The sequence below is a fragment of the Lampris incognitus genome, chromosome 1 (genome assembly GCF_029633865.1).
Source record: "Lampris incognitus isolate fLamInc1 chromosome 1, fLamInc1.hap2, whole genome shotgun sequence".
Taxonomy (NCBI): domain Eukaryota; kingdom Metazoa; phylum Chordata; class Actinopteri; order Lampriformes; family Lampridae; genus Lampris; species Lampris incognitus.
The window spans coordinates 23,373,205-23,445,293 of record NC_079211.1 but is presented as its reverse complement, the minus strand read 5'-3'; the positions used below and the strand labels follow the sequence as shown (position 1 = coordinate 23,445,293).

Below are 72,089 nucleotides of genomic sequence, written 5' to 3'. Positions count from 1 at the left end.
CCTATAATAGGAAACATATGCATATGCATATACTTATGGGTATATGATTCCGATTGACTGTTTCCAGTCTAACGAGATACCTATATGTGTATCTAGGTTGATCGATAGTTGCATGCTGTACTATGGTGGATTGTATGCCACACATGGGTTAATTACTCTTAAGACAGCGGTGGGAAGACAACACCGTGACTGTGCCACTTGTCGCTGCTATGGGAATATATCTGGGAGCAGTCCACGCTCACAGGTGTCAGAGAGCAAGCCTCATAAATAACCATGTAAGTAACTACTTAATATCAATCACCTACCATGGCAGGGCACAGTCAGAGACATGAACTTACTTGAATATTTAATGATTTTTATCGGTTCAGTTTAGTGACATGACTGAAAGTTTTGAGAAAGAGAGATGTCAATAAAAAAATCTGAAAAAAAAACCTTTCAACACACGATAACGAGTAATTACCACTATTGCAAAGGTAGTCTCGATAAAAACGTCCACGCTTTCGTGGAAATATTTGTCGCACCCTTCAGGCAATGATCCGCGAGAGGAAAAGATGCTTTCCTGGGATCTGAAGCATCTACAGTTGATTTAAACGTTGGGCGTCATGACATCCCTCCAGTGTAAAAGGGGAAAATTTAACCAGTTTGCAAAATTGTGAATCGAGGCAATTCGCAACAACTCGTGTTTCGTGTTTTCCTGTGATCCCGTCCTAAACCCAGGAGACAGAAATCTTTGGTCCCTCATCCAGTTTCTATGAACAGCTCTGCAGAACACCAGCCAACGCTCGGCCGCCTCATCCTACGCACAGTAGTCAAGCATACAGTGAGAGGAAGTGCAATGGCAGATAGGATATACAGTAAATAATACAGGACATACTGTATACTATGTCCCGTACTACCTGAAGCTATTACATAACAGACATTTTATCCTCCCTCACACTGCAACCACATTGTTTAGCTTTCAGCTGGGTATGTCTGGCATGCTTCGGCTCAATCCCAAGGTGACTTTTCTGACCTTTCATCCCGAGCTGTGTGTTACCCTCATTTTAGGGCCACCACAAATCTGTCTTTCTGTACATCTGAGAACGACACCCCCAAATTGTTGAGTAACATATGACACGGAAAGTACAGACAACAAAATGCCTCCTACACAAATTTGCCCTGGCCTGCTTTCACATTGTCATTGCCTGAACCCTAATTTAAATGGATATACACTCACCGGCCACTTTATTAGGCACACCTGTCCAACTGTTCGTTAACGCAAATTTCTAATCAGCCAATCACATGGCAGCAACTCAGTGCATTTAGGCATGTAGACATGGTCAAGACGATCTGCTGCAGTTCAAACCGAGCATCAGAATGGAGCAGAAAGGTGATTTAAGTGACTTTGAATGTGGCATGGTTGTTGGTGCCAGACGGGCTCGTCTGAGTATTTCAGAAACTGCTGATCTACTGGGATTTTCACGCACAACCATCTCTAGGGTTTACAGAGAATGGTCCGAAAAAGAGAAAATATCCAGTGAGCGGCAGTTCTGTGGGCGAAAATGCCTTGTTGATGCCAGAGGTCAGAGGAGAATGGCCAGACTGGTTCGAGCTGATAGAAAGGCAACAGTAAATCAAATAACCACTCATTACAACCGAGGTATGCAGAAGAGCATCTCTGAACGCACAACACGTTGAACCTTGAGGCAGATGGGCTACAGCAGCAGAAGACCACACCGGGTGCCACTCCTGTCAGCTAAGAACAGGAAACTGAGGCTACAATTCGCACAGGCTCACCAAAATTGGACAATAGAAGATTGGAAAAACGTTGCCTGGTCTGATGAGTGTCGATTTCTGCTGCAACATTCAGATGGTAGGGTCAGAATTTGGCGTCAACAACATGAAAGCATGGATCCATCCTGCCTTGTATCAACGGTTCAGGCTGGTGGTGGTGGTGTAATGGTGTGGGGGATATTTTCTTGGCACACTTTGGGCCCCTTAGTACCAATTGAGCATCGTGTCAACGCCACAGCCTACCTGAGTATTGTTGCTGACCATGTCCATCCCTTTATGACCACAGTGTTCCCATCTTCTGATGGCTACTTCCAGCAGGATAACGCGCCATGTCATAAAGCTTGAATCATCTCAGACTGGTTTCTTGAACATGACAATGAGTTCACTGTACTCAAATGGCCTCCACAGTTACCAGATCTCAATCCAATAGAGCACCTTTGGGATGTGGTGGACCGGGAGATTCACATCATGGATGTGCAGCCGACAAATCTGCAGCAACTGCGTGATGCTATCATGTCAATATGGACCAAACTCTCTGAGGAATGTTTCCAGTACCTTGTTGAATCTATGCCACGAAGGATTAAGGCAGTTCTGAAGGCAAAAGGGGGTCCAACCCGGTACTAGCAAGGTGTACCTAATAAAGTGGCCAGTGAGTGTATACGACAGTCAACTCTGAATGTCCTAAATCAGACTTAACTACATGTGGACACCATAAGGGACTCTGGGGAGAAATAAATGTATAAATATCAAAGAAACTCTGTATATATGGGATTTCTGTAGACTTTCTGTGAACTAGCTGTAAGATACCGTTCAAGTGTCGTCACTGTTAGATGGACTAGCATGCCTTTTGCTATGTTTTTGTGGTTTTCCAATAAACAGCAGTGGGTATCATTGGCTAGCATTGATAATGAGGTGAGGACAGATGCTGGGTTCTGCTCAACAACCTACCACACATGGAGAAACAGGCAACCAGCAGGAGCTGATAGGGGGCTTTCCAGTGTGGAGGAGATCCACTGTCTTTTTGGCAAGCCAACTTAATTTTCACATGGGAACCTGGTCAAACAGGCCTTCGGTTAGGCCTCCTGAGGAGGCCAGGGAGGGGCAGGGAGCCAATGATGGGAACAGAAGCAGTTTAATATGGCTGTGTGTGGTTTACCGTATGCATGCCAGTGTCCTTGTGAATGAAAATATGTTCCTAAGTGACCTGCTTGGTCAAGTAATATAAATGTGTGTGTGTGTGTGTGTGTGTGTGTGTGTGTGTGTGTGTGTGTGTGTGTGTGTGTGTGTGTGTGTGTGTGTGCATGTGTGTGCATGTGTGTGCGCGCGTACATGTGTAAATGCAAGGCTGTAGGTTCTTACAGTATGTCTCGCTTATAAGTCCTTCTTATTGTCCTTATTCTTATTGTCCTTCAGATGAGACATTAAACTGAGGTCCTGACTCACTGTGGTCATTAAAGATCCTATGGCACTTATTGCAAAGAGTAGGGGGTTCCCCGGTGTCCTGGCAAAATTCCCAACCTGGCTCTTTCCATCTGGCCACCAAATCATCCCCCCATGTAATTGGCTCAGTGATTCCTTCCTCTCCACCTCAAGCTGATGTGTGGTGAGCGTTCTGGCACAAAATGGTTGCCGTACATCACCCAGGTGGGTGCTACACATTGGTGGTGGTTTAAGTGAGTTACCCCCTTCAATGTGAAGCACTTTGGATGTCTAGAAAAGCGCTATATAAATGCAATGATGATGATGATGATGATGTTGATTATTATTATTATTATTATTATAAGGGTTTACCTCTCCATTCACATATAATCCTCCCTCGTGAAGGAGCACTCTGAGGAAATAGGGTATATTTTTGGTCCAAACAGAAATTGTTGCACATGAAGTTGTTTCTGTGCTCCATTTAAAGGCTAAGTTTGTATACAAACAGCTGCATTCTCAAATGCACTGTTTCGCTGTGGGGAAATCGATCAAAGGCTTTTGCAAAGCAGCCTCGAGTTGGGGTTTGACCCATTATTACCCTATGGCAGGAAGTTGTGTATGAAACAAAGAGGAAGTTCTTTAGAGCTTTAAACATAAAGACGTATCAGTAAACAAACTGGAACATCTGTCATCTTGGACTCGTCGAGTTGTTCAAAAATCAGATTCATGAGCAGAGATGCTTATCAAAAATGAAGAATTTCCATAGTTTGGGGGTGATTTCCCAGCATCCTTTGCTCCTAAGGGAAATCCCACCTGATATATCTTGTGGCGTTAGGTCTTTGATTCTAAGCAGCCATCTTAAAGTAGTTTTATACATGTGTAGAATTTATTTATTGATGCAGTAGACATTGTATATAGCAGGCCAAAAACTGATACCAGGCTGTGTTTATGACTGTGTGATAACCCTTTAAAGTGAAGAATGTTTAAATAAGATAAGGTACAAAATTCCCTCCCCCAAGACCAAAACCAGAGCCTGAGATTATGATCAAGTTGGCTCACAGTTAGCAGAGTTTACTAAGAATAGAGAAGAAGGAAAATCAAACTTTGATTAGTGGCTAAGCGGTCAAGTTCAGTCACAGTGGTTACTGCTTGGTAGCAACGAGTATTGGTTCAAACCTTCATGAGATCCTGGTAAAATCAGACCAGATTTATGGATTGCTCTAAACCTACCCTACATTTCGAACAAAATCAGAGAAAAACTCATGTATAAGGAAAAGCTACGACATTCTGACACTCACAAGGATAGGACAGGATATTAGTATCTTATAAGGTACTAATATCCTGTCCTAAGGTATTATATTAATGTAGCTTGAGGTAATATCCTGCCTACAAAATATGCAGCACCTCTTTCTTGTGGACTGTCTCAGTGTTCATGTTTACAGTTAAGTTTACATACGTTTGTGAGGGCATGTGGTGGTAACCTTTTTAAGTATTAGAATCTGCCTGATGATTTCCAGAAAGATCCTGTGATTTTTAATGGTTTGAGTATGGAGGTAATCAAGAGGGCTGCGTCCTCAATGGGAGACTTTGTGCATATAAATTGAAACCAAGTGCATATGGCCTTCTTTCTGTCTGACCACAGTATCGTCAGAGGCCATTATGATACTATCAGGGTTGAATAACAAAAGTATGTGGATTCTCCAAAATCTTTTCAGGAGTCTGAATGCTCCTCGTTAATCAAACAAGCTGATGGTATCAGTGAAGAGCCGTCCTCACATGATCAAATCTGAGGCTTTCGTTGAGGCTCTACAACCATGTGCTTTACAAGTGCAAGGCACAAACCTGAGCTTTTCAGTATGATATACTATAAGACAATCCCATTAGTCAGTCGGTGCAGTGATACTTTTTTTTGTGTGTTTTTTTGGCACTTCTCTCCATATAATTCACACTTCCATTGGTATTTTCCTACAATAAATTACAGAGTAAGACTTCTACTCTGGGCTAGAAATGGATTGATATCTATAAACAGATTTATAGCTATATAATATTTAGGGCTGTCAAATAATTAATTTTCCTATTCGTGATTCATCTCCAAGTTTCAATTGTTAATCGTGATTAATTGCATGTTTAAAATGCCATCATTTTGCATGTTATGACCGTTTTTAAGTCCATATTAGCAATGTAAAGCAATTACCTGGGTGGCTTGATTGGGAATCAAATGAACACAAAGAATAGATAGAAGAATAGAAACCTTTCTGTATATACGATGTTCACCGCTCTGCAGTCAGTTGCCACGCACTTAGCAATCGCTGTAGCTAACTTACATGGTGTTTCATCCACTGCAGCGATTCCCTCACTCCGGAATGACGTTAGCTGCACCCCTGTGGTTAGCTTGTAGGCGGTAGCTCAAATTCGAAGTACTTGGGTGATAGTGAAATTCCGCTTGACACAAGATGTATATTACTTCTGCTTTGTCACCTGAGCCGTCTGGGAGTCTTTTAAAGTAAAACGAGCCATTCAAAAGTCCAGTGGTGTTTTTATTATTAGCATTATTATTATTATTTGTTCTGCTGAGAAATTTAAAGGTTGTTGTATTCAGTTTATTCTAGGCCTATATGTTAGTTAGCTACTTTGCATCCTTTGCGGTGCGTATGTGACACCTAGTGGTAAGACTGGGTAGTGCATTTTGTGTCTGCGTTTCCATGTAAACGATAGGTAGCTGTTGTTTGGGATGAGTGAGTTAAGTTCCCACGCGTTTCAAGCAGAGAAAGACTGTTGTTCTATAAGCGTCGGATCCTTGGAGCTATACGTCCGTAAGTGTTGTTTTTTCTTGTTGTATGGAAATATCATAATTAACACTTACGTGAGTATGAATGTAATAGTTATGTAACCGGTTATTTTCTTGCCCGGTGCGGGATTCGATACGAGGGGTATTACGCCACAAGGCGACGTCACTAACCGCTCGGCTAAAGGGTCAGACCCGTTAGCTAGGGGCTAACGTGTCTTATTAGTAGTTTACAGTCGTCACCCTCTCCCGGAAGCGCGCCCTCACGCTTTGTTATTCCTGCGCTCCGAAGAGACTTCTGAGGATCTGCACACTTCCGGATCCCACCCCTGCCACCAATGTAACCGGTTATTTTCTTGCCCGGTGCGGGATTCGATACGGGGTGAAATATTGGGGGGGATATATCATATTTTTCCCAGGATGGGGGGGGGTCGTGTCCCGGCTAAAGGGTCAGACCCGTTAGCTAGGGGCTAACGTGTCTTATTAGTAGTTTACAGTTATAAGGACGTAATTTCATGTTAGCGTAGCTCATTACCTCCTGTAGCCTATGCTAGTTAACTATCTGCGTGTGAATGTGCACGGGCTAGTTTGTGTGCCTATGAAATAGGCATAGGCGGAAATCCTGGGGGGACGGGGGGGGGACACGACCCCCCCCCCCCCCATCCTGGGAAAAATATGATATATCCCCCCCAATATTTCACCCCTGGTTATGGCACTTTTGACCAATCGAAGTTGAACACTCGAATCCAATCACGCCCCATCGGCACCGGTGCTTTACCACGGGCCACTAGCAAGAGCAGCTGTAAATGCTGCTTCCCACATTGCACATTCACTAGGATTTTACCCAACAAAGCTGACGGTTGGTCTGTGTATGTTTTCAATGTAATGTCACATGAATGCAATTTCGACCCTTTCAGTTTCGATTTGTACAGGCTCTCTGAGATAACTGACATTGCTGCCGCGGTATCTACCTCCATGTACACCTTAACACCGTTGCATTTTACTATCACCTTGTAAGGTTTCACATACTCACACTCAGTCTTTACTGAATACAGTCTCATATCAGTTCGCTGTTCAGAATCAGTCCCTGAATCCGGTTCGCGAGTTGCGTCTGCCTGGTCCACAAAGTTCACCTCCGGGCCGCCTTTGGTCTGAGGTGGGCGGGCAGACGAATGTCCAGCAGACCGCATCCCTTGGTCGCTACCGGCGTCGGTGCGCTTGTTCCGACAGGCTCGCTCCAGATGTCCGTTCTTTCCACATCCGCGACACTGGAAGTCTTTGAAGCGGCAGCTCCCCGGTCCGTGTCCTTTCCCGAGGCACGTGTAGCAGTCCTGGTGGCTGCCGCTGACCTCCCTCTGGTTCCGCGCAGTCCTGGGCTCTCGGTGTCTCCGCACTCCGACATGATCCGCTCGCATATGCACAGATGACTGTCCCTTCTGCATGCTTTCTAATCCAGAATTCGTGCATTCGAACTTGTTCGTTAATTCCACCATCTTTTGCCATGTTAATCCCTCGCCAGTGACGGCATTCCGTAACTTTCGACGCAGCTCTTTGTTAGATGTCCCTCACACGAACTGATCTCGGAGCTGCTCCTCGAGGCTCGCGCCAAAATTGCATGTAGAAGCTAATCCTTTCAAGCTAGCAATGTAACCAGCAAAAGTATCTCCAGACTGATGTCGACGGCGTCTAAAGGCAAATCTTTCGGCCAATACGGTCTTCTTTGGCGTGTAAAAATCCCGCAACGTGTGTAGCAAGGTTGCAAAAGCAACGTCACTGAACTTTTTCGGTGATATCAAGTCCTTTAGCAAGGCAAAATTCTTCGGTCCAACCACGGACAAAAATACGGCTCTTCTCCTATCTTGCTCAATTTTGTTAGCGACAAGAATTGCATAAGCCTTTCTTCATAATTGTAGAAGGTTTCCGCCGTTTCGTCGAACTGCAGTCCTATATCTGTACTATACAGTGTCATCACGTACGTTAGCTGCTAAGCTGCTAGCATCGTTCAAAAATTACCGGTCAAGACAGGAGCAACCCGTTGCACATAAAAATACAGAGGAAAATCCCATCCTCGTCGCCAAAACTTGTCGTGTATCTATTCTACAGGATAACTGAATTATACAACGATCGAGGTGTATCTTGGTCTTCCTCTTTAATTTGCCAGACCGTAGTAACATTACGAAACGACTGTGTTAAGCAGCACGAAAACACGAGTGACCCTCTTGCTCTGTCTTTTTCCAAAGGGCGCGCGTACACTTATACTATAGCAAATTCGGGGGGGCAACCACAGGAACCGTCGCCACAGCCGGGACGCGAACCCGTGTCTTCCTCACCGCAAGCGACAACGTTAACCAGTCGACTAAAGGGTCCGACGCGTTAGTCAAGGACCAACGTGTCTACTTATCCATGCACGTTACACTACCCCCGCTCTTTCGGGAAGCGCGCATATGAGCTCCCTCACGCCTCTGGGCGCACGCGCTTCCGATGACCTCACGGTCTCGCCATCCCAGTTTTGACACCAATGTAGCGAATTCGGGGGGGAACCATAGAAACCGTCGCCACAGCCGGGACGCGAACCCGTATCTCCCGCTCCGCAAGCGACAACGTTAACCAGTCGACTGAAGGGTCCAACCCGTTAGTCAAGAACCAACGTGTCTACTTATCCATGCACGTTACACTATACAACCAATAGACATCGAGGGTCAGAGGTCAAACATAAAATACATATTACTGCAAATAAAAACATTTGCTTTCGTGTGTATCTCCATACACTACAAGTTGTATTCTTTATTTGTGTTTCTTTAGTTTTACGGGGGGGGAAAGGGAAAAACGAATGTATGGAGTAAAGTAAATAAACTAAATAAAGTAAATAAACTCCCATCTGAAGAAGACGTCAAGCTCGAGTTACATTCATTCTCTCGTTCGCTATCTGCCTGCCTTGTTACGACACAATTGCTAGGGCAGAATATTATTATTATTATTATCCACCACCGCGGTCCCATCGCACACAGGTAACCACAGCAGTGCTACGGCTCGAGTAGCTAACTAAGGGTGCGTAGAAGGGAAAAAATGTGCTTAAACGCGATTTTTTTAAAAACAGCGCGCCATACTCTGGTTTTAACACGTTAAATCCTGACAGCCCTGATAATATTCCATGTGGCTAAGGCTCTTTAGACTCCTCTCATATCATACAGTGCCTGTTAGCACCATGAAGGAGCTTTTTCCGTGGATGTTTTTGCTGAGTACTATTGCCTCGAACGATTACAATGCAGCATGGTGCCCGGCAGTTGGTTGATTTGAGCTTCCTCACTACTGAATCCATTAAAAAAATCTGCTAACCATCATTTAGTTTGACCTCTAACTACACTGCTCAAAAAAAATAAAGGGAACACATAAGCAATGCAGTGTAGCTCCAAGTCAATCACACTTTTGAGATATCAACCTGTCCAGTTAGGAAGCAACACTGATTTGTGAATCAATTTCACCTGTTGGTAAATTGTCTAATTTCCACCTGGTGGAAATTAGACAATTTGCAAGACAACCCCTATAAAAGGAATGGATTTGCAGGTGGTGGCCACAGACCATTTGCCTGTCCTCATCTTTTCTGGCCGATCTTTGGTTAGTTTTTCATTTTGCTAGTGCCCTCACCACTAGAGGTAGCATGAGGCGGTATCTGCAACCTACAGAAGTTGCTCAGGTAGTGCAGCTCATCCAGGATGGCACATCAATGCGTGCTGTGGCAAGAAGATTTGATGTGTCTCCCAGCACAGTGTCCAGAGCATGGAGGAGGTACCAGGAGACAGGCCAGTACACCAGGAGACGTGGAGGGGGCCGCAGAAGGACAACAAACCCGCAGCAGGACCGCTATCTGGTCCTTTGTGCAAGGAGGAACAGGAGGAGCACTGCCGGAGCCCTACAAAACGACCTTCAACAGGCCACTAATGTGCAGGTTTCTGCTCAAACAGTGAGAAACAGAATGCATGAGGATGGTATGAGGGCCCGACGTCCACAATTGGGGCCTGTGCTCACAGCCCAACACCGTGCAGCCCGATTGACCTTTGCCAGAGAACATCTTGGTTGGCAGATTCGCCATTGGCGCCCTGTGCTCTTCACAGATGAGAGCAGGTTCACACTGAACACATGGGACAGACGTGAGAGAGTCTGGAGACGCTGTGGAGAACGTTCTGCTGCCTGCAACATCCTCCAGCATGACCGGTTTGGCGGTGGGTCAGTGATGGTCTGGGGAGGCATATCCTTGGAGGGCCGCACAGACCTCTACGTGCTAGCCAGAGGTACCATGACTGCCATTAGGTACCGGGATGAGATCCTCAGACCCATTGTCAGACCATATGCTGGTGCAGTGGGCCCTGGGTTCCTGCTCATGCATGACAATGCTCGTCCTCATGTGGCCAGAGTGTGTCAGCAGTTCCTGTATGTCGAGGGCATTGATGCTATGGACTGGCCTGCACGTTCCCCAGACCTGAATCCAATCGAGCACCTCTGGGACATCATGTCTCGTACCATCCGCCAACGCGATGTCACACCACAGACTGTCCAGGAGTTGACCGATGCCATGATCCAGGTCTGGGAGGAGATCCCTCAGGAGACCATCCGTCGTCTCATCAGGAGCATGCCCAGACGTTGTAGGGAGTGCATACAGGCACGTGGAGGCCACACACACTACTGAGCCTCATTTTGAATCGTCTTGAAGAATTTCCACAGAAGTTGGATCAGCCTATGTTCTCATTTTCCACTTTGATTTTGAGTATGATTCTGAATCCAGACCTTAATGGGCTAATGATTTTGATTTCCATTGATCATTCTTAGGTTATTTTGCTCTAAACACATTCCTCTGTCTAATAAATAAAGATTTTCAGCTGAAATATTTCATTCATCGAGGTCTATATTGTGTTTTTTAGGTGTTCCCTTTATTTTTTTGAGCAGTGTATATCAAATTAGGGTTAAAAAAAAAACAGGACTTTTCCTTTAAAGACACAGCAGAGGGTCTTTGACCCAGTTCCTCCAGTTGACATTGGATATAAGCATATATTTCAAGACATTTTCATAAAGTTTCAAGGAAGGGATATTCAATTCACTCTTTTACACTCTCGAATACATCACGAACATGTTGCTAATGAGAATGAATATCCACATATTAAACTGCACATAATCAGCTCTCCAAAAACCAATGTTCCTTGAAATTAGCTATTTCTCATTGCTATCAACCAGGGCACTGATCCATTACCTGAGCTCAAATTGAATGGTACCTTTTCATTCTAATCATGAAAACATCTTTCATAAGCACACATTTTCTGAGTAGGGGAGAAAACGGAAGGCAGGGAAGAGAAGGAGGTGTGGTAAAATTAAGAGAAGGGAGCGTGACGAAGAGACTGTGGGAGGGAATGTGAAAGACTAAGAGGGAACAGCAGAATGGAGAGAGGGAGAAAACAATGAAAATGTGCAAAATCTCGCTCTTTTTTCTCATTAGTAGCTGATCAAGCGAGTCCTATTAATTACTATTTTTTTCCAGAGCCAGCAGCCCTGAGGAAGTTCCAAAGGCGGGCCACAGATGCTGTCAATCAACATTCCTAATATAGGATGTATGTGAGGGGAAAGTATAGGATGCTCCGAGAGATGGACTCGGAAAATTGAAAGGGTGAGACTGCATGACAAACAGCACGAAAACATGATGACATTTTGATCCCTTGAAAAAAAAAGCATGTGGGGTCGCAGAGCAATGGTGTGGGATTGCTGGAAGTAATCGTAGAAGCATAAGACACTCAGCTGCAAAGCCCGGCATTGACAGGCTAGACAATTATGCCAAGTCTTTGCATGCACACGTGCACACCTGCATGCATGCATGCACGCATGCACGCACACACACACACACACTCATGCATACATGCACACATAACTACACTCAATTACATTCGAAATGTTAATAATCATGGACACACATTCTTTGTGAAATGCTATAATATATCAACCTGGACTACAATTGTAGGCTTGCATAGTCGGAAGAATTTAAGCCTCCCCAAAATATTGATATGGGCCAAGCAGTCCCGCCACACACACACACACACACACACATTTCCCCAACATTCATCAAAACTACATAGGAATTTTTCTTATGTTGATAGCATTGATCAAGATTTTACATATTAATAAACATATATACATGTGGACCTGACAAACTCCTGAATTAGGGTTAGATTATAGGGCAATGTTTCAACATGGCCCAGTCACTCAAGTGGAATCAGATATGAACCACTGTAGTCAGGTCGAAGTGATCAAAGTGACAGTGAAGACAAATGGTTATGAAATCCATATTTGCTCATTGGCAAAGAAATGAACTTGAGATAAGCGTCCAGCGGGAAGTCAAAATGAAATTTGGAAACTTCTCTGTCTCACAGTTTGGAGTCGAGGAAATCCTAGTCATCCATCTCTCTTTCAGCAGGCTTGATTTGGTCCAGACCTATTTTTCACCAATCTACAGGAATATTCTATCTGTATTCCTGTCTGCACTCTGTACCGAGATACCTCATGATCCTCAACAATTCTCAGGATGAAAATATCTCCCTCCTTACAGAAGCTTAGCCATGGTCAACGTCAAGAGAGCTATATTTAAGCCTTTATTTAGGAGTGTATTTACAAATTTCCATGCAAAGTTTATTTTGACTCATGTCCTCTTTTTGCTCATCGTGTCTCTTTTGCCGAATCCTCTCAAAAGGTTCTCCGATGGTTAATGCCACAGAGAGCCATTGCACGGTGAGAAGAACAGTCCCCGAGATAGGAAGGTCACATCCGTGCAGTGTTCATTTGCTATGGCACCTACACAGGTGAGTCTTATGGCTTTTATGCTCATAAGAAAGAGTAAATTAACAGATAAATAAACATTCAATGAATAGAATTGAGATCACATTCACATTCACCTTGTGTTCTTCACAGTGAAATTACAGCACTGTTAGTCACCTCTTGCATGCATTGCTGCATTATATACAGTATATAGTATATACTCTGTGTGTGTGTATGTGTGTGTGTGTTTCATGCTATACTTCCTGATGGTAAAACTAAAACTGATGTAAACCATTTTTAGTGGAAAATTAACATGTCTAGACTTTACTAAAAGTGTGCTAAAACGCCATATACTGGTTACATATCATCCAAGGTCATTATTATCCACACCACCCTGAGTAAATTCAAGGGATCTCAAACGAGTTGTTGGTCGTAAAGAAGTACTTCATGCTCCCATACTGTGAAAGATCCTAGTGCCTAAAAATTTATAATAGCAGCAGTAAACATATGCCCCTATAAATACAATCTCTACCTCTGGGACCAATAATTCAGTCCAGGAAGGCATCTCTCATTGAAGTGCTGGACTGCTGTAATCATACAACTGGCTGCATGGGGCTTGTTGAATATGCCTACACAGCGCAACCTCCTGGCATCCCCCCAAGAGCCATTATTGATCGTATCATTTCAACAGATCTACCACATCAAATTCTTGCTCACCAGACCCTGCATGTTACATCTGTGTGATAAGTAAAGGAATCCAGCCGAGCCCTGCATAAACAATGATGAGAGATGTTCCCGGGGGTTGATTCCCATTACATCTGATTACACATTACCATCTCCATAATCCATCTCGTTTCCTTGATTTTGTACTGGTCTATCCCCCATGTGGCACAGCCATTCAACTCTCTAATAGGAATGCCCTGAATCAGATGGATGTGATGGAAAAATCCTGCAAGACTAATGACCTGTGGCACAAACAAATAAAGACTAGATATGTCTTTTTTCAACATTATTTATTTATTCAGGAAGGAACTGGGTTCAGGGCAAGTAGCATATTCGGAGAGAATAAGGTTTATAACAGAGTCTTATGTGATAAAAGCTTTATTCATCGCTATGAGAGGTTCAGGGGCTCCTGATCAAATCAAAAAGCTCTTGCTGCTTCCAAAGACCCTCGTTGATGTCAGAATAAGAGGTTCAGGGGCTCCTGATCAAATCAAAAAGCTCTCACTGCCTCCAAAGACCCTCATGATGTCAGATGTCAGGGCTTAGCAAACCAGGCTGAAAATGTGTTTTTTTCCCATAGGAAGATTCTCACATTTTCTATAAATACGTTATTTATGAATGGAGGACCCCCTATAAATTCCAGAGCCTATGGGCTTACTGTTTTAATCATATTGTGTGTTTTCCTCTTCAAGTGTGTCATAGAATGTCCAGATTTTCCATAAACACCGCAAACAAAACAAATTGACTGGAAAATTGAAAAATATAGTATGTGTTTGTGTTCGTGTGCATGCGCAAGTGTGCGTGCGTATGGGTTGTGTGTGCGCGTGTGCGTGCGTGTGTGCGTGCATGTGTGTGTGTTGAGCAGTGCATCTGGATTTCCAAGAGTTACATGTCCCTCCTTTTTTTTTTTTTTTTTTAATGGAATCGTCTCGATCTCGTTTCTACTTCTCAGTCAGAGGAAATGAGAAAATCAATGGGTCAATGGTGTGGATAAATTCGGCGGGCAGTTATACTCCTTGCTCATCCGTTCTCTGCCTCTTCACCTGTGTTTTTGTACTCCCGTCCTCCCAGGGTTGGCTGCGTATAAAGCCCCTGGCAGAATGTTATATTTACCGGTGTCTCCGGAACATTCTGAGAAGCGAACAGCCTTTGACGCAAGTGAGCTAACCTTTTGGCTCTCTCCAACTCGATAGCTGTTAGTTGTAATAACCTGCCAGACTAACTGAGGTCATGTCCATCTAGTCTGTTCTCTTTTCTTTGATCAGTCAACAAAAATCGATGTACTCATTCCACTTAAGGAGCAAAATCATGGTTGTCCTGTTAGGTAATGCTCGCTCTTTTCTCTATTTTTATTTGTTTCTATTTCATTCTATTTTTGCCCACTTGTTCACTTTTATGCATTTATTTCTTTTTGATTGGTCAAGTAAAAGAAAAAAAAGACACACTTTTCTTTAGATATTATACCATTTCATCTTTCAGGTTAAATATAGGAGAACATGGAAGGAAATATTGAATTTTTTTCAACGCAAAAAAAATGAAAACGACAGTATTCTGTCATGGGATAGCTAATACTATTCAGTTAACTGACCTATTTGTTTATCTTTTATAATTTTCATACAAAATTCACACCAACTGCTCTAATTAACTGTATATAACAAAGACAGCCATATGACAGTCTACTACTACTACTTTCAGCTGCTCCCGTTAGGGGTCGCCACAGCGGATCATCCGTTTCCATTTCTTCCTGTCCTCTGCATCTCCCTCTGTCACACCAACCACCTGCATGTCTTCCCTCACCACATCCATAAACCTCTTTGGCATTCCTCTTTTCCTCTTTCCTGGCAGCTCCATATTCAGTATCCTTCTCCCAATATCCCCAGCATCTCTCCTCCACACATGTCCAATCTTGCCTCTCTTGCTTTGTCTCCAAACCGTCCAACCTGAGCGGTCCCTCTACTGTAATCGTTCCTAATTCTGTCCTTCTTCGTTACTCCCAGTGAAAATCTTAGCATCTTCAACTCTGCCACCTCCAGCTCCACCTCCTGTCTTTTCGTCAGTGCCACTGTCTCCAAACCATATAACATAGCTGGTCTCACAACCATCTTGTAAACCTTCCCTTAAACTCTTGCTGGTAGCCTTCTGTCGTAAATCACTCGTGACACTCTTCTCCACCCACTCCACCCTGCCTGCACTCTCTTCTTCACCTCTCTACTGCACTCCCCGTTACTTTGGACAGTTGACCCCAAGTATTTAAACTCATATGCCTTTGTCACCTCCACTTCTTGCATCCTGACCATTCCACTGTCCTCCCTCTCATCCACGCATAGGTATTCCGTCTTGCTCCTACTGACTTTCATGCCTGTTCTCTCCAGTGCATACCGCCACCTCTCCAGGCTCTCCTCAACCTGCACCCTACTCTTGCTACAGATCACAATGTCATCCACGAAAATCATCGTCCATGGAGACTCCTGCCTGATCTTGTCCGTCAACCTGTCCATCACCATTGCAAACAAGAAAGGGCTCAGAGCCGATTCTTGATGTAATCCCACCTCCACCTTGAATCCATCTGTCATTGAAACCGCACACCTCACTTCCCTCGTACATATCCTGCACCACTCCTACATACTTCTCTGCAACTCCCAACTTCCTCATACAGTACCACACCTCCTCTCGCAGCACCCTGTCGTATGCTTTCTCTAAATCTACAAAGACACAATGCAACTCTTTCTGGCCTCTATACTTCTCAATCAACATTCTCAAAGCAAACATCACATCTGTGGTGCTCTTTCGTGGCATGAAACCATACTGCTGCTCGCTAATCGTCACCTCTCTTCTTAACCTATCTTCTATTATTCTTTCCAAAATCTTCATGCTGTGGCTGATCAACTTTATACCTCTGTAGTTGCTACAGTTCTGCACATTGCCCTTGTTCTTGAAAATCGGTACCAGTATGCTTCTTCTCCACTCCTCAGGCATCCTCTCACTTTCCAAGATTGTGTTAAACAATCTAGTTAAAAACCCCACTGCCATCTCTGCTAAACATCTCCATGCCTCCACAGGTATGTCATCAGGACCAACTGCCTTTCCAGTCTTCATCCTCTTCATAGCTGCCCTCACTTCCTCCTTGCTAATCCACTGAACTTCCTGATTCACTATCCCTACATCATCCAACCTTCTCTCGCTCTCATTTTCTTCATTAATCAACCCCTCAAAGTACTCCTTCCACCTTCTCAGCACACTCTCCTCGCTTGTCAACACATTTCCATCTCTATCCTTGATTGCCCTAAGTTGCTACACAAAAGTGCATATCCTTTGCAGCTCGGTCCCTCTGTCTAGCTAATTGGTACAAGTCCTTTTCTCCTTCCTTAGTGTCTAACCTGTCATACAACTCACCATACGCCTTTTCCTTTGCCTTTGCCACCTCTCTCTTTGCTTTACGCTGCATCTCCTTGTACTCCTGTCTACTTTCTTCATCTCTCTGATTATCCCACTTCTTCTTTGCCAACCTCTTCCTCTGTATACTTTGCTGTACTTCCTCATTCCACCACCAAGTCTCCTTGTCTTCCTTCATCTGTCCTGATGACACACCAAGTACCTTCTTAGCTGTCTCCCTCAATATTTCTCTAGTGGTTGCCCAGCCATCTGGCAACTCTTCACTACTACCCAGTGCCTGTCTTAACTCCTGCCTGAACTCCACACAACAGTCTTCATTCTTCAACTTCCACCATTTGATCTTCGGCTGTGTCTTCACTCACTCCCTCGTCTCCAAAGTCATCCTACAGACCACCATCCGATGCTGCCTAGCTACGTTCTCCCCTGTCACCACCTTGCAGTCTACAATCCCTTTTAGATCACGCCTTCTACATAAGATATAGTCCACCTGTGTGCACTTTCCTTCACTCTTGTACGTCACCCTGTGTTCCTCCCTCTTCTTGAAATATGTATTCACCACAGCCATTTCCATCCTTTTCGCAAAATCGACCACCATCTGTCCTTACACATTTCTCTCCTTGACTCCATACCTTCCCATCACCTTCTCATCACCTCTGTTCCCTTCACCAACATGTCCATTGAAGTCCACTCCAATCACCACTCTCTCCTCCTTGGGTACCCTCTCCACCACGTCGTCCAAGTCACTCCAGAATTCTTCTTTCTCTTCCATCTCACATCCAACCTGTGGGGCATATGTGCTGATAACATTCAGCAATATACCTTCGATTTCCAGCTTCATACTCATCACTCTGTCCGTCACTCTCTTCACCTCCAGCACACTATTGACATACTCTTCCTTCAGAATTACCCCTACCCCATTTCTCCTCCCATTCGCACCATGGTAGAAGAGTTTGAACCCACCTCCGATACTCCTGGCCTTACTCCCCTTCCACCTGGTTTCTTGCACACATAGTATGCCTACCTTTCTTCTTTCCATCATATCAGCCAGCTCTCTCACTTTACCAGTCATAGTGCCAACATTCAAAGTTCCCGACTCTCACCTCCACACACCTACCTTTCCTCCTCTTTAGCTGCCTCTGGACATGCCTTCCCCCTCTCCTTCTCCTTCGCCCAACGGTAGCATAGTTTCCACCGGCACCCTGCTGGTTAACAGTACCAGTGGCGGTGGTTGGGAACCCGGGCCTCAACCGATCTGGTATGGAAATCTTATTTATGAGCTGCGTATTTGATTTGGCAAAGATTTTACGCCGGATGCCCTTCCTGACGCAACCCTCCCCATTTGTCCGGGCTTGGGACCGGCACTAAGAATGCACTGGCTTGTGCATCCTCAGTGGCTGGGTTGGCCATACAGTGATTTCTTAGATTAATGCTGGGATCAGACTACACGATTTCAGCCTGATTTTGACACGATTTTATCGTCGCCAACAAATTTTCAGCGTCGGACCCGATTATGAACATCAGGAACGACCAACGGGCACCTTTACCGCCTGTAGTGTGACGTAATCAAAGAACAGCTCTATAGCGTCGGGGACGCCCCACGACACCCCGACGAAAAGTCTAGTGTATCAGAATTTTTTTGTATTTTCCTGCCTGGTCTGACGTCTGCCATGACTGTTCCTTGACGTTAACCAATAGGGTGACAGAGTGCTCTTTGGCGCACATATGTAAACATCCATCCATCCATTTTCTGAACATGCTGCTGTTGTTGCTGTCAGGTGGTACGATGAAACAGAGGAAAGGTTGTTGAGCAGTGGCAACTAGGGGTGGGACGATACTGGATCGAACTCCGAATCGTTCGACACGCTCTTCACGGTTCGACACACGAACGTACTTCATGCTTTGGCGACATTACGTAGCCTAATTCTTAGTGGCCTTGGCAAAAATACAAAAACAAAACACCATAAATACAAATAGTAATTTTAAGCCTTCCCGAATCGTTGTAACATCACAGCGACATGCAGTAAATATAGCTAGCCTATTAGACAGGCCACTTCAACAAATTTGTTTGTGGGTGCGGATTCGGAACCTTCTGACTGTTGACACAATTGATGGATGTGTAGAGCCGAAGGAACGGAGAAGACCGTCGGTTCACACTTCAGCCGTGTAGGCAACTTTCTTTAATCAACGGTAAATCAGAGAGACAACAAAACCATAGCTCAACTGAGCGGAGGCGGCAAGAATAATCAGAAAACTGGCTGAACAACCATAACTTAACCCTGCGTTAACCTGCCAGGGCAACCCTGACTTAACCCTTAGTTCCTGGGGTGAATTCTATCCCCAATACATGTCCACCACAGATGCATGTTTAAGTGTTGCACTAGCTAAGTAGATGTTCCTCATAAAGCGAAAGATGGCAAACGAAGGTGAAAACCTTAAGCTACAACTTGAGGACGCACCACCGTCTTACAGGTCAGCTGTTTGGGGGCATTATGGATTTAGTTTTACACTGGGTGAAGACGGGAAAAAACAAGTGGATAGAAGGGAGACAGTGTGCTCGACACACGTGTTTTACACATGAGCACGACGAACATGTTTGCCCGGTTACGCCGGCATCATCCTTCGGTGTCATCAACGTCAGGCTTAGGCAGCAAAAAAACAAAAACACTCAGCAACCTCTTGCTTTGAAACAGCCATTGCCTGCCGATTCAGACAGAGCAAATCAACCACTAAAGCATTGGGACAGTTCTTAGCCAAGGACATACAGCCACTTGCAATGGTGGAAGATTCTGGATTTAAACACATTTAAACATATTGGAGCCCCGCTACCCTTTAGCTACCATCAAGGCACCACATCGCATGCAAAATCATTCCCGACCTGTATGACGAAACACGGCATAGAATTCTGAACGAGTTAAGTGAAGCGCACCACTCGTGGACCTCGAGAGCCACGGAGAGCTATCTGCCTGTGACGGCTCATTATATTACTACTTCGGAGTGGGAGTCAAAGAGCTGTGTTGCAGACACGCCCGTTGTATGAGAGCCACGTGAGTCAACACATAGCTGATGTGCACGTGGCTGCTGTTGAGGAGTGGAAATTGGTGAAGTCCAACATGTCAATTCCAGTCACCACCGATAATGCGAAAAACATAGTCAATGCAGTCGAGGGAGCAGCTAGATTGACACCACAGATTGGGTGTTTTGCCCACGTCCTCAATCTTGCAGCAAAAAGTGCCATCTCCCTCAAGCAGGTATCCCAGCTACTTGGGGAGATTAGACAGGTGGTTTCATTCTTCCATTGTAGTACCACAGCTGCACACGTGTTGAAAACCAAGCAGGACATGTTAGGAATTCCTAACCACAAACTAATACATGATGTTGTAACCAGATGAAACACAGTGTATGACATGCTGGAAAGGTACGTGGAGCAGCAGGCTGCCATATAGAATGTGAAGGATTTTGGCATCTTGACAGATAATGAGGTGTATTTGGCAGAAGGACTCATTCAGGTCCTCAAACCACTGAAGATGGTGACCTCCCTCATGAGCTCAGAAACAGCCCCCTCAGTGTCCATGATTCTCCTGCTACAGAAGATGCTATTAAAAGCAATGGCACCTACAGAAGAGGACTGTAGCACAATCAGAGATGTGAAAGCAGCCATTAGCAGCTATCTGGATGGGCGATACACCAACAACTTCCTCAACCGGGCCACAGCCCTCGAGCCTCGCTTCAAATCACTTCCGTACCTGCAGGAAGCCATGCGCAACAAAGTCTATTTCAATCTCATCAGAGAAGCTGAAGAGCAGGTAGACCCACACCCCATCACTACAATGTTTATGACATTGTTTAATATAGTTTCACTAAATTTAAATTAGTTAATATTTTATACCAAAGGCAATCTTTTTTATTCAGATGTTTGTTATCATCAAAAATGTGCTAAATACAAGTACTGGTATTCTCTTTATTTTGCCGAGTCTGCACAAAGATGCAGAAATGCCTAGTTCATCAACAGCAGACCCAAAACCACAGCCTGGAAAGGCACCTCCCCCCAGAAGTCAGCAGTGGCTAAGCTGTTTGGTGAGGTCTTTACAGCACAGGCAACTGCACAGCCTTTGTCAAAGTTTGTGGAAAAGGAGATGGCTTTGTACAAGGTAACACCATGCATTCAAGTCGACTCAGATCCACTTGACAGGTGGAAGGCAAACGAATACAGATTCCCTCATCTAGCCAAGCTGGCACAACGCTACCTGTCTGTCCCTGGGACATCTGAGCCAAGCAAAAGTTTTCTCTACAGCCGGTGATCTAGTCAGTGCAAGCAGATCTCATCTCTCATCTGACAATGTGGATAAATTGATCTTCTTAACAAAAGACCTAGACATTGGATTGAACTGAACATACTGAGGAAGTAGAAATTATATAATTTAATGGTTATACTTATTTTCACTTCATGTTCACTTCTAAATTAGCTACTGAATATTATGTTTTAATGGTTTTATTAAAGCAATTGTGTTACAAAACAAGAAAAGATGGTACAACATTTTTTTTAGAACTTTTGCACTTGCATTACGTTTAAATACGCGCCTTGATAATGCTAAAATGTAGGGCCTAATTCTTAAAAATAAATGAAAAATAGAGAACTGCAATGGTGTTTTGTCTTTTGCTTACCAAGGCATCCACTGTATCACATGAAATCGAAATCGTGAGCCCTGAATCGTGAGATGTATTTAACCGTGAGATGAATTGTCCCACCCCAATACCCCTGTCTTTTTAACATTTCCTTGAGGGACGACTGTGACAGTGTCAAAAAAGATAGGCTAAATGTTGGCGAGACATAGTGGAGGCACTTCAGCAACCCGATGAGTAGCTGGTTAAGCTATGCTAGGTTATCATTCCCCAGTAACACTAGCCGCAACAGCATCCACAATCATTTTTTTCTTTCTCGTTTCAGTACACAAGACTGCCAGTATCACACATAACTTCTGTAGCCATGATTGACAATTTCTTGAAACCTCCTCCCTGATGACCTATGAACTCACTCAAGCTCGTGAAAGGCAGAGTATGATGGTTGGTCAGGGTCAAACTTGTAGTGTTGCCAGTCTCCCGGTCAAGACACGGCAATAGCACTATGATGGACTAATCTGACATGGTGACCATCCTGAAAGACAAAAACATCATGTAATCTGATCCCGGTTTAAGACGTTTATATACTTCGATGTATGAAATGTTTTTCTTTTTTTAAGAATCAAATAAGATTCTTCACTCAGGAGGATGAGATGTGAGGGCCCAGGCTTCTTGCATGGACAGCTGGATGTTTAGTGAATGACAAAATCCCCGTTTATCCTGAGCTATTCCTGCACGAGGAAATGGTCACTTTTCATCATACCTCACCAACATTCGAATAAGGATTTACTCTTGTTTCAGCCCCCTGGGCCTGACAGTAGAGCATATCTCCTCTCCAGCAGCCAGTCAATCAACAGGCAAGACATAATTCCTCACAATACAAACGGCAGACTGCATATAAAATATCCTTGGACAATAGTAACCTCTGTGCATAATATTTTTTTATATAATGGGTTAGTGCCATGCATTACAAATCTGTTTTGGAATTATGTTCACTGATTCATGAATGTGACAGGTACTGGCTTTGTATGAATGTTCTATGTAGGTGCACATCACGAAATACTGATCGAACGCAAAAGGCATGGTCTTTATTTCTTCACTTGTGTCATATGCTCTTTTGCACTAAGAAAGCTTCAGCAATGAATTACCCTCTTTTTCTTTTTTTAGCTTGATAGCGCTTTACCTCAAATTGATGTGGCAACATCATCTTGGAGAGTATATGGATCTGTAGTTCGAATGAGGAATTTTTACTAAACTGGAGTTTGCTTGATGCCAAAAACCAGTGCCAAGTTATGTTGAATTGTAACACCAATAAACTCAGAGACTTGCTTTTACATCAACTGTTGGCTGTAGTTTAAAGTTGTTTCAATGCCTGCTTGCCTCTTTTCATTTCCATGATGCGCCAAGGCATAGAAATTATATAAGCATAGTAGCTGAAAATATTCTAGAAATCTTAATTTAGGAGTAACTATATTTGTATGCAGTCACATACTGCATACTCATGTTAGTATGTGAGTAGTAAAAATACTTTGACGAGTTCCTCTGTACATATTCTTATGCCAACTTCAGTTTCTCTAACAAAATGTTAAGTAAAATCACAAACACACACACACTGTCATTGGCGGTCACTTGAGGTTGAGTATGATGTTCCTCCTTCTGGGTCTTTCTGTGTCTTCAGGTGAGCATAGAGGCTGATCCTGGAGCTGCATAATGGGAGGACGCCAGCTCGTGACAGCTTTTTACATGGAGAGGCTGATGCGCCTGCCACCACACGTTCCTTGGCAGGGAGTGGCCAGAGCCCAATGGCATGGAGAACCGAGACGATTGGGGACCATCCTCTGTTGCAGCCTTCATCCACCTTCACTGCCGTTGTGACCTGGAGACATCTTCCGCCAGTTCCACCGTTGAGGTCTTTGTTGGATCGCGCTTTGCCTGGAACATCCCACTTGACCTATCCACCTTAGGTGACCCTACCAGGAGTCAGGCTCCAGATGGCATAGCTCCTGGGATCATTAGTACATGCAAGCTTCTCCACCACGGCAAGATGGCGATCCAGGAGAACACGCACACACACACACACACACACACACACACATCATATTAAGAGCAAAGAAAATGTAGTTGCAGATGCATTGTCACGTACACCTTGGTCCTAAGATGTCCTTTGGTAGACTCACCTATCATTCCTTTGTATTTCTAATATCCCAGTTTTGATGTACTCTTAAAAGTGCTTCCTTTAGATCCAAGGTTGCTGGGTCGTGATGATTGGGAGGGGGAAAGAGGTAGTGGGAGGTGAAATTTTGTGTGTTGATATAGGGTTGCTGATGTAAATATGAGCTGATCTCATTGGATGTTTGTAGATCATAATGGATTAGAAAATTGTCTGATATGAGTGGAATTTTTGTATCTAATATTTCGTTCCAGGGTTTGCGGTGGGACCTCGCTCTTAAGGGGGGGTGATGTTCCCTAGGCCCTAACACACACACACACACACACACACACACACACACACACACACACACACACACACACACACACACACACACACCATGATCAGCGGTCACTTGGGGTCGAGTGTGACCATCCTCCCTCTGGGTCCTCATCTGGGTGTAGAGGCTTATCCTGGAGCCGCAAAATGGGAGGATGCCTGCACGTGACAGCTTTTTACGTGGAGTGACTGATGCACCTGTAGCCACCATACAGTTCTTGGCAGGGGGTGGCCAGAGTCCAATGGCATGGATAACCAAGACGATTAGGGACCACCCTCTGTTGCAGCCTTCATCCGCCTTCACTGCTGTTGTGACCTGAAGACATCTTCCGCCAGTTCCGCTGTTGAGGTCTTTGTTGGATCGCGCTTCGTCTGGAACATCCTCCTTTGACCTATCCACCTTGGGCGACCCTACCAGGAGCCAAGCTCCAGACGCCATAGGGATCATTTATCAAGCTTCTCCACCATGGCAAGGTGGCAGTCCAGGAAAAAAAAAAAAGAAAAAGAGGGGGGGGCTGATGATCCCTTGGCCTTAACACACACACACACACATGACCCTCCATCATGCATCTAAATCCTGTACAATCCTGTAAAAACCCGGGAAATGATCACCTTTGTATTAGCAATGATTGATCCCACATCGTAAACACATTAGGGTGCACATAGTAATACCACTTTATCTTCCTTCAATAATAAGCAAACCACTTGCTGAAGCATAAATTGCCAGTGACTTTCAGGGGGAATGACCTAGTCCACAGATTAATTGCTAGACAAACTGTTGCTGTGTAGTTGATAGATTCTTTATTATAGAATACAAATGCTAGAATGTCTATTTGTCACAACGATGGCAACTCGGGCTGCTTGTTAACATGCTGTCCAATGGAGCTGAACGTCACACTTTTATCACACAAACAACTTGCTATCTGAGACAAAATAATGTTCTTCTGAGATTTGAATATGCTCTCCATGCCCTGATTTCAATGGAGGAATAAAGCATCAAGACAATTTAAATGCTGTAAACTCTTAAAGTCTGACGCGACCAGATTCCTCTGAAATCCTCTGTCATCCGAGTCCTCATATTTCTGCTCTGGCATTCGTCGTGGAGTGTATTTGTAGATCAGCAGCCAGTTTTAACGAGCTCCAGGGATGCTGTGGTGCACTGTAGGGATCACAGTTTTAATCAGCATGGCTCTGGGGGGAAAACACTGAAAATACAACCGGTCCATAACCACTTACAAAGCCACAAAGCCAATCATCTAATGGTTGGGGTGGACCGCATTGTGAAAGTGTCCACTCAGCAGCACAGTGTGTATATGGAGGTTGGACCTCTGCCAGACCACTTCCATTCCCAAGCCAGGCATCATCTGCCAGGCATTACCCCTGATGGACGCAGCCACCTATAACCCAACCATGGTCCATTAAATCCCCAATGCGGCCATGCCCCTGGCCCTACCTATGTCTCTGTCAGACAGCCTACTCTGTGATAGCAGTTATGCTGTGATGTGCATTTTTCCGAGGTCAGCCAGCAATTCATATAGACCTTTAACCAATACAAGTGGTGCATCCTTACCTTCCCTGCTTCCAAACTCCTCTCCTCCTATAAAAAAAAATTTTTTTAAATGGTATTTTGGAAAGTGCCTTTCTTGCAATATTTCCCCAGTAAAGGCAGAAATCATGTCTGCCAGCTGTTCATTGCCAGCAGGTATAGCATATTGATGTGTGGCAGTCAATGCCCGGTGGCACGGTGTTTGTAGTTGTATGGCCAGTGATTGTCACTGTGTGGGCTGCTGTAATTACTTATCCTGGACAGCCAGAAATGGAGAAGAGAGAGGGTTGGGGGGGGGGTAAGACAGAGAGAGAGAGACAGACAGAAAACGGGATGGGGCGAATGACAAACGTTTTGACTGATGAGAGAGAGATAGATAGATAGATGTACTCTATTTTTTTACTACAACTACTTTTTTATTTATCCCCATGGGGAAATTATGTTCTGCATTTAACCCATCCTAGCTGTGTAGCTAGGAGCAGTGGGCAGCCACTGTGCAACACCCGGGGACCAACTCCAGTTCGTCTTGCCATGCTCGGTCAGGGGCACAGACTGGAATACTAACCATAACTGCATGTCTTTTTAATGGTGGGAGGAAACTGGAGCATCCGGAGGAAACCCCCCCGCAGACACAAGGAGAACATGCAAACGCCACACAAAGGATGACCTGGGATGACCCCCAAGGTTGGGCAACCCTGGGGCTCGAACCCAGGACCTTCTTGCTGTGAGGCGACAGCGCTAACCACTGGGCCACCATGCCGCCATTGTCCTCTATTGTCCACAAGGGAAATTCAGTTTGCTCCAGTCGGTACATACATAGAAGACAATAAGTAAAATAAATAAATAGCACCACGATAAAAGCAGAAACGGTTTTAAAAAGAAAAGCAATGCTTTTCTGCTCAGTCTGAGAATGTGTGCGTGCATGTGTACATGCACGCATGTGTGCATGTGTGTGTGTGCACATGGGGGTTGTTAGCAGAACAGGTTCAGGTCTTCCCGGTGGAGGGGGCGAGGGGGAGAGAATGAGACGATTAAAAAGCTGAAGGACTCCAGACAACCTAAGAGCCAGATAGAGACGGGCGAAATGGCAGTTATTCAAAGAATTCTCTGATGAGATGAGCTGAATAGCACCCAAGGCCTTTTACAAATAAGAGAAAAGCTATTCATCTACTTCTTTTTCCTTTTTTTTTTTTTTATTTGCACAGCAAGAGTTCAGCTTTCCCCGGGCACACTGAAAACTGACCGTTTATCAAAACTTGTGTTATTTTCATTGAATTTTTCCTGATTGAGGCCTGCGGAGTCGTCCCGAAGCCATGCAAACCAGTGCTATAGTAGTTGTCTTTGGCACACAAAAAAAAGTCCCAAAAGACCTGAACAAATTCAAGATTGCATTTTTAAAACTCTATACAACACAGATTCATAGTAGACAAAGCAAATCTGAAGCTAAGGCAGATAACGGTGTGCGTTCTGCTGATGTTGTGGTTATTTTAGACTTTAATATCCTTTCTCATAAGGGTGCCGAGCATTCAGACCAGTTTCCTGCCAAGCATAAACACAGAATTCATTGAGGCGTTACTCAAACACAATACACCTAATGACAACCCATAATTCATATCAACATGCTCCATCACTAACAGACACACTGCATTGATAGTAATAGGAATAGAAGACAGAGGGAGGAACTCGCAAAACGGAAGAAACTCGGTGAAGGAGCATTCAGACTCCCTGAGACGCATGCTGACAAGAGGCCAAGGAGAATAATCCTCCTTTTTTTCCCGTTGTACTCTGGACTCTGCTGAGCTAGATGCAGGGATTTTTAATTAGATAAGCCCTTTCTTTGCTCTAATGTGGTTTAACTCTTAGGGATTAGTTCATAATGGTGAGAAAACTTGCACTGTCAAGCAAATGATCCATGCTATTTTCACAATTAGAGATGAAACCCACTCAAATGCTCACCAGTGGCTTCTTGTACTAAATAAATATGCCCTTTAGTACTCTAAAGTATAGTATAAAAACCAGGTAAACGGCATAAAAGAAAAATCCCTGAGCCCTTTCTGGCACACAGTAATACCCATTATGACAAGGGGTAAAGGAGCCAGCTAGGCAATGTGATGCAAAAAAAAAAAAGTTTTGCAAAGTCTGCACAATATCTCCCATCTCTGCAAGTATGTTCATATATAATAGTTGGCACTGGTGAAGTAGGATAAGCAAAAGTGCATTCAGAAACAATGTTCAAACCTCTAAAATCACTATTTTGAGTTATGAGGGCAGGGGAAGGGAAAATGCGTCCAATTCATTTCCACTGCAATTCAGCTAGAAATACTTTCCTATATTGCTTCCCATTGAAGACCTCAGACTTTTCAGCGCAACACTCAATAGCTGTAAGTAGGTTGTGTGTCAAGACGAATGCATTTTGCAGCTGCTATGAATTCATCCAAACTCTCCCAAGAATTTACTGTGCTAAGAAAAAAAAAGGACTATTCAGTGAGTCATGATTTCCCATTGCAATCAGTGAGACGGCCCATTAACTCCAGATTGTCCCGATTGTGTTTATGAATATAAAATAAGAAATGGGTAAAAAGGAAAACTAAACGCTGATGCAGCTGGTCAAACATATTATGTTGTTTTGAAACAACATAGACCTGTGTTGTTTCACGGGACTTCTCATTGGATTCCCTTATTGCCTATCTAATCCATTCCTATCCATGTCCAAAGTAATGGCGGAAATTGACTTGCTATTTTAAAGTGATAACCTATGGAGAGACTTGGACAGCGATTTGGATATGACTTTAAATATTTCACGTCACCTTCAATAACCCAGAAATAGAAACATTCTGCAGTGGCCCTGATATTCATGCCTTGGGAGAACAAAATGTGAGCTCAGCTTCCATTTGACTGACAGCTTGACGCCCGTGCCAGGCCTCTGCATTGTGTCTATGGAGAAACACGCACTTGGAGTCTCCGTGTCTGTCACACCGCGTCTGTAACAGAGGTGGACCCTTTGTCCTCTAGATCAAAAACAGATGGTGCTTGCTTTGTTTTCTCCACCTCAAGTTGTTAGAAGACGAGGGAAGTCTCGGTACTGTTTACTGGGAGAGAAATGGTGACGTGTGCAGAGCTTAATTTTGTGTGTGACTTTCTGAAGTTTGCCCTAATATAATGATATCATTACATGCATGTAATGATGTAATAGTTGTATATAAAGTATTTGGTGTTCCGGGGATTTGAACACCAAGTTCTCGTTGTTTTTTTCTTTCTTTCTTTTTCTCTCTCTCTCTCGCTCTCGCTCTCGCTCTCTCTCTCTCTCTCTCTCTCTCTCTCTCTCTCTCTCTCTCTCTCTCTCTCAGCTTCTGCTGCGTCACACTAATTATCAAAACCTACTAGACTCAACCCATAGGCACATGAGATAAGAGTCGAGCTATTTTTGCAATATGAGATCATTTAACAAGAATAAACACCTCCAAGTATAACAAAATAATCTCATAATTGTGACTTTTACTGTTTTTTTGTTTTGTTTTTTGGAGGAGGCTGGGGGGGGTTGCCTTTTCTAACACATCGGCTATAAAATTTTTGAAGTTAGGGGCCATGCAATTTAAGTAAAATCTTCCTGATATGGACATGTTAGGTGCATATTGAATATTTGCACTGGCATTTTTGCCTGGGGTATTTCTGAAAGATTGAAGGGCCTACTGCGTTATTAAGGAGCAAAAATCAGGCGGAGCTAACAAGCAACACACAACTGTGAAATTTTATTGCTTGCCAAACTGACCAAGACATTGTTTTCCCTCTCATTTCCCAGTAAAGCTCCAGTGATTATTCTGTGTGGATTTATTTCTTTTTTATACCAGCTGCCCCCCCCCCACATGGCTGAATCGGATGGGCAGAGTGTAAAGATACGATGATGATGAAAAAAGAAAAAAGGCAACAAAGGGAGATTGACTGATTTTCAGAGAGCATGTGTAGGAGTTGCAGAGAACGGCATTTTGTTTTTTTTTGTGTTTGTTTATTCCTTTGTGCCTATTTATGGTTGCTCCAACATCATACGATTATAAATAAGCCCAAAAGAAAGCTATACAACAGAAAACTATTTTTCCTTTCCTGTCGAGTTACAGAAGATGAACCATATATGGTCAGGGACTGACTGTGTGTACAGGATCGGACAGCTGGATCCCACTAATCCAGGTGGATTGCTAGTATAGATCTGACCTGGAGATGCAACAGGCCATGTGGGAACTACACCACCTGCTGGCACTGACCCCATCGAGAGGATGAAAACATTGACTGGGCTGTACCACAAGGTCTTCAAGACCAATGGAGCTCAAGGGTTTGGTTATGTACACTAAGTAATTCTGAACCCACTGGCTTCTTAGGTAAACAATTTGTTTTTAAGAGCATGTTTTTAGTGTTACCCCTTGCAAAGGAAACATCTGGGCATCCTGTAATGTGTTTTTCCAGATTTAAAGGCCTGTCTGGTTTAGTTTCATTTCTACACAGGCCAATCATCTATCACGTGGTTGTGTCGAAGTGCCTCCTTCTTAGCATTGCAGGGCGAATGCTTTTCTTAAGGTCTACATGTTGTGGTTTGATAAGCTAGTTCTCTCTATGTTAATAATGACCGTGAATAATGAAAATGGACTTACTGCCCCCGGCTGTAAGGCTGCAGGAACACTGGTTATGGATACAGGGCTAGTGGGCGTGGTTTCACTGTGACCAGACAACTCTGGGGTGAAGCTAGAAGCAGGTGCAGTGGTGAAATGCTAACAGGAAGACTGTAACCGCCCATCTTCATGTCCTGATACATGCTCAATAATCCAGGTAAGAAAATCAAAGAAGGTTGAATCAGTTCATCTGGATAAACTTTGAATCCAGATGAACTGATTCAACCTTCTTTGACACCCAGCTTCACCCTTCACCCCTCAACCTGGCTGGTTGTCAGCAGGGAGAGTACGACCCTGTACTGAAATGTCAGAGCTGTGCAAAAAAAGGAATTCAGATGATTTCTGATCTTCATTCCTTAAACTGGTCCTTCATAGCACCAAGCCATAACCTTGTCAAAGTTAAACTATTCTTCTCAGGCTGCGAGAGGAGAAACCAAATGTTTTCTCTTTTCATATACTTTTCATAATTTGTGAAATCTACAGTGCTTAAAATGTAAACCGCAGTCATTTTCAATGAATAATCATGTTCCATGTGAAAGGAGAAAGAAATTAATTACTGTTCCAAAACAGACCGTAACATTTTTAAACTAAGATGTGAATTACAGGAGGAATTCTCTTTTATCAAAGGTCCACATAGAAGAGATAGCTCCTGTAAATCTTTGTTAAGAATGCTAGCAGGATGAAAAGGAAGACTAAACCAAACTGGTGCACCACTTAAAAACATGTCTTTAAAAAGAAATCATTTGAAAAAAAAGACATGCTTCCGTGTCTTACGTAACTCCAGATTTATATCATTTACCCCAGACAAGAAGACAAGTTGATCCTCTTGAACTTGAAACAAATCCTCACAAGCCGAAAACAGGGAGAGAGTGCCCATCACGAAATGTTGGAACTTTCGAGAAAAGACTAAAGATTGTCTTTCGCTTTTTTTTTGTCATCCAAAGTACTTGGCAGCAGACCTGGAAGTGTTGTGTTATTTGGATGCTTAAGAGTATTCAGCAAGGGGAAATGAGCCGTAAAACGCATTTAATTTGAGCACGTCTTTCCTCAGATATGAGGAGATATCTCTTATGGGACGATCATATCTGAATACTCTGGTGCCAGCTGGAATGTTGAAAGAGTGAACGGACATCTAATGAACAATTTGTGAAGGATTGTTGAGGAACCTGGTTCTTCGTGTGGTCCTACGGAAACCTTGGCCTTGATTAGTGGTAAAATCCAAAAGGTGGTTGCAGGAGCTGCTCATGAAAACCTTTGGTTGGTGTCAGCCTCTTAAAACTACCCAGATGTTTCAGTTGGAGCTTCAAAGTTGTAGGGGGACATGGAAAAGGTGGTGAAGGGAACCAAGAATGAGGCTCAGCATTTACAATGCAATCGTCATTCGCCAATGTTAAAACAACTGAAGTTGGTGTGTAAGGGAAATGTGGTAACCTACACATTAGTGAAGTGGGCTGCTGTCCTAAAGGCCAATGGTTCAACACCATGAACCCAAGTAAACGTACATTAAGTGTCCATTAATCCATCCATTAACTGAACCGCTTATCCTGCTCTCAGGGTCGCAGGGATGCTGGAGCCTATTCCAGCAGTCATTGGGCGCACACACCCATTGATACTGAGGGACAATTTAGTATGGCCAATTCACCTGACTTACATGTCTTTGGACTGTGGGAGGAAACCGGAGCCCCCGGAGGAAACCCACGCAGACACAGGGAGAACATGCAAACTCCACACAGAGGATGACCTGGGATGACCCACCAAGTTTGGACTACCCCGGGGCTCGAACCCAGGACCTTCTTGCTGTGAGGCGACCGCACTGTGCCACCGTGCCTCCCCACATTAAGTATAAGGGAATAATTATTTGGACAAACCTGTGCCCCATGTCACCTAAATTAAGCGAAGGAAAGTTTCCAGTAGTGGTTTTTGGTTTAAATTGGTACATTCACATATCGATACATTTTGCACAATTAAACCAGAGTCCATCATTGCAGCTTAGCTGTCCTAAGGACCATGTTAATCCATACCGTATCTGTACTCAAAACATGCATACCAGAATTTGACAATATTCAGAATGATGCTTATTTATGAGCAAATTTCAATCAAGTACAAGTAGCTATGTGACTCTACGCTAGCGTATGTGTCCAAAAAAAAGAAAAGTAAAACTACATAATTTCAACTTTTTTTAGTGATATTCACAACCTTCAAGTTGAGAATTATAGGTTAGGATTTGTGCAAATTGGCTTCAAAAATTGGAAATCGACTATCTGTACCGCATTCATAACATTTGAAGCCATAACTGAAGTAGTGGCTAAAGCGAGGTCGCATATCAGATTCCTAAGAAAGATTAACATAGATTTAGGTGAAAAAGATAAAATCCTTGGGATCTAAATATAAAGCTTACTATAGTCCCTTATTCAGACCTCACCGTGAACATTGTGAAAAGCTCCCTAAATCTCCCCCCGGGACTTTCTCTTCTCATCCACTCGCACGATGCCAAAGGCTGCCAAGGTAACCTCTGACCAAGTAGACGTGATAAGTCCTGGAGAGGCACTGATTAACCGTACGGCATGGCGGCACAGTGGTTAGCGCTGTCGCCTCACAGCAAGAAGGTCCTAGGTTCGAACCCCGGGGTTGTCCAACCTTGGGGGGGGGGGTCACCCCCAGGGCCTTCCTGTGTGGAGTTTGCATGTTCCCCCCGTGTCTGCGTGGGTTTTCCCCGGGTGCTCTGGTTTCCCCCACCATCAAAAACATGCAGTTTCAGGTTAATACTCCTGTCTCTGCCCCTGACCGAGGCATGGCAAGACGAACTGGAGTTGATCCCCAGGCGCTGCACGGCGGCTGCCCACTGCTCCTAGCTACACAGCTAGGATGGGTTAAATGCAGAGGAAGAATTTCCACAAGGGGATCAATAAAGTAATAAAATAAAAATAACTCACAGAGTGTTGCTATGTCTGCTGCTGAGACACATCCTAGATAAGACCAATGTGGGGATCTCATGTATTTGACCAAAAATAGACATGCACTTCATGGTACCTGTCACTTAAGACAGTGATGGCATATGTTTGTTTTTGTTTTTTACTTTGTGAATCTGATGAACTCCAGCCGCCTTGTTTCCTGAGCAATTTTAATTCTATCGGCTTGCAGAGCCTACTGCAGAAAAACAAACCAGATCTTATTTCAAACAACTTGGGCAAACTTTGGCTGCATGCTAGTGCATACCTTGCCATAAAAAATGAAGGCCTTAAAGTCCTCCTAATCGCACAGACGTATAATTGAGTAACCTTTACCCTGTATATGCTATAATTGTGGAGATTTATAGCTGTAACCCACTGATAACCACTGCAGAAGGAAGACGTTTAAGAACAGTCTTCCATCACTTGTAAACATCCAGTTCGAACCTTTCCTACTTTACAAAGAATATATACCGACATGTTCGGCTGAGAAAAGTTACCGAGAGTAAAAGTTTGCGGGGGGGGGGGTGTGATTTATGCCTCTTCACTAGTGGTAGTGGGACATTGCTAAAGCTTATGGTTTGCTGTAGGCTGTTAAGTGCATTTATAAGGGATAGCTCTGTGCTGTGGAGAGTACTACGCATGGCTCACAGGAGGTGAGGGCTGCTGCCCCCCCTCCCCTCAGTAGACTGCTGCACCGATTCAGAGGGAGAGGAGACAGCAGGGCTGCAGGGTGACTGCGCGGAGTAGAGCTGCATGCCCCGCATTTTGGAGTTGCTTTATAATTGCGTCGTGCAAAGCTGTTGATTGGATAGCGCACATACACAAGTTAAAATACGCGCAAAAAAATGCAGACTAATGCAAATTGGCCAATGTGAATTTATTATGCAATGCTTTTTCGTCTGTCTCGGCTACAAGTGACCTGAAGCTTGCTATGGAGGACCTCCTGAATCAAAATGAATCGGATCATTGACAATGCGACCAACTTATGGAAAAATGGTTCCTCGGAACTTCACCGCGGGACAGTGGATCCCCCCTTTAACTTTTCCAGCAACTCCACGGGCAATCAGACAGGGCTCAGCGAAGTGGATCTCATCCGAGCCATTCCGCTTGGCTTGGTTCTGGGTGCCTTCATCGTGTTCGCAATCGCTGGCAACATCCTCGTCATCCTATCGGTGGTGTGCAACAGGCACTTGCGCACGCCGACTAACTACTTCATCATCAACTTGGCCATCGCCGACCTGCTTTTAGGCACTACGGTGCTCCCTGTGTCCGCCACTCTGGAGATCCTGAACTACTGGGTATTTGGCAGGATCCTCTGCGATATCTGGGCGGCGGTGGATGTGCTGTGCTGCACCGCATCCATAATGAGTTTGTGCGTAATATCAATCGACCGCTATATTGGAGTGAGCCACCCTCTGCAATACCCGGGTATAGTGACTGAGAGGCGAGCGTTGCTGGCAATGCTCGGCGTGTGGGTGCTGTCGGTGGTCATTTCCATCGGACCTCTCCTCGGCTGGAAGCAGCCACCGTCGCCAGACGATACGGTGTGCCTCATCACCGAGGAGCCGTTTTACGCGCTGTTCTCCTCCCTCGGCTCCTTCTACATCCCCCTCGTCGTTATACTGGCGATGTACTGCCGGGTGTACATCGTGGCCAAGCGGACCACAAAGAACCTGGAGGCCGGGGTGATGCGGGAGAGGATGAACTCCGGCGAGCTGACGCTCCGGATCCACAAGGGCTCCCACGTCCACGACGACTCCGTCACCTCCGGCAGTAAGGGCCGCGCGCACCAGGCGCGAAGTTCCCTCACGGTGAAACTTCTGAAATTCTCCCGCGAAAAGAAAGCCGCCAAAACTCTGGGAGTTGTTGTCGGCATGTTTACGCTCTGTTGGTTGCCATTCTTCCTCGCCTTACCTATAGGTAGGTCAGACTGGCCAGATTATATATATATATATATATATATATATATATATATATATATATATATATATATATATATATATATATATATATATATATATATATATATATACACACATGCCCAGATGCTTTGAAAGCCTAGGTGGTTGTCTTTAGTCGGATCATTTGTGTCGTCATTAGGATCAATTTGGCTATCGTTTAAAATTAACGTCTCACAACCCTAGCGAAATTACAAAGCTATAAATTCTGCAATTTTTTAAAATATTTTACAATATTGTAAGTATCTTGAAAGGAGCACTTACAGGCCCCTGATACTGGCAATGGTGTAGTCACAGTAATTTTCAAAATTAGATTCAGTAGGTATTGCTCTGTGTTGTTCCCCTTGGGTTTTATTACTCTGGATGGCAATGACAAGTCGAAATCATCCATGTGTTAATGTGGCATTTAGTATCTGGCATAACGTCTGATCATCGTCTCACTGTTTATGTTTGTCTTGTAGGTGTATTCAGTTGCTTATTGAAGTAAGATTAGTTATAGTTATGCACGTCTGAGCCACAGGGACGACACTTTTCAATTCCGCATTATCCTTGTAGTAGACATAGGGAGGCTAACATTGTGAGGGAAGATGCATCACGCCATTTAGTGTTGTCATCTTCGCCCTCGTGAATCCCGGCATTATTTATATCATCTCTATGTTTTTCCTCGGGTCTAATTTAATAATTTGTTCATCCCACAAAGAAAGCCCGAATGTGTGCCAGTGGGCACCAGTGTTGGTCTCTCTTTGCTCTGGTCAGTTGATCCCTGGGCCTGTGGGGCTAGTGAGGGCTCCCACGCCAGAGAACCGCAGAGGAAATGAAACAATATGTGGCGAAAAGCGTGAGCTGTGGGCATGTTGTGATGAGGAGCCGAGGAGCAGAAGAAGGGGTTAAGGAAACATGCAGGCTTTATTTACTGACTTAGTGTGCACCAGACGGCGCTGGCCCATACTAGTGCATTTCTCCTCGGTCTAGACAAAAACCATGACTCCTGTGTCAAAAATGGTCAAGTTGCTGAAGTATCATAGCTCAAGTGTATGTGTGTGTGTGTGTGTGTGTGCGTGTGTGTGTGTGTGTGTGTGTGTGTGTGTGTGTGTGTGTGTGTGTGTGTGTGTGTGTGTGCGTGCACCTGTATCTCTACCTCAAATAACAGATGTGCAGATGTTCTTGACAGAGATTTGAATCACCCTGCAGTCGCTCTTACCAGTGACTGCGTCATTCTTTTAAAGTGGTATTGCTGTGCCTTAACTGAGACAGACTTCACCAGAGTCCAAAAAGACACAGTTTTTTGAGTACTTTAAAATCGGTTTCACAAAAGGCTTCGGAGGAGCACAACTGGGATGCGAGACTGAGACGGGGTGTGTTCATGTAAAACTGTCGTTAAACTACCAATCAACAAACAACCAACAGGTCTTCCGAGAGGATAACTCCCTTGGCATTAGCTCACCCCCCAACTATAGTAATGGTAATACACTGCAGGATAGTGTTACATCACAACACAATATCAGCTTGGTCGCTGTTCACTGTTTATCAGTTGCTGGCCTGCAGCAGGCAAACAGTCTATACAGGCAAGCTCAATGGGCTACTGGCTGAGAAGTCAATTAAAGGAGCTAATATGTCCATTATATCAAACGACACACTTATGTGCCTGCTGTTTCTTATCCTCCATTAGCGCTTCCTTTGCTCTGTCTGAAAGGAGATTTGTTGGGGAAGTTGTACTTTGTGATTGTAACCTTTGTGCTGAGCCCATTTTCCAGCCGGGCTCAGCCTGTGTCTAAACCTCAGCCCTGGAAGTCTCATAGAGCAGAGTCGCTCCCCTACTGAGCCTTCATTAGCAGCCACCCACCGAGTGGGATTTCCTGTCTCCCAATCATTACTGTCCTGCTCCTGCCTTAGCACAGAGTCACTGATAGCTAATGTACCACGGGGGTTTCTGTATGTGTGTGTGTGTGTGTGTGTGTGTGTGCTATTGGATGTGTTTATGTTGGGGGGTTGTTGACATATGCCTGCGAGTCTGTGTGTGTGTGTCCGTGTGTCCGTGTGCGTGTGCGTGTGCGTGTGCGTATGCTGGTCAGTCTGATAGCGTAGGTAAAGGGGCTAACAAATGAAAATATGCAAATAATTATGTGCATGTGTGTGCGCATGTGTGTGTGTGTGTGTGTGAATGCATTAGCCTTTCTTGTGTTCATGGGTGTGCCTGCGTATTTGCCATGACTGATTGCCTGAAATGTGTGCACAGCTCCTTCGCCTCTTCTCACACGTTCCCCTCTCTTTGTAGCAATTTTGATTTGTGCAGTGTAAAAACCCTGCCAAGCTGTTCCACACCGACTCAGATAGCATTCAAGGACTCACACACGAAGTCTCAAACGCCGGCCTGGCGTGATATAAACTGCCAAAGCTTGTTCTCTCCTTCATATGGTGATCTTTATCATTTGACGATGGATAAGCTGATGAAGGCCAGCTCGGTACTTATTTTTCAGTTGTTTTCCAACAATCTTCAGAATTGTAAAAAAATACCTGCTCACTTGTTTTCGGTTTTCTTTTCTTTTCACTTACTGAATACCCTTTTGCCCCCAGGACCTGGAACCACCAAAGACCAGAATCAGGATCTTTTTTTTATTAGTAAGCTTGCACAAACAAGGAGTTTAACTTGGTGGGTTGCTTGGATGAAACACAAAGTGCAACACAACAGCAATAGAGTATCATATTATTTGGGGGATCAGTGGTGTAAAAAGATGCACGAGTTCTTTTTTCCAATATAAGTACCACATTTAGTTTTGAGAATCATACTCAGGCAGGCTTTGGCGTCTGAATTGCGACTAAAAATCCTACATCGTCACAGAGGAAACTATTAACCCAAGTTACAAAAGGACATTTTAATATCCAGTAATGTCATTTAGCATACTTGTATCACATTATGTGAAAATGATGGTGTAATATTATTGAATTTAATGGCAGAATTATTCTGTATTGCTAAGAGCCTTTTGCAGCGATTGACCAAGGAGCCAGTCTATCTGGTCAATTTAATCAGCAAATGTTTCATTAAGATATATTCACACCGGACACAAAATATTAAATTTCATGGTATGGTTTGAAGAGAAATTAATTTGCACTCGTGCCCTTATTAAATCAATGCAAAAATGAAAGGATATTGAAATGTAGGCGATTCTCTCACTTTGTCCCTGCCATGTCTCATTTCAGTAATCAGGGGCTATTTCTGTTATTTCTCTTTGCAGATTTTCCCAGGGCACTTAAATGCCTTGCACAGGCAATAATGTCCCTTGAAGGGTTCTCATTCATCGACTTGAACAAGCTGTTCACTTGAACACAACACAGAAACCTGCACTGCGTGTTCAAGTGTGATACCTTTAGATTTGTGTGTGTGTGTGTGTGTGTGTGTGTGTGTGTGTGTGTGTGTGTGTGTGTGTGTTATACCTTTAGATTTTGCGTGTGTGTGTGCGTGCGTGCGTGCGTGCGCGCATGTGTGTGTGTGTGTGTGTACAAATGAGGAGCAGAATATCAACGCGGATACAGGAAAAGAGATTTTAATACATTGCAGTACAGGCCTGTTTCGTGCATCTCGCACTCTGATGAGTCTGATGAGTGCGAGATGCACGAAACAGGCCTGCTCTGCAATGTATTAAAATCTCTTTTCCTGTATCCGTGTTGATATATATATATATATATATATATATATATATATATATATATATATACATACATACATACATACATACATACATACATACATACATACATACATACATACATACATACATACATACATACATACATACACACACACACATGCGCACATGCACATACACTACCGTTCAAAAGTTTGGGATCACCCAAACAATTTTGTGTTTTCCATGAAAAGTCACACTTATTCACCACCATATGTTGTGAAATGAATAGAAAATAGAGTCAAGACATTGACAAGGTTAGAAATAATGATTTGTATTTGAAATAAGATTTTTTTTACATCAAACTTTGCTTTCGTCAAAGAATCCTCCATTTGCAGCAATTACAGCATTGCAGACCTTTGGCATTCTAGCTGTTAATTTGTTGAGGTAATCTGGAGAAATTGCACCCCACGCTTCCAGAAGCAGCTCCCACAAGTTGGATTGGTTGGATGGGCACTTCTTTGAGCAGATTGAGTTTCTGGAGCATCACATTTGTGGGGTCAATTAAACGCTCAAAATGGCCAGAAAAAGAGAACTTTCATCTGAAACTCGACAGTCTATTCTTGTTCTTAGAAATGAAGGCTATTCCATGCGAGAAATTGCTAAGAAATTGAAGATTTCCTACACCGGTGTGTACTACTCCCTTCAGAGGACAGCACAAACAGGCTCTAACAGGTACTATTTAATGAAGATGCCAGTTGGGGACCTGTGAGGCGTCTGTTTCTCAAACTAGAGACTCTAATGTACTTATCTTCTTGCTCAGTTGTGCAACGCGGCCTCCCACTTCTTTTTCTACTCTGGTTAGAGCCTGTTTGTGCTGTCCTCTGAAGGGAGTAGTACACACCGGTGTAGGAAATCTTCAATTTCTTAGCAATTTCTCGCATGGAATAGCCTTCATTTCTAAGAACAAGAATAGACTGTCGAGTTTCAGATGAAAGTTCTCTTTTTCTGGCCATTTTGAGCGTTTAATTGACCCCACAAATGTGATGCTCCAGAAACTCAATCTGCTCAAAGAAGTGCCCATCCAACCAATCCAACTTGTGGGAGCTGCTTCTGGAAGCGTGGGGTGCAATTTCTCCAGATTACCTCAACAAATTAACAGCTAGAATGCCAAAGGTCTGCAATGCTGTAATTGCTGCAAATGGAGGATTCTTTGACGAAAGCAAAGTTTGATGTAAAAAAAATCTTATTTCAAATACAAATCATTATTTCTAACCTTGTCAATGTCTTGACTCTATTTTCTATTCATTTCACAACATATGGTGGTGAATAAGTGTGACTTTTCATGGAAAACACAAAATTGTTTGGGTGATCCCAAACTTTTGAACGGTAGTGTATGTATATATATGTATGTGTGTATGTGTTATACCTTAAGATTTTGCATGTGTATGTGTGCGTGTTTGAGTGTTGTGTGCTTTTTCTGTGGTTGTTTGTGTGTGAACCACCAGCAGGTTAGGTTAGCTGGTCCCTGTGCTCCAGGGGTAATTGAAATGGTGTTTGAAGGAGAAGAACAATGAGAGTACTAAGTGTCAAATCAATGGCCAAGAAAGGAGCCTGGCAACATTGTGACAGGGTGCATGGGACCGCAAATTAGGGCTATAAACGCAAGGTGCTCCAAGACATCGAGCCAATTTTCCAAAAAAAATAACTTTGTTTCATGATTTTAATGGAAGCAATCTGTGATAGCAATAAACTTTTGTCTTTTTATATTATGAAACCTCATTCATATCAGATATTGGGAGAAGACTGTGTGTGTGTGTGTGTGTGTGTGTGTGTGTGTGTGTGTGTGTGTGTGTGTGCGCGCGCACGTGTGCGGGGGGGACATGCACAGCGCAGGCATCACTCCTTACCATCAGCAACAATAACAGGATACCTTGCAATGTTAAGATGTTCCTGTGTTTCATCCGGAGATGAATGGATGTGCTTATACCTCGGAAGGAGGTGCAAACGCTGCTCTGAGCAGAAAGGGAAAACACAGCAACGGCAACAATAGCCCTTCAGCCGTCATCCATACTCCTTTGTCCTGCTGCCAAAACCCACTGTGCACTATAAGCTGTCAAAGTAAACATTCTTAAGCTGACAAAAATCTTCAATTCATCCTCAAAAACGTAGCACGCAGAGCTCTCCTTCCCATGCTTACAGTAAGTAAAAAAGAGAGTTTAGGGAACAGCCAGGCATTGATCTATGGCTTTTCCTGGTAGGGACCTTTAACTGTGTGCAGGCGTCTGTCCTTAGAGACAAACAGTATCACACAGCTGTGTTTACCTTGGCAGATGCCAGTCTTCCAGCCACTGTGCGACCCTGCTGGAGGAAATGCCGCTTCCCAGTGCATGCAGCAATCTAACTGGCAATCAACTCAAGCCCTCGTGCATGGGGTAGAGGGGGGGCAGCGTGAAAGAATCAGTGAGCCGAGACCTGAGCGGGCACACTGTACCCCCCCACCCACACACACACACACAGCAGTTTTAAGTTGATTAAACATCTAAAATCTGTCTAAATGGTATGCGCGGCCTATCGGGCTAAATTTGGTTGAAAAGGGAAAGTCGAGTAGACGTGAAAGTAATCTAGTGGAAAGTAGTAGTGAAAGCAGACATCTAAATCTTAGCTAGAGAACTAAGTAGGTCTGCGGCTCAGACATCGACAAGACTTAGTGGCTAAATAATAAAACAAAACAAGAGCAATTGAAACTATTGTTGCACAATATATGGACTTGCCCTGTATATCTTAGACGGTCAAAGTTGTTTGGGCGATATGGACTTATGCAACGAATGGTGGAACAATCAGGTCTAAAAAGTTGGCTGCGTTTCGCAGGATATGTTCTGAGCTAGTAGATGGGAGCTAACACGCAGCTGCCACGTTGGAGTTGGATCTCTAGTGCTCAGTGTGCACACATAACCCCCTCACAATACCTGCTGTGCCCACTGGTATCCATCCACGTGTGATTTAGTTGTGATAATAAGTCAGCAGTTATAAATGCAGCTGTGTTAATTCATTGCAACCGCGGTCCATATTCACATCACGGTGAGATCATGAGTTACGAGGGGGAGGGAGGGGGGGAGGATGCTTACCTATAAATCTACCTATAAATTTGTCCGGGGCGCAAGTTCTAGAACTGTTTGATTTGTTTCTCGGTCTGTCAGAGCAGCCCCACAGCAGTCTCCAATGATGGCACGCTCCCATCAGCAGCATGCGGTTTGGTTAAGTGCTGTGTGGTGGGGATCCATAAATGTTCCATCATCATATAACCGTCCACTGAGGAGCGTCGCTGTTTTTCTTCTGAGTTTCTGTGTCGGAGAGCAGATGGGCATTTAACTAGGCTGCTACAAAAAGTGTAGGAGATTTTGTGTCGGTGTGAGCGTGTGTATTCCAGTCCACGTCTTCCAGATTGTGACATGAAGATGGAAAATGTGTATGTGCCTTAGCCTTCTGTGTCGTAGAGAGAGAAATGGACTTCTCGGCGGATGGTATTTTCACATGCCATTTTCACAGATGGGCAGCCATTTCGATGCTTACATAACCACATGAGTTATGAATATGATTGGGTGGGGTGGAATTAATACTCGGTCATTCTCTCATCACTCTCTCTCTGTACCTCTCTCTCTCTTGCACACACACACACACACACACACACACACACACACACACACACACACACACACACACACATATATATATATATACACACATTATCCAAACCGCTTATCCTGCTCTCAGGGTCGCAGGGATGCTGGAGCCTATCCCAGCAGTTATTTGGCGGCAGGTGGGGAGACACCCTGGACAGACCACCGGGCCACCACAGGGCACACATATACATTTTATATATACACTCACCGGCCACTTTATTAGGCACACCTGTCCATCTGCTCTTAAACGCAAATTTCCAATCAGCCAATCACATGGCAGCGACTCAATGCATTTAGGCATGTAGACATGGTCAAGACGATCTGCTGCAGTTCAAACCGAGCATCAGAATGGGGAAGAAAGGTGATTTAAGTGACTTTGAACGTGGCATGGTTGTTGGTGCCAGACGGGCTGGTCTGAGTATTTCAGAAACTGCTGATCTACTGGGATTTTCACACACAACCATCTCTGGGTTTACAGAGAATGGTCCGAAAAAGAGAAAATATCCAGTGAGCGGCAGTTCTGTGGGCGAAAATGCCTTGTTGATGCCAGAGGTCAGAGGAGAATGGCCAGACTGGTTCGAGCTGATAGAAAGGCAACAGTAACTCAAATAACCACTCATTACAACCGAGGTATGCAGAAGAGCATCTCTGAACGCACAACACGTCGAACCTTGAGGCAGATGGGCTACAGCAGCAGAAGACCACAACGGGTGCCACTCCTGTCAGCTAAGAACAGGAAACTGAGGCTACAATTTGCACAGGCTCACCAAAATTGGACAATAGAAGATTGGAAAAACGTTGCCTGGTCTGATGAGTCTCGATTTCTGCTGCGACATTTGGATGGTAGGGTCAGAATTTGGCGTCAACAACATGAAAGCATGGATCCATCCTGCCTTGTATCAACGGTTCAGGCTGCTGGTGGTGGTGTAATGGTGTGGGGGATATTTTCTTGGCACACTTTGGGCCCCTTAGTACCAATTGAGCATCGTGTCAACGCCACAGCCTACCTGAGTATTGTTGCTGACTATGTCCATCCCTTTATGACCACAGTGTTCCCATCTTCTGATGGCTACTTCCAGCAGGATAACGCGCCATGTCATAAAGCTCGAATCATCTCAGACTGGTTTCTTGAACATGACAATGAGTTCACTGTACTCAAATGGCCTCCACAGTCACCAGATCTCAATCCAATAGAGCACCTTTGGGATGTGGTGGACCGGGAGATTCGCATCATGGATGTGCAGCCGACAAATCTGCAGCAACCGCGTGATGCTATCATGTCAATATGGACCAAACTCTCTGAGGAATGTTTCCAGTACCTTGTTGAATCTATGCCACGAAGGATTAAGGCAGTTCTGAAGGCAAAAGGGGGTCCAACCCGGTACTAGCAAGGTATACCTAATAAAGTGGCCAGTGAGTGTATATACACACACAAACACACACACACACACTCACACACTCACACACATCCTCTCTACTTTTGGTGTCGTCCTGTTGTACCTATTCTGTGCTGACTGAAAATTAATCAAATTGTAAATGCTTGCTGTTCTGGACAGTCTGCTTAATTAATTCGAACCCATGAACTGGTTACACGGGGGACTTTTACTTGGACGTCTGCAAATAGTTCTGTTTCGACAAGGGGCTGATAACGAGGTTTTCACTTACATTTCCCGAAACGCAAACCCAAACAAAGAGAGTGGAAAATATTTTGATGGTCACTTAACGAGAAAGATACCTGTCCCAATTCCCAACCAAGTATTTTTACTGTGTACCTCATAAAGGTTCTCATGAGGAAAATGACTGAGGTTTTGCCCTGCCTGTCCATGATGTCCCAACAGGCAATTTTACACAAGAATGCTCGAGATTATTGGGCGTACTCAATCTCTTCAGGAATGTGGTATTAATTTGAGCAGATTACTTTCTCAAGTGTATCTTAGTGTACGGAAACACAGTGTTACACTTGGACGTAATCATATTAGACACACACACACACACACACACACACACACACACACACACACACACACACACACACACACACACACACACACACACACACACACACACACACACACACACACACGCCAGACTCACTAGCTGGTGTGCATTACATTAGAGAGGTGTGTGGGAATCAGTTTGGATTTTGTTGTCTCAGCTAATGAGAATGTCTGTGATTGTGAAACACTTAAAAATGTGCAATCCACAGCAAATACCTGTTGTTAGGGGAAGGCCTACCCACTCAAAACAAACCTCCATTTTCTCTTATTATCACTCTCTTGCTAATTCTGTCTTCTCTCTCTCTCTCTCGCTCTGTCTCTTAAAAACATTGTAAATGTTGTATCTCCTTGAATTGTTTTTAGATCTCTGTAAAATTGTGTATTCGTCTTGCTATGTGCTCACCATTGCACCTATATGCACGAGAAAGGGAAGTGCACTGCTGCAGCTTTACCTCCACGACCTTTCCGAGAGTATTGTCTATTATTTCATGATATAGCCTGAAACTCTTGGGTGTTTCCGGTAGCACAAGGCACCGACCAGATCTGCCCTCTTCTCCCCCCCCACCCCCACCCCCACCCCCTTCTCCCCAGCTGTATCCGGCCAATTACCCCACTCTTCCGAGCCGTCCCGGTCGCTGCTCCACCCCTTCTGCCAATCCGGGGAGGGCTGCAGACTACCACATGCCTCCTCCGATACATGTGGAGTCACCAGCCGCTCCTTTTCATCTGACAGTGAGGAGTTTCAACAGGGGGACATAGCGCGTGGGAGGATCACGTTATTCCCCCCCAGTTCCCTCTCCCACCCGAACAGGCACCCCAACCGACCAGAGGAGGCGCTAGTGCAGCGACCAGGACACATACCCACATCCGGATTCCCACCCGCAGACACGGCCAATTGTGTCTGTAGGGACGCCCGACCAAGCCAGAAGTAACACAGGGATTCAAACCGGTGATCCCCGTGTTGGTAGGCAACGGAATAGTTCGCTATACTACCCGGACGCCCCTTGCCCTCGTCTCTTGAAGTGACAGAACTCCCCCTCAGTGCATTTGTGCAGCCAAAGTGTGCAGGGTCTCTTCGTTTTTTCTATGTGTCATTATCCATGTCTTCTAGATAGATGGATTGTGACACACCTGCCATTGTGTCTTCCTTATCCAAGACCCATTGCCGAATGACAAATAACATATGGTACCGGCTTTTCTCTCGGCTCTTGCACCCTGTACATCTCTAGTCAGCCTCCATGAGAAAGTGAAGCGTAGACATTATTTTATATAATGCTGCCACCTGCTGAGGAAAAGATGTTCTGCTGGCACTGAAATATAATTATGGCCAAGTCAATGTCATGAATTAAGTTGAACATAGAAAAGAATTTGAGGTTCTTTGAACAAAGCCTTGTTGATTATTTGATGCATCATTTACATTTTCTATTGTCGTTTTCTCTAAAGGGTCTTTCAATGTGAACCTGCGTCCACCTGAGTTTCTCTTCAAAGTCATCTTCTGGCTGGGCTACTTCAACAGCTGCCTGAATCCCATCATCTACCCCTGCTACAGCCGAGAGTTCAAGATGGCTTTCATCCAGATCCTCAGGTGCCAGTGCCACCGTCGGAGGCGCCCTGGGTGGCGGGCATACAACTACCGGTCCTCCAACTTCAACTCCTCCGCATACTCCCGAAAAAGCTCCACCGAGCACAACTCCGGCTGCCTGAATGGCAGCCAGCGCACGCTGCCCTCCTCGGCCAGCCCCAGCCCCAGCTATATGAGTAGGAGTCTGCCGCCCTGCCCTGAAGGGGACAACCTGTACATCTGGGGAGCCGACACCTCACCATCCACCACCCCCAACCTCCTGCCCGGCAGCCCATCAGACTGTGAGGCGGGCGGTCCGAGAGGAGAGGCAAGAGGAGGCTGTGTCGGGTCAAATTCACCTGAGGTGTCCTCTGGGGGTGTGTTCTCCTTCTCCTTTGGACAGAACAGGGGCAGGGAAACCCTTGACAAAGGAGGCATCACAACCGAAGACGCGATATGACACGTTGAGCGGCGTTTTGTCTCGACGTACTGTTGAGTTGCATCTGAACAGTGACTTGCTGATTCATTCCTTGTGGGGATTTCAGTCGCCAACAAAAATGCTATTCCGATCCAGAGAAATGGCATGGGATTACATGCAATTTGGCTCCATTAAATGTAAGTGGTGTGAGTTGTCATGTGACCCTTCATCAGTCCATGGATTAACGTCATTTGTGGTTGATATACACTGAAGATAACTGAGTATATTTATGCTGCTGTATCAGAAGTATTTTTGGCCCGATGTTGTACAGTGTGTGTTTTTGGCATAGCAGGAAAAGTTTGTTTCCGAGGACAGCCAATCGAAAGCAGAATTTAGAGTTGGTTTCAGGACAGCCATGTCAAATGTATGTCACCACACTTCATCTAATGGATGGGAAAGAGACCGATGCATGCATTCTGTGAAAATAGAAGAAGGGAATGAATTAGGGCTGTGTTTTATATGAATTGCACCGAGGCCGCTTGTTCCTCCCTTCTGTCGTTTTATGCTGGTGACACCATCCCTGACTGTCGTTTGGTTTTTTTTGGGGGGGGGGGGTACATGACAGAAGAACTTATTTATGTAACACATGTAAAGAGCAAATGATCACATCTCTGTCATTGACACTTGATATCTTAATGGGATGTTGTGGAAATAAAGAATAACCTAGTTGATCTGGTTTATCTGCTGTGTGCACAGTAATCAGCCTGTTTATACGTATGTGTGAGGTTTTGAAAGTGTTTGGAGACAAAGCTGTTGTCACTACCATAGGAAACGAGATGATACCTAAATAAATATGGAAAGCGAATCAAACTATGATTCACATCTAAAAACAAAGTCTGCATCATTCTGTAATTTGATAACATTTACGAAAAATGTGTACTTGTCAACAAAAAGTGGCTTGTTTGACATTGCAATGATGAGATATGGATCAGATATGGGTCTTATATATATATATATATATATATATATATATATATATATATATATATATATATATATATACATACACTACCGTTCAAAAGTTTGGGATCACCCAAACAATTTTGTGTTTTCCATGAAAAGTCACACTTATTCACCACCATATGTTGTGAAATGAATAGAAAATAGAGTCAAGACATTGACAAGGTTAGAAATAATGATTTGTATTTGAAATAAGATTTTTTTTACATCAAACTTTGCTTTCGTCAAAGAATCCTCCATTTGCAGCAATTACAGCATTGCAGACCTTTGGCATTCTAGCTGTTAATTTGTTGAGGTAATCTGGAGAAATTGCACCCCACGCTTCCAGAAGCAGCTCCCACAAGTTGGATTGGTTGGATGGGCACTTCTTTGAGCAGATTGAGTTTCTGGAGCATCACATTTGTGGGGTCAATTAAACGCTCAAAATGGCCAGAAAAAGAGAACTTTCATCTGAAACTCGACAGTCTATTCTTGTTCTTAGAAATGAAGGCTATTCCATGCGAGAAATTGCTAAGAAATTGAAGATTTCCTACACCGGTGTGTACTACTCCCTTCAGAGGACAGCACAAACAGGCTCTAACAGGTACTATTTAATGAAGATGCCAGTTGGGGACCTGTGAGGCGTCTGTTTCTCAAACTAGAGACTCTAATGTACTTATCTTCTTGCTCAGTTGTGCAACGCGGCCTCCCACTTCTTTTTCTACTCTGGTTAGAGCCTGTTTGTGCTGTCCTCTGAAGGGAGTAGTACACACCGGTGTACGGTAGTGTATATATATATATATATATATATATTCCCCCCTTTTCTCTCTAATTGTACCTGGCCAGTTACCTCACTCTTCCGAGCTGTCCTGGTCGCTGCTCCACCCCCGCTGCCGATCCGGGCAGGGCTGCAGACTACCACATGCCTCCTCTGATACATGTAACGTCACCAGCCGTTTCTTTTCACCTGACAGTGAGGAGTTTCACCAGGGGGACGTAGCGCGTGGGAGGATTACGCTATTCCTCCCAGTTCACCCTCCCCCGAACAGGCTCCCCGACCTACCAGAGGAGACGCTAGTGCAGCAACCAGGACACATACTACCTACATCCGGCTTCCCACCCGCAGACACGGCCAATTGTGTCCACAGGGACGCCCGACCAAGCCGGAGGTAACACGGGGATTCGAACCAGCAATCCCCACGTTGGTTGGCAACGGAATAGACTGTTACGCTACCCGGACGCCTTGGATGTTCAAATATCTTAAAAGATATAGCCATTGGTATCGCCATAGAAGACTAGCAGTGGTGTTATCAGTGTCAGGGGAATGATGGATCTTTTGCAAAGGTACAGAGCCAAGACCTGCAAATAGTATGTGTGGCAGAATAATCATGAGCCTCAGGGTTTGGGGGTGGGGGGGCGGTATTTCCACTAAGCAGAGATAAATACAAGGGTTTATGGCTTTTACAGACAAACACAATCGTCCATAAGGGAACATAAACGCATGTATCCACTTACTTCATGGCCTGCTGACTCTTGACTCACATTCTGGTAAATAATTTACTCAGGATGAGCTCTGTTGTGATGATAACCATTGCTAGACCACCACCCAAAGGCAAACACACACACACACACACACACGCACGCACGCACACACACACACACACACACACACACACACACACACACACACACACACACACACACACACACACACACATACACGTACACACACGTGTGCGCGCGCGTGTAGGCACATCCAGTCCCCCATGCGGACACACACACATGAACTGTGGGAAAGCAAATAAGAGGCAAAACACCTGTTGCTTCATGTGGAGAGGGAACAGAAGGAGATGTTGGATACACAGTTCTGATTTATCTGTGAAACAGGCTCGCCTTAAGGACTTGTGTGGGAAGCTCTGAGCAACCCATATGATGTCTGTATTTCTGCCACTGTCAATGGCTTGGTTCTTTCCTGGTCATGACCTTCGTCCCTTGGAGCAACACACTGTCAACAGCAGCAGCTCAGTGCTCCTCCAAAGCACCACCACCAAGGTTTTTGTGCTGTGTCTCCTCCTTCCGATCCCCATCTTTGCTGTCCTGGGAAACCTCCTCATCCTGACCTTGGCAGCCCGCTTGCGAAAGCTGCAAACACCAACAGATGCTTTCATGCTTTCCCTGGCAATGGCAGACTTCCTGGTAGCAGTGCTGGTGATGCCTTTCAGTCTGGTACGCTCCATTGACACTTGGCACTTTGGATCCCGCTTCTGCCAAGTCCATTTCCTGCTGGATATCACATTCTGCACATCCTCCATCTTTAATCTCAGCTGTGTGGCACTGGACCGATACATAGCGGTGTGCGACCCACTGCGTTACCTAGCCCGAATGTCTCCTACGCAGGTGACCACACTGCTGTTGCTATGCCGGCTCCTGTCGCTTGTCATCTCCTCGCTCTGTGTCTCCTTTGGCATGCACCCACAGTCACCTCCTGCAGGGATCAGCAGCACAGCACAACAGGAGAATCAAACTTGCCTGGCAACATTTTACACCCCCTATGCTCTGGTCTCTTCCACAGTCTGCTTCTTCATCCCGGTGGGTTTCATGCTGTTTGCCTATGGGAAAATCTTCTTGGCAGCCCAGAGACAGGCAAGATGGATCCATGCCATGGAGCAAATTGCTGGGAAGCTTCAATCTGGCCAGAGCTCAGTGGGAAATAACCACACAGAAGAAGGCCGTGCAACTGTAGAGAAAAGCTCTATGAAGAAGGCACGAAAGGCTGCAAAGAAGTTGGGTCTAATCATGGGGGTCTTCGTGATCTGCTGGCTGCCTTTCTTCTGCATGAACATGATCCACCCTCTGTGGGGTTACACCATCAGCCCCCTGGCCCTTGAGGTCTCCATGTGGCTCGGCTATGCTAACTCCTCGCTAAACCCATTCCTCTATGCCTCCATCAACAGGAGCTACCGGCATTCCTTTGTGGCCATCTTGGGCTGTGCGATTTTGGGCAGGCAGCTAAGGTCATGTTTGGAGTATTTACCCAGTGGTGGGCAAATACACACATTGGTTACCTTGGAAACCATTTCAAGATGATCACCTTATATAACTTTATATTTTTAACCATCCCAAGAGCAGTGTTACACAATGCAAAAATCTTTCCACAAGTTGCATAACTCTTTGCTGAAAAGCAAGGTTTTAAGCACTTATATTTATAACAAATATTCTCTTTGCTTATAGTTACTATAACAAGTATTGTATATTGTAGAGAATGAAATGATTCAACATATTCATTGTTTGGTCACATAAAACAGTTAATAAAATAAGTAAATATTGCCCTGCATGTGTTCAAGATGCCAAAGGATAAAAATATTGTCAGAGAAACTGTTCTCTGATCACCGTGTGATTTATAAGAGAGAGTGGGCAAGTATTTAGTGTCACTGGCTAAATAAAGCTTATGGAGACAAATGTTTCCTTCCATTCTGTGTTAGGCTACTGGAACTGCAGAAAGAGGGCCTCTGAAGGCCGAAGGTTGAGGAATGTAACTTCAGTACAGATGAACTATTACTTGCATTTGACTGGAACCCAAGATTTACAACATAGGCAAATATCCAGTCCATTTCTCATTTTCACTTTATGTGAGAGAAAGGTGGCTCTACTATGTTTAAAGTTGGTTAATTTCAAAGGTGATGTTTGGAAAATGGCCTCATCCTAATTCACTTAGCAACACATTAAGTTGTGCTCCTGTGCATCTCATGGATATATATATTGGTTATCACTCTAGAAAGAAAATTGGAATTTAAATTCAAATAGAATGTAAGTTATGATGTGATGTATGTTATGATATGATGTGGGGAGATGGTGGCAAAAATTCACGTTTGCAGCAGCCTCACCCAGTACCGGTGTGGGAAAATGGCAGTGCGAATTCACAGTTGAGGCGGCCTCACCCAGTACCGTCCATGCAGTGTCTTTGTCCACGTCTGCATCTATGTTTGTCTTCATTTGATGGCTGGGAGAGCTGGCGATGGATCGGCTGGGAGAGCCTGGTCTGCTTGCGTCCTGTGGGCCAGGGACCATGGCCCTGCCAAGGCCGCACCCGAAGAGGTAACTGACAGAAACCTGACAGGATACAGAAGCAGGGCAGGCTAAGCTAACTGCTAGCCCATGCAGACCGGCAGTTCGATGACACCGAGGGTGGTCTGGCGGCGGCCTCGCCTAGCCTTGACTGTATTTTTAGTGTCGTCATGTAGAGTGCAGGGAGGTGTGTCAAAGGTGTCTGGCTGGGAGAACTAGCATTGGATCAGCCAAGGGAACCTGGTCTGCTGAGACTGGGGACCGCAGCCCAGCTTGGAGCTGTGCCCGGGGAGGAAACATCAAGGGCAGCCTAACGGGACATGGGGGCGGGCGGCCTAAGCTAACTGCTAGCCCATGCAGACCAGCAGTTCTGACAGTCATCCTGGTGTTCGCTCTCTTGGACAGTGATTTTTTTTTGTGGATATGTTGGATGTGTTTTTGTAGTTTCGATATATGTGTTCTTGTAGTTTGTATATGTGTTTTTGTCTTTGTGTTGTACTGCTGTGGGCTGGGGAAACGATATTTCATTTCATTTCATGTGCACAGGTGCACGAAATGACATGACAAATAAATGTTCCTGATTCCTGAAATCCAAAAATGGCAAACAGCATTGGAGTTCTGGGAAAGGCAAGGCACATTCTGGATCATAAAGCATTATACATTCTGTATTGTTCACTTGTATTGCCATATTTGAAATATGGTGTGGAGTTATGGGGGACACCTACAAAAGCAACCTACAATCATTATGTGTACTGCGTCCGGTGGGCCCAAGGACCATGGCCCTGCCCGGAACTGGGCACAGAGAGGAAACACCGAGGGCAGTCTGACAGGATGCAGAAATGGGGCAGGCTAATCTAACTGCTAGCCCATGCAGACCGGCAGTTTCAACAGTCATCCTGGCTGGCGTTCGTTCTCCTGGACAGTGACTTTTTTGTTTAGTTTGGATATATGTGTTAGTTTGGATATATGTGTTCTTGTAGTTTTTGGATGTGTGTTTTTGTCTTTGTGTTGCACTGCTGTGGGCTGGGGGAAATAATGTTTCGTTTCATTTCATGTGCGCAAGTGGATGAAATTAAATGGCAAAAGTGTTCCTGATTCCTGATGCAAGTTAATCTGGATCAAACCATTTACTATTTTGGTGCAGACCATGGGGTACTCTATCATCCTCTACTTTTCATTTACTTGTTACTGACAACAGAAGTACTTGCACATAACAACTTGACATGACCTGAAAACATGTATGTACCTCTGATGAATGAGCAAAGTGAACTTATTTTAAAATATGATACTAACACTACTGAGTGCAATGACCTCCCAATCACCGACCTACAAGCGGTAGTTCTACATGTTGTGGCACAAATGTCAGTCATTTTATGATGCCTTGCATGTGACTGTGTGATGGGTGTACATTTATAAAGGTGTGGACGCCAGTCATCTATCTCTCGGTCTTTGAGGCAGCACACTTCCTCTCCTCTGCAGCTATTAGCATTTCGGAAGCATGATGGCCTTCACTGGGAAGTATGAGATAGAGAGTCAGGAAAACTAAGATGAATTTCTCAAGCACATAGGTGAGAGTAACCGCTGCTGTGATGCTATGATATGCACACTATATACAGTGTGTTATTACTCTAGAAGTTGTTATGTTAGGGCGTATAAATTACCTTGGCATCTGTTACACTGACCCTTGCACTCCTCAAAGCTGTTTGGTCAACATGAGAAGATGATAAACAAGAAATTTAGCATTTTCAAAAATCTGTGCCTTTATTGAAAGTCACGGTAGGGGAGAAGGTCACCTGATATGTCAGTTTAAATGGTGGAGTGTCTATACCTTGTCAAGAGGGAAATGTGATCTCACCCTGCTCTATGTGTCATGTTCTTTGTTCAATAGCTGTAATCATAACTGGACTCCAGAACTCTTAAAAATATTCTAGGTATCCCCGATGCCATCATAGAGAAGGGACATAACTTCAGGATCGTGACGGAGGTGGTTCAGAATGGCAGCGACTTTACCTGGACTCAGATCTATCCCGCCACGTCAGTGACCAATAACTTCACCATTGACAGAGAATGTGACATGCACACCATGGCAGGCAAGCATTTTAAGGTGAAGACACAGTGTACACACACACACACACACACACACACACACACACACATGCATGCACACCCACATGCACATACACACACAGTGTCTGTCATCCCCATGTCGTCTGGACAGAAGTTGCAATGCAGATATTGATCACTGGAGGCAAGGGCCCAATATCAAAGCTGTCTAAAACACATGTTAGATTCATGTGGATGAACAGACAGCAAAAGTAACAAATTGTTCTCGGGCTGTCAGGCTACTGTAACAATGGAAGAGGGCAAATTATCTGTACGGTTTCCGAATTACCACCACACAGCTGAAATTAGTGAAGACAAGCTCACTGAGGTGAGTGGTTAAAGCATATTATAGCAAGACAGGAAGTCAAGCGTGTGTGTGTGTGTGTGTGTGTGTGTGTGTATGTCAGCTTGTCTGTCAGTATAGCAGGTGTGTGTGTGTGGGGGGGGGCAGATTTGTCACGAGGTACTACATTTTCTCAGATGTTATAAAAACTGCTATAAAATCCATTTTCTATCTTTGTTCCCTTCCTCCTCCTCCTCCTCCTCCTCCACCCTCACTGTTCATCTCAGCGTTCAACTGCCAGAGGAGAACAAGGAACAGTAACCATGACAAGGATGAGCAAAAAGGATCTGAACTCAGCCCGTCATTATTCACAAGAATATTCAGACTTTATACCCTGTGATAATAAACTTTAATTCTAGCCAGATCTGAATGCCTTTTGCCTTTTTCACATTAAAAAAACAGCATTAGCTTACACAGAAAGCTAATACACAGGTGCACTTTAACACAAACTGATGTGAAAACATGCGTGAATACATTTCCACTCGACATTTGCCATTTTGCAGTTTAAAGAATCGTGCCATTCGACTTGATAGGCTTAAAGTGTATTTTTCTTTCTTACCAGCTCTCTATACTAGCATTGCATTTACTTGCATTTAAATCACGCTGTTGCATTTATAAATCTTGTCTTAACTTGACAGATGCAGCAAAATTCCCACTCACTTTGGGCTTTGTGCCAAAGTATGATAAGTTAGCACCAGTTGACCTGAAATTATTGTCTTGGAAAATTACTGCCGACATCTCTCTCATAGCTCTGTCAGATCACAATGGGGCCGGTTGTGAGGTATGTACGGCAGGAGGAGAGGGGCTGGGTTCCTCAGTGACTCATGGAAAATGGAAAGACGTGTCTCTGGCAGGCCACTCCTTTCTTCTCATTTGTCTCCTCCAGCCTCCCTCCTCACCTCTTCCCTTCACTCATTTTTACTAACATGGCCTTCACGGGGAAATATGAGCTGGAGACTCAAGAAAACTATGAGGAGTTCCTGGAGGCAATCGGTAGCAGTTACGATGATTGTTTTTAATTAATCTGGCATGAATATCATAAGAATGCATATGTACGAGTCTTTAGATTTGTCTAAACCTTCGCCGCTCTCTTTTATCGGACTTTTACCCACTCTGTCACAGGACTTCTCAATGCCAAGACAGACTACAAAGTGGTGACAGAGATATTTCAGGATGGTAACGACTTCACCTGGACACAGATCATCCCTAAGTGGACCTGGTCCAATAAGTTCACTGTCGGAAAGGAGTGCGAGCTGGAGACAATGATGGGCTCCAAATTCAAGGTGAGGCGATTGCAGGGTTGAATTTTGCAGCAACAGAGAATAAGTTCATTACATTCCAATCATACCACACAATCACAACTTCTCAGAAGACATTGCTGATTTGCTGCTTTCTCCTGTCCTCTTGAGCCAGACCACAGTCACCATGGAGGGAGGCACGATTTCAATGCAGTTTCCCCAATACCTTTTCACAGCAGAGATCAGCGAGGATAAACTTATAATGGTGAAAAAGTAACCTTGCAATTACAAAGAAAAGGCTGTAGCAATGAAACAAAAATACTAACATGATGACCGGTCATGTAGACCCTTGTACAAGATAAACTTTCAATGTAATGTTTCTTTCCATAATGCTTTCTTATCTCAAACTCTATCTAGAATTGCACAACCCCAGGACCAAAGGGTGTGACTTTCAACAGAGTCAACAAGAGGATCTAACGCTGCAAATCCCAACATGCCCCGACAAAAATATTCCGTTTCCAAACGGGGCAAATCTCCACCTGAGGAAGCTGTAGGAGACACAGGCAGATGATGGAAAATACTTGATCCCCGCTGATGACGTTGAACAACAAACAGACTAAAGAATAGCATTACTAAGCTCTGCCATGAATTACTGTTGCCATCTCGAATGCTCAAAAGGCCGGGCATTATTTTGTACTGCACTCTTGATCAACGAACTCTTGAACTCCACAACATGTGTTGATGTTCAGTTTTGTCTTATTAAAAATGTGCAAACCCTAAATATGGTCGAGAATTGTGTAAAACACATTGATGCATTTCATAAAATGAAAATGATTTTCGTATATGTTGATTGTGACCTGCCCTTTGGTGATAATCAACTGGAGTTTTTTTTTAAAAGAACAATCTATGAATCATTTAAGAATGTAATACTGAGATGGGCAGGCAAGGCAAAAGCAAATTTATTTGTATAGCACATCTCGGCACCAAGGTAATTCAAACTGCTTTGCATAAAAAAGAAAAGGCATTAAGACAAAATGTAAAAGCAACATAAGGCTATAAAAAGACATTTAAACACAAATCTACTACTACTACTTTCGGCTGCTCTCGTTGGGGGTCGCCACAGCGGATAAAAGGAGTAAAAGTTACAGTGCACTGTAACATAATAATCAAAAGTTTCAATTCTTATTTAATAAAAGGCAGCAGGAAACAGGAAAGTCTTCAGCCTTGTTTTTAAAAGAAGTGAGAGTTGCAGCAGACCTGCGGTTTTCTGGGAGTTTGTTCCAGATATGTGGTGCATAGAAACTGAAAGCAGAACTGTCCCAGATGATCTGAGAGGTCTAGATGGTTCATAACATAGCAAAAGATCAAAGTAATGTATTGTAGCGAATTCGGTGGGCAGGCACAGGAACTGCCGCGACCGCGACGCGAACCCCTATCGCCCGCATCGCGGAAGACAGCTCTGACCGCTCGACTAAATGACCACACCCGTCAGCAGGCGGCCAACGTGTCTATTTATCCATGCACGTTACACTAGTTTGTGTGGGGAGATGGTCACGTGGCCTTGGACCAAAATGGCAGCTTAACCGACTAGATCCTCACAACCGTGCATGATTCTGTCTTAAAAACCCTCATACATTGATTTAACAGTCAGACGATAGTGTGGCACCGAATATGACAGATCAATCTACCCCAAAACAAGAGTGAAATGCCCGCAAGAGGACGCAAGTAGGTACAAAATCTACTTCGGCAACTCTCCCATTGAGCAGCTCAGAGACTAGCACCACAGCTAGCATACATATTAAGCGAGCTAAAAGAAATGCGTTAAGACTTTGGGTCAAAAGTGGACCACGTCGATATCAGTTTAACTGAAATGGCAAACTCCATAACATCGCTTGAGGGGGAAATGGCGGAAGTGACACAATAAGTTCCCTCCAACACAAAACGAATCGAGGAAACTAAGACCCGTATTACCCCCGCGGAGGAACTCGACAGCTGCCAGGCTATGCTCTCCTCCGCTGTTAAACGCGTTGCTTACCTTGAGGCGAAAACAGACAACCTGGAGAACAGGGGCCGGAGGAAAACATCTACGCCTGATCGGTGTGCGGGAAGAGGCCGAAGGCAATCAAACTCCCCTCGACTTTGGGAACAGCATGCTACTGTGTTGGCTTGGACTACATCCACCACCTTCGCCTTCCAACCCGTACGCTGTACAAGGCCCATCGGGATAGAACAATTGTCATCCGCTCTTTAAGGTTTCAGAAGAAGTTCGTTTACTGCGAATCGAGATGAAGGGACATTAAGCATGACAGAGTCAATATTTCATTCACTCAAGATCTCTCATTGGAGACCATTCGTGTCCGACGAGGATACAGCCGCGAAGCTTTTCGTGGATTTGGGTGTCTTTCGGAGATTCCAGCATCTATTACTACTAGTACTACTTTTGGCTGCTCCCGTTAGGGGTCGCCACAGCGGATCATCTGTTTCTATCTCTTCCTGTCCTCTGCATCTTCCTCTGTCACGTGAGCCACCTGCATGTCCTCCCTCACCACATCCATAAACCTCCTCTTTGGCCTTCCTCTTTTCCTCTTCCCTGGCAGCTCCATATTCAGAATCCTTCTCCCAATACACCCAGCATCTCTCCTCCACACATGTCTAAACCATCTCAGTCTTGCTTCTCTTGTTTTGGTCTCCAAACCGTCCAACCTGAGCTGTCCCTCTAATATACTCGTTCCTAATCCTGTCTGTTGAACATAATGTGCAGTCTCACATATACAGCCAGTCAGCCACTGTATTATTTACTGCGCTATAAGCAGCTATTTTGGTCCTTGCAGGTATCCATATGTGTGTGTGTGTATGACTTCTGCGCATGTGCAATAAAGTTCTCTTCCTGCCCCACCAAGTACGACTGGACGTCTAATGTTTGCTTCTGCAGTCTAACTCTACAAAAGTATATTAACATACCAAACAAGTATGTAGCTAGACATCCGTGACATAAATATGAACAATGCAACAGGTTATGGGCCCAAACCCAGCCACTGAGGATGCACAAGCCAGTGCATCCTTAGTGCCGGTCCCAAGCCCGTACAAATGGGGAGGGTTGCGTCAGGAAGGGCATCCGGCATAAAATCTTTGCCAAATCAAATATGCGGATCATAAATAAGATTTACATACCGGATCGGTCGAGGCCCGGGTTACCAATGACCGCCACCAGTACTGTTAACCAGCAGGGTGTCGGTGGAAACTATGCTACTGTTGGGCGAAGGAGAAGGAGAGGGGGAAAGCATGTCCAGAGGCAGCTAGAGAGGAGGAAGGGTAGGCATGTGGAGGTGAGAGTTGGAACTTTGAATGTTGGCACGATGACTGGTAAAGGGAGAGAGCTGGCTGACATGATGGAAAGAAGAAAGGTAGGCATACTGTGTGTGCAAGAGACCAGGTGGAAGGGGAGTAAGGCCAGGAGTATCGGAGGTGGGTTCAAACTCTTCTACCATGGTGTGAATGGGAGGAGTAATGGGGTAGCAGTAATTCTGAAGGAAGAGTATGTCAAGAGCGTGCTGGAGGTGAAGAGAGTGTCAGACAGAGTGATGAGTATGAAGCTGGAAATTGAAGGTTTATTGCTAAATGTTATCAGCGCATATGCCCCGCAAGTTGGGTGTGAGATGGATGAAAAAGAAGAATTCTGGAGTGAGTTGGACGACATGGTGGAGAGGGTACCCAAGGAGGAGAGAGTGGTGATTGGAGCGGACTTCAATGGACATGTTGGTGAAGGGAACAGAGGTGATGAGGAGGTGATGGGAAGGTATGGAGTCAAGAAGAGAAATGTGGAAGGACAGATGGTGGTCGATTTTGTGAAAAGGATGGAAATGGCTGTGGTGAATACATATTTCAAGAAGAGGGAGGAACACAGGGTGACGTACAAGAGTGGAGGAAAGTGCACACAGGTGGACTATATCTTATGTAGAAGGCGCCATCTAAAAGGGATTGGAGACTGCAAGGTGGTGACAGGGGAGAACGTAGCTAGGCAGCATCGGATGGTGGTCTGTAGGATGACTTTGGAGACCAAGAAGAGGAAGCGAGTGAAGACACAGCCGAAGATCAAATGGTGGAAGTTGAAGAAGGAAGACTGTTGTGTGGAGTTCAGGCAGGAGTTAAGACAGGCACTGGGTGGTAGTGAAGAGTTGCCAGATGGCTGGAAAACCACTGCAGAAGTAGTGAGGGAGACAGCTAGGAAGGTACTTGGTGTGTCATCAGGACAGAGGAAGGAAGACAAGGAGACTTGGTGGTGGAATGAGGAAGTACAGCAAAGTATACAGAGGAAAAGGTTGGCAAAGAAGAAGTGGGATAGTCAGAGAGATGAAGAAAGTAGACAGGAGTACAAGGAGATGCAGCGTAAAGCAATGAGAGAGGTGGCAAAGGCAAAGGAAAAGGCGTATGGTGAGTTGTATGACAGATTAGACACTAAGGAAGGAGAAAAGGACTTGTACCGATTGGCTAGACAGAGGGACCAAGCTGCAAAGGATGTGCAGCAAGTTAGGGCGATCAAGGATAGAGATGGAAATGTGCTGACAAGCGAGGAGAGTGTGCTAAGAAGGTGGAAGGAATACTTTGAGGGGCTGATGAATGAAGAAAATGAGAGAGAGAGAAGGTTGGATGATGTAGGGATAGTGAATCAGGAAGTTCAGCGGATTAGCAAGGAGGAAGTGAGGGCAGCTATGAAGAGGATGAAGAGTGGAAAGACAGTTGGTCCTGATGACATACCTGTGGAGGCATGGAGATGTTTAGGAGAGATGGCAGTGGAGTTTTTAACTAGATTGTTTAACACAATCCTGGAAAGTGAGAGGATGCCTGAGGAGTGGAAAAGAAGCATACTGGTACCGATTTTCAAGAACAAGGGTGATGTGCAGAACTGTAACAACTACAGAGGTATAAAGTTGATCAGCCACAGCATGAAGATTTGGGAAAGAGTAATAGAAGCTAGGTTAAGAGGAGAGGTGACGATCAGCGAGCAGCAGTATGGTTTCATGCCACGAAAGAGCACCACAGATGCGATGTTTGCTTTGAGAATGTTGATTGAGAAGTATAGAGGCCAGAAAGAGTTGCATTGTGTCTTTGTAGATTTAGAGAAAGCTTATGACAGAGTGCCGAGAGAGGAGGTGTGGTATTGTATGAGGAAGTCAGGAGTTGCAGAGAAGTATGTAGGAGTGGTGCAGGATACGTATGAGGGAAGTGTGACGATGGTGAGGTGTGCGGTTGGAATGACAGATGGGTTCAAGGTGGAGGTGGGATTACATCAAGGATCGGCTCTTAGCCCTTTCTTGTTTGCAATGGTGATGGACAGGTTGACGGACAGGATCAGGCAGGAGTCTCCATGGACGATGATGTTTGCGGATGACATTGTGATCTGTAGCAAGAGTAGGGTGCAGGTTGAGGAGAGCCTGGAGAGGTGGAGGTATGCACTGGAGAGAAGAGGAATGAAAGTCAGTAGGAGCAAGACGGAATACCTATGCGTGAATGAGAGAGAGGACAGTGGAATGGTCAGGATGCAAGGAGTGGAGGTGACAAAGGCATTTGAGTTTAAATACTTGGGGTCAACTGTCCAAAGTAACGGGGAGTGCAGTAGAGAGGTGAAAAAGAGAGTGCATGCAGGTTGGAGTGGGTGGAGAAGTGTGTCAGGAGTGATTTGCGACAGAAGGGTATCAGCAAAAGTTAAAGGGAAAGTTTACAAGATGGTTGTGAGACCAGCTATGTTATATGGTTTGGAGACAGTGGCACTGACGAAAAGACAGGAGGCGGAGCTGGAGGTGGCAGAGTTGAAGATGCTAAGATTTTCACTGGGAGTAACGAAGAAGGACAGGATTAGGAACGATTATATTAGAGGGACCGCTCAGGTTGGACGGTTTGGAGACAAAGCAAGAGAGGCAAGATTGAGATGGCTTGGACATGTGTGGAGGAGAGATGCTGAGTATATTGGGAGAAGGATGCTGAATATGGAGCTGCCAGGGAAGAGGAGAAGAGGAAGGCCAAAGAGGAGGTTTATGGATGTGGTGAGGGAAGACATGCAGGTGGCTGGTGTGACAGAGGAAGACGCAGAAGACAGGAAGAAATGGAAACGGATGATCCGCTGTGGCGACCCCTAAAGGGAGCAGCCGAAAGTAGTAGTAGTAGCAACAGGTTATGGGCCCAGTGCCATGTCTAGTCAGCGATTTAATGGACTTTTGTTCGACGGCGACGAGAGAGGATACGAGTTATGGGAAACTCGCTTCCTAGCCCACATGGAGTTGAGAGGACTCAGCGAGACTCTGCTGAACGTGCCAGTTATCGCTGCGGGCGAAAATGCTGTCCAGTTGAGAGAAGCAGACGTCAAGAAAAACAGAGAAGCGTACGTGGAGCTGGTGCAAGTTTTAGACAACAAGAGCTTGTCACTAATTATGCGGGATGCAGCAGCCGACGGTAGGGCGGCATTGAAGATACTTCGGCAACATTACGCGGGCAAAGGGAAACCGCGCGTGGTGAGTTTATATTGTGAACTCTCAGCTCTTCGCATGGAAAGCAACGAGACCGTCACGGAGCATATTGTTCGTGCAGAGACAATATTCTCGTCGTTGAAAGGAGCCGACGAGAACATAAGTGACGGGTTGCAAGTGGGAATGGTAGTGAAAGGACTGCCGGACTCTTTCAAACCGTTCGTGGTTCATATTACTCAGAGTAGTGACAGCCTGACATTCGGTGAATTTAAGGCAAAACTAAGGAGCTTTGAAGACACAGAAAGGTACAAGCCGAGTAATGGTGATGACGGGGACAGTGTGATAAGAGCTGCCACAGCAGCCACCACCTCTCGTGGACGAGGTAGAGAGAGAAAGAGCATGGCCGAAATTGAGTGCTTCAGATGCCACAAAAAAGGGCATATGTCTCGAACATGTACGAGCATGCCTGAACCAAGAAGAGCGGAACGCAGGAGAGACGCGCGAGGCCGGGGGAAGCAGCGAGACGCCATCGCGGGAGTGACCGGAGCAGAGCAGGGTGCAGCGGGGGACCAGGACGGACGCTGGGGAGCGCACCGAGAGACAGACGGCACCCACCGAGAAATAGAGGCGGACGCCGATGACCGGGAAGGCAGGTCATCGGCGAGATGAAAGAGGACACCAGGCCGGTGAGGCGGACTGTCAACAACAGAGGTTTGATGGTCGACTGTGGCGCGACGTCACACATGATAAATGACTTTACAAAGTTCAAAACAGTCGATAAAGGCTTTAAGCCCAAGAGTCACGTGATTGAACTTGCAGACGGGACAAAGGCTACCGGAGTTGCCAAGGCCAGAGGAGAAGCTGAAGTCACCTTAATTGACAGCGAAGGAAGAAAGGTGACAGCACGACTGAAGAGGGCCCGGTATATCCCGACGTTTCCTCAGGACATTTTTTCCGTTAAAGCAGCCTCAAGTAACGGAGCAGAAATCCACTTCAAGGAAGGTGAAAATTGGATGGGGTATAAAAACGAGGGTACCAAGTTTAACATTGAAGTATTTGGGAAACTGTATTATTTGTCTACAGCTAATAATACTGATGATAATGTTGACGGATACAAAGGATGTCATGATATTCAAACGTGGCACAGAATCCTTGGTCATTGTAACTTAGATGATGTTTCAAGACTAGAAGGTGTAGTTGAAGGAATGATGATTAAGGGGAAAAATGACAAATCTAACTTAAACTGTGAAACATGTACACAAGGAAAATTTGTGGAGTCTAGAAATAGACAGGCTGATAGCAAAGCTAAAGGAATACTTGAACTAGTCCATACAGATCTGTGCGGCCTGATCGAGCCTACTGATAAAGATGGGTATAAATACACCATAGCTTTCACAGATGACTATAGCAGTATGACATGGACATATTTCATGAGGTCAAAGAGTGATACAGCTAAGGCTACCGAAAAATTCTTAGCTGACACTGCCTCCTTTGGGCAGGTGAAAACCATTAGGTCTGACAATGGTACCGAGATCACTGGAGGATGTTTCCAAGATCTGCTGAGAGAAAATAAAATTAGTCACCAAACTAGTGCCCCCTTCTCGCCGCATCAGAACGGCACGGCAGAACGAAACTGGCAACCGGAGAACATTATTTGACATGGCACGATGTATGCTGCTAGAAAGTAAGATGCCAAAACAGCTATGGAGGTTTGCGGTGCAGACAGCTGCACAGATACGCAACAGGTGCTATTGTAAGCGATTAAAGCAAACCCCATACAGTGCTTTCACAGGGAAAACACCAAATATTTCCCATATGATGGTTTTTGGCACTGAGTGCTATGCCTATCAGTGTTGTAGTACTCGAGTCCAGGACTCGGACTCGAGTCCGACTCGAGTCCTGATTTTCATGACTCGTGACTCGACTTGGACTTGAGCACTGATGACTCGGACTTGGACTCGGACTCGCGAATTTACTGCATTCGGACTCGGAAGTTGGAGACCCGGACTCTGACTTTTTAATTGATAAAGACTGTTTTTGTTAGATTTTTTTTAAATAATAGGCCCTACTAAAATATATTGATAGCTATATTAATACTGTAACATTATTCAATTTCGTGTAAGGGCAGGCACGTGTGTTCCACCTACATGCGGATTCACGTGGCGTGCATACCGTCGTGTTCAGTAGCGCGAAGATGCCTAAAGAGACGCCCCGAATTGTGCTCTTTGCTTACACAGATTTTACAACAAATTCCAGCAAGATCACTGCTAGATGTTCGATATGTAAACGAACTATTGAGGAGAAGACCGGGACAACCTCAAACTTCAACAGACATCTGTCAAGGATGCACCCAGAAAAGTAAGTGATATGCAGTCAGTTGATGATATGGTTGGTGATCAGTTACCGTTAGCTAGCTAGCTATCTAGCTACGGTAACAATAGCCTCTGAAGTAACTCAACCACTGGTCCAAGATGTTGGGTCGGGTCGTGTGGCGGGTATATCATGTCACTAGAACCGTTGGGTTAGGTGGTGTGGCGGGTATATCATATCACTAGAACCAAGTGAGATTGTATAGGTAAGTTAAGTAACGTTACTGTTAGAGTGCTAATGCAGCATTGCACAGAAAAGTCACAGTACGGTTCGCTTTCGGTACGAGCGTGCCATCGATCTCACTAATGATGAGTTGGTAAGTAACACGCAGCGTCTTCGTGTTATAGGGAGATTAAAACTGATTTTTCTTATTTATCATTTAGCTAATTACCAAGTAGCATACACTTAACGGAAAAAACACACCACTCTGAACTACCGTGTTAGCATTTATCTTAACTAGCAATAACAAATCCGCACATTGCAGATCTCCGCCATGAATATTCTCCAAGTGCGGAGAAGGAAGAAGTCTAGCCTATATGCATCCACAAATAATGTTGATAAAATGTGCACAACTTTACAATGCAAATAAAAATAATTGTAGGCTATTACTCGCTAAATGGACTAATTGAAAAAGCTAATGTGGATGCCGCCACTGGTTTTCTTGAGAGCTGGAGACAGTACGAGATTTGACGGATGTGGCATTCCCCCCCCCCCCGATGTACCGAAAACTACCGAACCGTATGGTGATTCGTGACACCGCATAGGCTACTGTAAATATGGGGATATTTTTCTTTGCATATATGCAGCATTGGGTGTGCCAAATTCTAAAAATAGACACGCGCGACGTAGCTTTTGAACAGTACTATGAACTGGCTCTATCTTCTAACAAAATCACACCCTCCCTGACCCATACAGAATAAACATACAGACTCACGGAGGATAGAGAGTTAAAGCTCAGCTAGGTAGCATGTAACATACTTAAATCAATAATTAAATGACTGGGTTTTGCTAATTAGTCCCTGTCCTGTTAGTCTCATAAATTATGTACCTTTTCTCATACTTTTCATTTATCCAGCTAGTTTACATTAGTTAATCTACTAATATGGTAATGTTAGTTATATAGATAACTAAATATGTAACTTAACTGGTTATGGTTCAAACAACTATATGTATAATGTGTAACATTTGTATTGTTACTGCATATTGTTATAGCTATAACGTTACACATTTTTTGCTGTGAGAAAGATTACTTGAAACAGTTTGGCATCAGCAAGCTAAAGCGTGTATCCTATCTTCCCCTAGGTTCCAAGAATACCGTACCTCCACTGCTTCAGATGTGATGCCAGCTGCTTCAGGTCAGAAGACAATCACATCATTTTTAAATGATGGACAGCAAAGGATGTACGACCTCAAACATCCAGGTCAGAAGGCAATAAGTGATGCCCTTGTAAAAGATCTAATCATTAAGTGCTGCTTGCCACTCTCCATCGTTGACAACGAGGACTTCAAGCACTTCCTGCATGTCCTGGACCCTCAGTACCGGCCCATAGCAAGATCCACAATTTCCTCTGTGACCATTCCAGGAATGGTGGAAGTCAAGAAAGAACAGATAAAGAACCAGCTGGCAGAAGCATCGAGTGTTGCTGTTACCACAGACATTTGGAGTGATCGAAAGATGCAGTCATTCCTTGGAGTGACAGCACACACAGTGGCAATGGATAAAAAAAACAGGAACTCAGCCTTCAGTCATATCTTCTTTCCTGCAAAAGAGTGCATGGGAAACACTCAGGAGAGAAGATTGCAATGATGTTTGAATGCTGTGCTGAAGAATACCTGATTAAGGACAAGATCAACTTTGTCATAACTGACAATGCATCCAACATGAGAAAAGCTTTCCAGGCCAGCTTTCCCCTAGAGGATCCTTGTGATGCTGAAGCTCATGATCCCAGCTCATTTGAGGAGGATGATGAAATATGGCAAGACCTGATGCCAGAAGATCAACAGACAGTCAGTGACACTTTGGCTGAGAACTGTAAGATGCGGAGACTATTATGCTTCACACATTCACTGCAGTTGGTCATAAAAGATGGTCTGAAAGACACCAGTGGGCTGTCAAGCACCCTAGCAAAGCTATCCCGTGCAGCCAACCTCCTCCACAGTGGCACCTCGTTTAAAGACTGCTTTGAAGCGTGTTTTGGTGATGCAACAATTCCAACAGTGAATGCCACACGATGGAATTCCACTCTGAAGAAGGTGAAGGCTTATGTGCATTTAGACATGCAAAAGCTGTCCAGTGTGTTGGAATCAGAGGGGCACAAAAGCCTTATCTTATCCCCGCGAGAGTATGCTCAGCTTAAAGAACTGATCGAAGTTCTTGATCCGTTCTTAGAGGCAACCAACCTAACTCAGGGTGAGACTACTGTCACCGTCAGTGTGATTGTGCCCTGTGTCCTCACTGCGCTGTCACCTGCAGGAAATAAGAGGAAAAGCCAGATACTGTGGGCCTCTGGTGAGAGCTCTGGAGAGCTCCTTGAAAACAAGGTTTGCAGAGGTTTTCAGTGCAGTCAAGATACCAGGATGTGAGCCAGCTGAAGGAAGAGGCCCCACCAAATTTCCTTTCACCAATGCCTACTTCATAGCATCTGTGTTGGACCCAGCATTTGGCTTCCAGTGGCTAGAACATGATGTGCAGCTGGACAGTGACATCAAAGATGTGCTGAAGACTGAGATCAAAGGTGAGAAATGTTTTGATTAACGTTAGTTAAGTGATTAACTATTTGATTGTTGTGATGTTTATATCATTGAAGGTGTTACAATAAAGCACATAGGCGTGTCATTTGTCATGTAGGCCTAGTCAATAACATATTTGTAATGAGTCCCCCATGCCCCCTCTCATTTCAGAGTATATAAAGGCAGAGGGTGACAAGCAAGCGGTATCAACAGCAGATGCAGCGGAAGCAACAGGACCAGGGGAAGGTGAACTTTCAGAGTCACCTCCTGAGAAGCAGTTGAGAATGTTCTCCCACTATAGGAGGACTCCCTCCTCCACCGAGAAGAAGCCGTCTGGCCAGGCTCAGTTGACTGCATACCTCAACTTGATCGCTGAGCAGGACTCTGACTCAGTCCCGTGCCTCAGGTTTTGGCAGCAAAACAAATCCAAATTCCCTACCCTCTATCAGATTGCCACACAGGTATTCTCTATCCCTACCTCCAGTGCGCCCATTGAAAGGGTATTTAGTCATGGAGGCATTTTGATGAGGCCTCACCGTGCAAGGTTGAGTAGTTCCATGCTGTCAGATCTTATGTTTTTGAAATGCAACATGTATGCTTAAAACTAGTGCCACTAGCCTTTTGTTCCTAACTATTCCTGAGAGACAATGTCTTTTGACTAGTTTTTATGAATGTATTGTATGCTGTAGAACTTACTTCTGTATACTGTTTCCACCATTTGCTAATATCATGCTATTCACAGCTATCAATGTGTTTTGAAGCACATCCAATGTTCAGAATGTCAAAGAAATTCAGACTGTTCTAAAAATGTGTGTGTGCGCGCATGCTTGCGCGTGCATGTGTGCGAGTGTGTGGGTGTGCATTTGTTTGGCTATCGTGTCACAAAGTAAATAAACTCCCTTTGAAATGGTGACAGCTGTGTCATTTTTGTTTAATGTAGACCTTTTTTATTTGTATGTCAGATCTTTGACTGTGCCCGAGTGGATCACTGGAGCCATCTTGGAACTCGACTCAGACTCAACCTTGATGACTCGGACTCGGACTAGGGTAATAGTGACTCGACTCGGACTCGACTCGACTTTTCTTTGGTGACTCGGACTTGGACTCGAACACTGGGGACTCGAGACTTGACTCGGACTCGAGGTTTAGTGACTCGACTACAACACTGATGCCTATAGACAAGACAAAAAGAAATTGGATCCAAGGTGCGAGAAGGGCATTTCCATAGGATATGATAAATACAGCCCTGCATACAATGTATATTATCCAAAAACAGGAAAAGTGTCAAAGCATAGATTAGTTAAGTTCATACAGAAGAGCAACAGAGACTGCCAGACACAAACAGGTCCACACAACGATGGAGACAGCTATGAGGATATAGACTCATACGAGCCTGATGTAGTACCAGTTAGGACTGATGAGCAGCCCTAGATTACAGGTACAGGAGGTGAAAGTGGTACACTTTCTAATAACCAGGGGGATAGTGAGGGCAGAAACCGCTACCCAACTAGAGAGAGGAAGACCCCAAAATATCTTGAAGAATACCAGTGTAAAGCAGAATGTACTGACGAGCAAGATGTGGATTATTTTTATAGAGCTGTATTTGGGGCACCAAACACATTTAAGGAAGACCTGTTTTTCTTTTCATGTAAGTCTGTAAAGGTGAGCCTGAGTGAGGGTGTTGAACATAATGTGCAGTCTCACATATACAGCCAGTCAGCCACTGTATTATTTACTGCGCTATAAGCAGCTATTTTGGTCCTTGCGGGTATCCATATGTGTGTGTGTGTGTGTGTGTGTGTGTATGACTTCTGCGCATGTGCAATAAAGTTCTCTTCCTGCCCCACCAAGTACGACTGGACGTCTAATGTTTGCTCCTGCAGTCTAACTCTACAAAAGTATATTAACATACCAAACAAGTATGTAGCTAGACATCCGTGACATAAATATGAACAATGCAACAATGTCCTTCTTCGTCACTCTCAACGAAAATCTTAGCATCGTCAACTCTGCCACCTCCAGCTCCACCTTGCTGTCTTTTCGTTAGTGCCACAGTCTCCAGACCATACAACATAGCTGGTCTCAATACCATCTTGTAAACCTTCCCTTTAACTCCAGTATAATCCCTGTAAAATGAGAGCGCTACACGATGAGAAAATACCCCTGTTTGCAACACCACAGGAAACCGGAAAGTTCTACAATGACATCAAACAACGCGAAGAGTTATCACGAGTTGTCACCCTTTCTTGACCACTTAAGAAAGGAAGAAATGAGAATAACTGACGGTCCACTAACAAAGGAAGATCGTTTGGGAGCCATAGCCTGCATCAGCAGTGGAAAAGCAGCTGGTCCCGACAGAATACCAATAGAGTCCTATAAAAAAAAATTAAGGATAAGCTTGTGGAACCTCTCCTGAATACGTCTGAGGTATCATAACAGAGGAACACTTCCTTCCTCATTAAGACTGGCTATGATTACCTTAATATTAAAATCAGACAAACCAGCAACTGAATGCTCATCATAAGCCTGATGGGGTGTGACACAAAATACTCTGCAAAGCATTATCAAACAGTTTAGAACAATATGTCCCTAAATTGGTCAGTGATAATCAAAATGGGTTTGTGATGAAAAGGCAGGGGTTTCATAATATTAGATGAGTGCTGAATGTGCTACATCAAACACATCATGCAAAAGACACAGCAATGGTATCAATAGATGCCTGTCAAGGATTTGACAGGATAGAATGGGACTATTTATTTAATGGTCTCCCTAGATATGGATTTGGTGAAATATTTCTTAAGTGAATTCGACTATTATACACAAACCCTACTGTAGAAATCTTCACAAACAACAATATATCCTCCCACTTCTGACACCAATGCAGCGAATCAACCTGGGAACCATCGCTATAGCCGGGACGTGAACCCGTATCTCCCGCACCGCGGGCGACAACGTTAACTGGTCGACCAAAGGGTCCGTGTCGACTTATCCATGCACGTTATATATATATATATATATATATATATATATATATATATATATATATATATATATATATATATATATATATATATATATATATATATATACACACACACACACACACACACACACACACACACACACACACACACACACACACACACACACACACACACACATAGCAGTACAAGCTTGTTCCGTGCGTGGCGCACTCATCAGCTGCTGACGCTATTCAACAAAGAAAACGCACAGTATACGTTGCCCCGCGTCACGCCCCTAATTTCGGTGGACAGCAACCAATCAGAGGAGAAAACATTTAAACTATAACAACCAATGGGGTAGGTAGTCACGATGCACAGCAACCAATGGTGGGGTAGAAAACATTACAGCCAATGGGGTAGGGGGCTGGGGCTTGTTTTGAAAAAGCATTTAAAGGAGCAGGGCACTGCTGAAATAGCGTACATTTAGAATGTAACAAGGTAACGTAGTGGGGTGGTGAACAATCAAGTTACATTTTTTATAGCGCTTTTCTAGCTGCAACGGCCACCCAAGGCGCTTTCAATTACTTTACAAACTTCTCTGGAGATTTTTGGGTAACATGTAGTACACTGATACTCTTTGTTCAATCATCGCGATTTTTGGCAACCTTAACTATGGGAAATGGCTTCAGAGGCATTGCTAAACTAGCCAAGTAAATCACCACATCTGCAACCTACACATTCCTACTGTTTGAAAGAGAAGAAGGCACAAAATCCAGTCAACAAAACGAAGATCTTAAAGAGGCTTTAGTTAAAACCTGGCTTAGCACTCCAGTAAAGAAGCAGACAACCTGCTTATGAAAATGGAATAAAGATTTGATGCAGTTATTACTTGTAACCATCAATCAATCAGGCAGCCGATCCCTTTTCCTATGGTTACCTTTTCCATTACCTAATGCTTCCTATTCCTGTGGTTACCCATCCATCCATTATCCGAGCCGCTTATCCCGCTCTCAGGGTCGTGGGGATGCTGGAGCCTATCCCAGCAGTCATTGGACGGCAGGCAGGGAGACACCCTGGACAGGCCGCCAGACCATCACACAGGGCCAACATACACACGCACACACACATTCATACCTAGGGACAATTTAGTACAGCCGATTCACCTGACCTACATGTCTTAGAGCTGTGGGAGGAAACCGGAGCACCTGGAGGAAACCCACACAGACACGTGGAGAACATGTCAACTCCACACAGAGGACGACCTGGGACGACCCCCAAGGTTGGACTACCCTAGGCTATGTGGTTGAGCACATAGCATCTGCAATTCAAGACAGTCGGGTTTTTGCAATCGGAAACTCTGGTGGCTCTTTCACCAGCAAGCAAAAGGGCCACACATTGTGACAAGACTTTCATATTTAGGCACTGTTTAAAAGCTTGAAATATATTGGAGGTGGACAGGAAAGTGAGAAGTACAGTTTTTAACTATGAACAAAGCATTGCCACCTTAATAAAGCACTTCAGAGTACTTGCCAGTGACTGTGGCCCTGTGTCAATGGCAGCTCCTCATTTTAGAGCACATATATCAGCAACATGCCACACGCCACCATCTCTCTGACTATGGACACCCCATAATGGTGTTACTGCAGCTTATGTTGCAGCATCAAGAGAATTAAAAACATCAGGCTTACTATGTACAACCACAGATCTTGACCATTTAGATAGATGAAGCAAGGGACGGTGCTTTGTGTGTCTGCTGAGTATTATTTTTGATCTGCTCGTGTTGATATTTAATGAACGTGTGCCTGCCCTTCCAACTGTGTTGGGGCACAGTTGGAAGGGCAGGCAGTTAAAATATAAAAAAAATACAACGTCTAATAAGTGTCACATGTGTATCATCTCATGGGGGGGGGGGGATAACAAAGACGTTTTACATGTAATTACAAAGGAGATTTTTTTTTTGGTGTCTACAGCTGGTGGCCAATTCGTTTCTACTATTCAAGGTGGACATATCAGGTCTGCAAATAATGAAATACTTTTCTGCCAAGCACAGGTTACATCTTTTACCGCTAACTGAATATGCATTGCTCCTTGCCAGGATTTTCCATGAAATGGAGTAACCGATATTCTTGTCTACCAATGACCAAATGTGGCGGCTTAAGGCCATTGCATTTCTTGCATGCTCATTTCTGAAGCTACTCATATGGGTGTTAAACCTCATTTTAAAAGGGCCCTCTGTTAGTCCGACCCGACATGTAAGTGTTCACATTGCAGTTGTCCTCTCTTGTCACCGATGCCTAGTAGATGACGCCCTCTGTATGGCATTTTCCTTCAAGAAATACATAAATTACCCCATTTGACGTCACCTTGTTATATTCTAAATGAATGCTATTTCAGCAGTGCCCTGGTCCTTTAATTGCTCTCCAAAACAAGCC

The 72,089-nt window shown here is 44.5% G+C and overlaps 4 protein-coding genes across 5 annotated transcripts; all 4 read left to right on the top strand.

Moving 5' to 3' along the window:
• The first annotated feature begins 33,845 nt into the window (after positions 1–33,845).
• Positions 33,846–47,314, top strand: LOC130115034 (alpha-1A adrenergic receptor-like). Its single transcript, XM_056282761.1, has 2 exons — positions 33,846–35,065; positions 45,850–47,314. Exons 1-2 carry the CDS (start codon positions 34,099–34,101, stop codon positions 46,425–46,427), a joined length of 1,545 nt encoding a protein of 514 aa, XP_056138736.1. The 5' UTR covers positions 33,846–34,098; the 3' UTR covers positions 46,428–47,314.
• Positions 47,315–49,340: 2,026 nt separating this feature from the next.
• On the top strand, positions 49,341–50,471 carry LOC130109744 (5-hydroxytryptamine receptor 4-like). The gene has a single exon (XM_056276731.1). The coding sequence runs from the start codon at positions 49,341–49,343 to the stop codon at positions 50,469–50,471; it is 1,131 nt and encodes a 376-aa protein (XP_056132706.1).
• A 2,479-nt stretch (positions 50,472–52,950) lies between these two features.
• LOC130109738 (gastrotropin-like) lies at positions 52,951–53,892 on the top strand. The gene is given in 3 exon segments (XM_056276727.1): positions 52,951–53,017; positions 53,381–53,553; positions 53,791–53,892. Coding segments are annotated over 3 exon segments (342 nt in total).
• Positions 53,893–54,743: 851 nt separating this feature from the next.
• Positions 54,744–56,273, top strand: LOC130121807 (gastrotropin-like). Of its 2 annotated transcripts, none has more exons than XM_056290715.1 (4): positions 54,744–54,894; positions 55,018–55,178; positions 55,309–55,398; positions 55,551–56,273. In XM_056290715.1, the coding sequence occupies exons 1-4, from the start codon at positions 54,822–54,824 to the stop codon at positions 55,608–55,610; spliced, it is 384 nt and encodes a 127-aa protein (XP_056146690.1). In that variant the 5' UTR covers positions 54,744–54,821; the 3' UTR covers positions 55,611–56,273. The 2 variants fall into 2 exon arrangements, with proteins under 2 accessions (XP_056146690.1, XP_056146699.1); XM_056290724.1 differs by having other exon boundaries at positions 54,752–54,888; positions 55,551–55,964.
• Positions 56,274–72,089: the final 15,816 nt, after the last annotated feature.

Bases quoted from the DNA above. Each gene is read 5' to 3' on its own strand.
- LOC130115034 (XM_056282761.1), top strand. From the start codon at position 34,099: ATGAATCGGATCATTGACAATGCGACCAACTTATGGAAAAATGGTTCC. The intron at 35,066-45,849 runs GTAGGTCAGACT...TTTTCTCTAAAG, and splicing joins CTTCCTCGCCTTACCTATAG to GGTCTTTCAATGTGAACCTG.
- LOC130109744 (XM_056276731.1), top strand. From the start codon at position 49,341: ATGGCTTGGTTCTTTCCTGGTCATGACCTTCGTCCCTTGGAGCAACAC.
- LOC130121807 (XM_056290715.1), top strand. From the start codon at position 54,822: ATGGCCTTCACGGGGAAATATGAGCTGGAGACTCAAGAAAACTATGAG. The intron at 55,179-55,308 runs GTGAGGCGATTG...CTCTTGAGCCAG, and splicing joins TGATGGGCTCCAAATTCAAG to ACCACAGTCACCATGGAGGG. The intron at 55,399-55,550 runs GTGAAAAAGTAA...AACTCTATCTAG, and splicing joins GCGAGGATAAACTTATAATG to AATTGCACAACCCCAGGACC.